The sequence below is a fragment of the Rattus norvegicus genome, chromosome 10 (assembly GCF_021556685.1).
Source record: "Rattus norvegicus strain SHRSP/BbbUtx chromosome 10, alternate assembly SHRSP_T2T, whole genome shotgun sequence".
Taxonomy (NCBI): Eukaryota; Metazoa; Chordata; class Mammalia; order Rodentia; family Muridae; genus Rattus; species Rattus norvegicus.
This window is the reverse complement of record NC_141543.1, coordinates 106,842,455-106,903,402: the sequence shown is the minus strand read 5'-3', so window position 1 is coordinate 106,903,402 and position 60,948 is coordinate 106,842,455. Positions and strand designations below refer to the sequence as shown.

General features: G+C 51.8%; 4 protein-coding genes and 1 long non-coding RNA gene across 9 annotated transcripts in view; 2 read left to right on the top strand and 3 right to left on the bottom strand.

Moving 5' to 3' along the window:
- Positions 1 to 379: 379 nt before the first annotated feature.
- Positions 380 to 11,676, bottom strand: Otop3 (otopetrin 3). Of its 2 annotated transcripts, none has more exons than NM_001439680.1 (7): positions 11,581 to 11,676; positions 6,993 to 7,409; positions 6,754 to 6,890; positions 6,111 to 6,169; positions 5,730 to 5,848; positions 1,652 to 2,466; positions 380 to 1,045 (listed from the first exon to the last, which is right to left on the bottom strand). In NM_001439680.1, the coding sequence occupies exons 1-7, from the start codon at positions 11,597 to 11,599 to the stop codon at positions 875 to 877; spliced, it is 1,737 nt and encodes a 578-aa protein (NP_001426609.1). In that variant the 5' UTR covers positions 11,600 to 11,676; the 3' UTR covers positions 380 to 874. The 2 variants fall into 2 exon arrangements, with proteins under 2 accessions (NP_001426609.1, NP_001099322.1); NM_001105852.2 differs by having other exon boundaries at positions 6,993 to 7,379.
- Positions 11,677 to 14,796: 3,120 nt separating this feature from the next.
- On the bottom strand, positions 14,797 to 24,368 carry Otop2 (otopetrin 2). 2 transcript variants are annotated; one of them, NM_001105851.1, is made up of 7 exons: positions 24,286 to 24,368; positions 23,668 to 23,991; positions 22,663 to 22,799; positions 21,087 to 21,145; positions 20,594 to 20,727; positions 17,586 to 18,463; positions 14,797 to 15,281 (listed from the first exon to the last, which is right to left on the bottom strand). In NM_001105851.1, the coding sequence occupies exons 2-7, from the start codon at positions 23,978 to 23,980 to the stop codon at positions 15,111 to 15,113; spliced, it is 1,692 nt and encodes a 563-aa protein (NP_001099321.1). In that variant the 5' UTR covers positions 23,981 to 23,991; positions 24,286 to 24,368; the 3' UTR covers positions 14,797 to 15,110. The 2 variants fall into 2 exon arrangements, with proteins under 2 accessions (NP_001099321.1, XP_087427038.1); XM_087570912.1 differs by lacking the exon at positions 24,286 to 24,368 and having other exon boundaries at positions 14,993 to 15,281; positions 23,668 to 24,035.
- Positions 24,369 to 25,308: 940 nt separating this feature from the next.
- Ush1g (USH1 protein network component sans) lies at positions 25,309 to 32,147 on the top strand. Its single transcript, NM_001105850.2, is given in 3 exon segments — positions 25,309 to 25,671; positions 28,149 to 29,366; positions 30,463 to 32,147. Coding segments are annotated over 3 exon segments (1,386 nt in total). The 5' UTR covers positions 25,309 to 25,507; the 3' UTR covers positions 30,467 to 32,147.
- Positions 32,148 to 50,890: 18,743 nt separating this feature from the next.
- Positions 50,891 to 60,948, top strand: part of Fads6 (fatty acid desaturase 6) — a 16,238-nt gene continuing 6,180 nt past the window's right edge. Inside the window, exons 1-2 of one of the 3 annotated variants that reach the window (NM_001107064.1) lie at positions 50,891 to 51,091; positions 51,698 to 51,864. In NM_001107064.1, the coding sequence (NP_001100534.1) occupies positions 50,929 to 51,091; positions 51,698 to 51,864 (330 nt within the window). In that variant the 5' untranslated portion in view covers positions 50,891 to 50,928. Of the gene's footprint in view, positions 51,294 to 51,697; positions 51,865 to 60,948 lie in introns of all 3 variants that reach the window. The other 2 variants (XM_087572525.1, XM_087572526.1) reach the window with 2 other exon arrangements.
- LOC134480901 (uncharacterized) overlaps positions 60,826 to 60,948 on the bottom strand; it is a 1,075-nt gene continuing 952 nt past the window's right edge. The window contains exon 2 of the long non-coding RNA XR_015632257.1: positions 60,826 to 60,948. This exon is cut by the window's right edge and continues 377 nt beyond it. This is a non-coding gene — a long non-coding RNA (uncharacterized LOC134480901).

Sequence of the window (60,948 nt, the reverse complement as noted above, 5' to 3'; positions counted from 1 at the left end):
CTTGTTCTGGGCTCAGAGAGATGGATGGATTGCTGTTGTTGCTGGCTTGCTCACCTTTCTGCCTCACCCAGTGGCTCAGAGGATCAGGCAGGCCTGGGCACTGGGCAGGCCGAGGCTGTTGCGACTTCCCATAGTGATCCGGTTGCAAAAATGCTCCCGAGGCTTTGTTCCAAGAGACAGTCCTGGTGAAGGGTAGTGGTCAGGGCTATGCAAGCCCAGACTTATCTCTTCCTTCTTGTCCATAGATGAGGCAGAGATTAATCTGGGGGTAGACCACTCCTGGCTGAGGAACAGGACTATCTCGCTTGAGAGGACTACCCTTCCCACCACACCTGGGGTGGCAGTTCTGTCCCCAGGAACAAATGCCACAAAGGCCGAATGGAATCGATCAAGCAAACAGGGTTTATGGGAGCAGGAAAGAGCTGTTGGGCCCTGCCTGGCAGCTAATTAGTGGGCTCATTAGGAGATGGGGTGGGGTGGGGGAGGGGCAGGGCTGCCTGCCAAGCTTGGCGTGCTGGGTTCTGAGCTCCCAGTTGGAGTTCTGAGCTTCTGCGATGTCCCACAGAAGGCCTCAGTCTCTTCCAGCCCCCAGTCTCCACAATTTCCTACTGACCCTCACAGTCTTTGGCAGTCATCCCAGGTATATCCTTGACTACATGGACCGTTGTGAAGAGGCTCTGTTTCCAAGCCCCATCGTTGGTTTTGAGCCTCAGTCAGTATCCTCTCTTCTCAGTCAGGTTGAGGATAGGTCACTTTGGGAACCCCAGGCAGGGGTCTGTACCTCTTGATGTGATGTGTCTTGCCCAGATACTCCAAGTTCCTTTTTCTGCCTTGGCACTTTCGGGGTTCTTCTGTGGCTGGGTTCCTTGGGCACTCAGGCCCCCAGGTAGACCTCCACGAGTCCCCCAACAGAGTGCATGCGGTAGAAGACCCCCAGAGGCAGGCCGAAGTTAACAATGGTGAACCAGGTCCTGTAGCCATAAAAATCCTTTTCCAGTCCATTCTCAAACTCTGGGTGTATGCCAAAGGCAGGCATCATCCACAGCTGAGGAGAGAGAGAGAGGGGAAGGAAGCTGCTGGGTGAGGAAGGGGGAGCACACAGCTCAGGGGAGACTGACCTAGAACCAGTAGTTCCTGCAATACTACACATCATCATCCTGGGCCTTGCAGAGCCAGGTTCACAGCCAAGAGTCTTTCTTAGTCCCTGACACAGAAGGCCTTGGCCAACTTGGCTCACAGGACTGAGCCCTAGAGGGCTGCTGCTATACATGATACTTGGCAGGAACTCCCAGCTAGCAATCTACGCTGCCAAGCTAGATCGTTTGGACCCTAGGCCCTGAGCTCAGGCGTTACAATTTCTGCTAGTTACAGCCACCTGTGTCTTCTCCTGCCCGCCTGTCTTAATCTCACACATTTGTAAAGAGCACTTTGCTATGTGTGGAGCACATTAATTTGTGCCGGGCAGCTTGCAAGTAGCTGCTGGAGATACTCCTGGCTCTCAAAAAAACATAAAGGTAGTTGGAAAGAGAAGAGAGACTTCCTAAATCAGGGGCTCTGGATCCACACACCACGCCCACACACCATGACCACGCCCACACACCATGACCACGCCCACACACACCGCCCCACCAACTTCTGCCCAGACACTCACTGTGATATTGCAGAGGATGAGGAAGAGAGAGATCTCCTTGAGCATCCTGCGTTTCCAGTTGAGGTGGCTGAAGGAGTGGATGTAGGCCCTTGAGGCTCTCCGTAGGTCCTGACCCAGCTCCCGCAGGGAGCCTCTGCGGGGTAGCTCAATATCCTGCTTCTCCGGCACACCAGAGATCACAGGCTCCCAGAGAGGACGGCGGTGCAGGCCCTCGATGATGAAGAGATTCTGAGTGATGTGCTGCAGGATAAGCAGCAGTGAGTAGGCCAGGATGAGCTGGTTGAGTAGCTGATGTGGCTGGGTGGCCACGATAGCCACGATGGAGAAGTAGGCAATGCCCATCTGGCCCAGTGCAGCGCCCATCAGCAGCACCACATCCAGGCTGCGTGTGGGGTTTTTGAGCGTGTCCAGTTCACGCTCCTCCAGTCCATGGATGGCTGTGCCCGCCAGGCACGCCAGGCTCATGGTGGGCAGCACAGCCACATAGAATGCATAGTACAGGGTGAAGTACTGGCGGGCTATGTCAGGGCCACTCGCTTCGATCTGGAAGAGCACAAAGACGCATACCCCAGCCACCAGTGCCAAAAGGCCCAGCAGTGGCCCAAAGATGGCCCCGTGCAGGCGGAAGGGTGGTCTGTTGGGATGGGCACCTGAGTGGGCTGCCAGGCTGCGGCCCACGTTCTTCCACATGACGAAGAGCACAGCACAGCAGATGAGGCAGTACTCAGTGCTGAAAGGGTAGAGCATCAGGAAGCCCTTCCGGAAGACCTCGCACACGGTGGCGTTGAGGCACATGCAAGTGTTGGTCCCGTTACCTGAGAGGAGATAGGCCAGGAAAAGAGCTTCTCAGGCAGGCCCTGCGCTCAAGAACTTAGTGGCCCCAATCACTCTAATCCACTCCTGGAGCGTACTGGATTTGGACAGGACCCAGCTAGATGTTCAATTTACAAATACGGAAACATCTGAGGCTGGAACGTAGAAACTGGGGATCATAACGTGATTACTGTTTTACAAAGGAATGCAAAGGCTCTAGGTGTCAAACTCCATAAAGCATTTCAGCCATGCCGTCCCTGAGGCCAAGTATTATCTCCACAAACTGCTTGGCTGGCAGAGCAAACCCAGCATTTGCAACAAGAAATCGGGCTGCCACACCTGAATGCAGAGGCTAGCCCCAGCAGCCCATACTAGGGTAATCAGAAGGCAGCCCCCCAGGATAAGTGTATGGGGTCAATGGGGCATGTGGATGCCAGAAAGCTTGAGTTGAATCCAAGTCACAGTCTGGGCTATCCATCCAGTTCTAGGAAAAGTAGGGAAGGGGAGGAACTAAATGGCACCACTGGCACCTTAAGGTCATTGTGGTGGTTTAAATAGGTATGGCCCCCATAGAGTCATAGTCACGTTTGAATGCTTTGCCAAAGGGAGTGACTCTGTTAGGCCGTGTGGCCTTGTTGGAGGAAGTGTGTCACTTGGGGGTGGGCTTTGAGTCTTCCATGCTCAAGCTATCCCTAGTGTGACACACAGTCCCCTTCTGCTGCCTTTGGATCAAGATGTAGAACTCTCGGCTCCTTCCCCAGCACCACGTCTGCCTGTGTGCTACTGTGTTTCCCACCATGAGGACAACGGACTGAGCCTCTAAAATGGTAAGCCAGCCCTAATGAAATGCTTTTCTTTATAAAAGTTGCCTCGGTCATGGTGTCTCTTCACAGAAATAGAAACTAGGGAGCTGGAAGGACGGCTCAGCGGTTAAGAGCAGTGGATGCTCTTGAGGGGGTCCTGAGTTCAATTCCCATCATCCACTTGGTGGCTCACAAGCATCTATAACTGTAGTCCCATGGGATCCAATGCCTTCTTCTGGTGTGCAAATGTACATCATATAAATAAACAAATCTTTAAAAAATCATTAAAAAATAACCCAGGAGGGCTGTGATTGTGATGTTAAGTGAATAAAAATTAAAATAAAAAGAAATACTAAGACAGTTATTTTTTGAAGAAGAAGAAGAAGAAGAAGAAGAAGAAGAAGAAGAAGAAGAAGAAGAAGAGGAGGAGGAGGAGGAAGAGGAGGAGGAGGAGGAAGAGGAGGAGGAGGAGGAGGAAGAAGAGGAAGGAGGAGGAGGAAGAAGAAAAGAAGAAGAAAGGAAGGAAGAAAAAAATAAAGAAAAGAAAGAAAGAGAAGGAGGAGAAAGTGGAGGAGGAGGAAGAAGAGGAGGAGGAGAAGGAGGAGGAGAAGGAGGAGGAGGAGGAGGAGGAGGAGGAGGAGGAGGAGGAGGAGGAGGAGAACCTTAACAGGAGGCTGGAGAAATGGCTCGATGGTCCCCCTGCAGAGGACCCAGGTTCAGTTCCCATCAGATGTTCACAATCACCTATAACTCCAGTTCTAAGGAATCTGATGCTCTCCTGCCTCATAAGACACCCACACACATGTGCACAGACCTCCTCACACGCATAGCCACACACAAAAACATATAACGAAGAATAAAATACATGACTAAGCAAATTAGAATCTTAACTGAAATGCCAGGCATGGTGACACACATCTGCAATCTTGGGAGGCCAGAGCAGAAGGATCTCAAGTTCAAGGCCAGCCTTGGGTGCACAGCTAAACTATCTCAGAAAGTTAAGGGTTAGGAATGTGGCTTTGTGGGAAAGAACTTACTTAACGTAACCGCCCCCCCCCCGAGTTTGAACCCCTATACTGCAAAAACAACAAACAAGAATTGAGACTTGAAATAATATTTTACACCTGTGATCCCAACGCTTGAGAAGCTAAGGGAGGATTGGGAATTTAGTCAGCTTTGGCTAAGTAAGACCCTGTCTCAAAAAAACAAGAAAGTAATCAACTCTATTGTATATTCGGTGTGCATGGGCACATGTGTATGTGTGCATGGGTGCATGCATGCATGTCTGTGTGTTTAGGCTTAATGTTTGTCTTCCTTTATTGCTTCCCCACCTCCTGTTTTGAGAGTGGGAGACCCACTGAGCTTGCAGCTCACCGTTTTAGCTAAACTGACTGGCCACTGAGCCTCTGGGATAGAGCAATAGTAACAGAAGCTATGGGTGTGGCTCAGTGGTGACACACGCACACACACGCATCCATGATGTCACTGACTAAAGCTCCCTCTTTGCACGCTTTGTGCAGAGTACAAACAGAAGGCGAGGGATGGCCACACATACGGGCACGTCGTGATTCACGCGCAGGGTGTGCGAATGCACGCAAGCTGGTGCACACGGGTCTTAATGCTGCCTGTGGGTGGAGCTGACATAAAGGCGTGGCTGAATCCCACAGACTGCAAGCTCCTCCTGTGGACTTACGGGATGTTGCTTTAAGGGTGGATTATACAGCTTCAGGATTGGCCGGATGGGATAACCCAGGGAGTGTTTTTTTCTACCCACAAGTCTCCTCTCCCTCCTGGCATGTTTAGATACTGAGATTGCATTAGGACAGTGTTCCTTTCAGTCCAAGGGCATTTTTTAGTCTCTTACAAGTAAATACAAATACCACGGGTTGGATTTGTGGCTGAGAGACTTCTCAGTGACCAACTCAGCCAGGATTAGAGGAGGCAGGTTTGCTGACAGCCACGGGGCTGCAGGGATTGTACAGAAGGTACCAGTCCTTGACGGAGCATGAAGGGGACCATTGACACGGGAACTCTGTGTGTGTATGTATATGTGTTTACATGCAAATAGAGACCAGAAGACACCCAACTGGGTGTCATCCTTTAGGAACTAAACTAGGCTGGCCTTGAACTCACAGAAATCTCCCTGCCTCTGCCTCCCAAGTGCCAGGATTAAAGGTGCTCACCACCATGTCTACCTCTGCATAACTTTTTTAAAATGTGGGCTCCAAGGGACCAAACTTGTGTGACAAGCACTTTATAGACTGAGCCATCTCCACAACCCACACATTTCTATTTAGCAATGACCTGGTCTTAAGTTTACAACTTCATAACTCTCTCTCTCTCTCTCTCTCTCTCTCTCTCTCTCTCTCTCTCTCTCTGTGTGTGTGTGTGTGTGTGTGTGTGTGTGTATGCACACATACATGTAAATGTGATGGGGGGAGTAGTTCTGGTCCCCTTTGTACCTGAGAACTTTTCCATGAGGGCATCGAGCTCAGCCTCAATCTCACGATGCATGGAGTCATTGGTCACAGCCAAAACCCACATCAGCAGGTTTGTGGCCAGCGTCAGCATGAGCCCACACCTGGAGGAAGGGTCATAGTCTGCTCGAAGCCTGAATAGCTCCCAGGGCCCCATCCTCACCCTCCACTCACCCTCCCACTGGGGAGACCACTCAGTCTCAGAGGCAGAGATCCCAAGTGGTGGCAGGATTCCAGGAGCCCTTAGGGGTTCACTTGGGATGCAACCCACACTAACCCACAGCTCCAGGCTCCTCCTGTCTGGGGAAACTGGAGAGCGATGGGAACAGAGAGAGCTAGGAGACTCCATCCAGAGGGACACCTTACCTGGTGAAGTTGGTCTGCACCTGAACACAGTCCTTACAGTGTTTCCAGAGCACCCAGGTCTGAAAGAGACAGGGCCTTGATCTAATGATGTGGTGGTACGTAGGGGGACACCTCAGTTGTGTGTGTGTGTGTGTGTGTGTGTGTGTGTGTGTGTGTGTGTGTGTGTGTGTAATGGAAGACCCTGTAAGGCAACCTGGGTTGGAATCCTGGCCTGGGCATTTTCTTTTACTCTGTGGTATTAGACCAGCAGTAAACACCTCTGTGGCTCCCTCAGCTATGAAAAGGGACTCAACTGCTTCTGCTTGAGGAGAAAGAGATACCTACTTGGCCAGAAAAAAAGGGTGATGTGCCTTCAGCACAGCAGAGACTCAACAAAGGGAGGAGCAGGGACCTCTGGGAGATGCAGGCACACATAGTCAGGCTGTTTATAGGCGTCTCCATCTAGGAGACAGGTATGTGTGGAGGTGCGTGTGTGCAGGGGAGTGAGTACATGGGTGTGGATACACGGAGGAGGTGGTCTGTGATTGATGTGTGTCTACACCCTGGGGCATGGAGACATTACCGATTTGGTGGCTGGTTTTTAGTATAGGTTGGGTGGTGTGTGTGTCCCCGGCGGTATGGGTGGGTGTGAGAGACCCATCACCTGGATGATCATAAAGACGATCTCAATGGCTGGAAAGATAAGCTCCACTTCTGACTTGCAGTGAATGTGGCTCACGTCGTAGCCCATCCGAAATACATTCAGGCAGACGGTACAGCTGCCGAAGAGCACCAGGGAGCCTGGCCGGGAGAGAGGGGGCGAGGGCGGGGATAGACAGATGCTCGTGGGCGGGTCCTCCTTCCCCGGCCCTCTCCACCACCCGCCCAGCACTGAGCACTCACCCCTCACCCAAACCGGTCCCGCGTGAGGATCGCGGTACAGCACTGCGTGGGGCTTCCGTGTGGTACCCACGGTGTAGTAGAGGAGCCACAACAGAGAGAGGACCTTCAGTGCGGCCAGCAGGATCCACACGTCCCCCAGAGTGACAGCCACCTTGTTGAAGATCATGCTGCAGATAAAAGCCCCGCCCAGGAATACCACATTGAGAGCCAGGAGCCCCGAGAAGAGCTGCCCCGCCTTCTGGGCTTGCCGGTCTCTCCGCAGCAGCAGGGAGAAATGCAGAGCCAGCCAGGACTTCTGCTTTGGGGCGCCTGGGGGCCCTGTGTGCTTGGTCTCCACGTCCATGTTTGCTTGGTCATAGGTAGATGCTGCCTCAGTGGTCTCTGCTTCTGAAGAAGGCATGGGTGCAGGTTCAGGGGCTGGAGAGAGAGAGAGAGAGAGAGAGAGAGAGAGAGAGAGAGAGAGAGAGAGAGAGAGAGAGAGAGAGAATAGATCAGCTGACAAGGGGACCTGGGTTAGAATCCATCCCAGCGCCTACAGAACCGACATTAGGGCTCCCCATATACCTTACAGGACCTAAGGTTGATACGGACCAAGAGATATACAGACACCATTTGTACTGCACACGAGCACAAAGGATTGGTTATCTTGAACACACCGAGGACCACCTCTCCCTCCCCGCCTCATTCTAAAGTGGGATGATGTTTTGCCCAGGCAGAGAGGGTCACTTGAGTACTGCCTTGTCACTGGGCCTTTTTTCAGAGCTGGGACTTCTCACCAGCCAAAGTGAGTGTGAACCTGCTAACTTGTGGACGAGCTCCGCCCATGAAATCCACAGGGGTGTGATCAGCCACAGTGCTCTGTTGAGTAGGATCCTGAGGCTGAGTCTGGGCTTGGCAGGAAAGAATCCTGTGGTCTGGAATAATGCTCTATTATGGAGTGTCCACAGATGCTGGCAAGGTCTAGGTGACACCCACTGGGTTCCCAGTAGAGTTTCTCCCAGGGGAGGGATGAAGGGACTGGAGTAGTTTCCTCTAGCTTCACTGTTCTTAAATAAATAAATAAATAAATAAATAAATAAATAAATACCACTATAATTCAATTTATCTTAAAACTCCTTAGAGTGGAAGAAAAGCTCTGTGGTTGACTTGCAATGTCTGCCACGTGTACAGGATGGGTGAGGGCTGGCATGAATGTCATGCTCTTGGCTTTCACTGCCTCAACTTCTGTTTGTCCTCCCACTCTACTCCCGGCTGTGTGCATAGCAAGAGGCCACTACCTTGTCTCTCCCTGAATGTCTCTTATTCATCTGAAGCTTTCTCACAGGCTAGCCACTTGCTTGGACTCACTCTTGGGCCACCCAATAGCTGTAATGCTGTCCCTGTCGACCACTTGAGCCCTGCTCCTCCCCAGTGGGTCTGGGTTGCAGCACAGAAGGCAGTGGATCTACTGCGTCCCAGTTCTGCTGCCCCGACGGAGCTCCTGCCACCAGGAGTTTCTGTCCAGACTCTGCATCCCATCAGAACCCAAGTCTGTACATCCCAGCTCCCACACTGCCTGCCTTCCTCCCTTCCTCCCTCCCTCTTTTTCTCTCCCTCTTGGTTTCTCTCTTGTTAGCTTTCTTTCTTTACAGACCAGCTCTGTAGCCCAAGCCGGCCTTGAACACTCAGTGTTCCTGCCTCTGCCTCCCATGTGTTGGGATTACACATACCCAAACCTCTTTGCCTCCCTGGCTTCCCAGATCGACCACTACTTTAGTCTGGAGCCTATCTGCTCTCTTCTGGGCTGGCCTTCCTGATCACGGTGCCTATCTCCTAACAGGAGTCTTGCAAAGAGAGCCAGTTGCCCTTAGTATAAAGTCCAAGACTTACGGGGCCTTTCTGAGTAAAACGAGACAGTGTGTGCTAATGAGAGCCTGGTGCACATGGTATTCAAGGAACAGTGGTTCCTGCTTCACTGCTACTTCCTGCTCCTGCCTTCACCTACCTCCCCAGCACAGCCTCAGCACAGCATCCTGCTGTAATTCCCAGAATGCCTGTGCTACGCGAGCATGTCCTTATCTTGCCCTTCCCCCCTCCTTTATCTATGATTCCCACCCTCTTGCTCTTTGGTGACTCCAGCTGGTCCTTCAGGCTGGGTGAGGGTCTTTGCTTGCCACTCCCAGCATCCCTTGCTCATAGCATTGCCCAACATACTCTGTCTTCATTGGTGGAGCATTGTTCTGCTTGTCCCTCAAGATCAATGATTTTCAACCTTCCTAATTCTGCTCCTCTTTTTTTTTTTTTTTTTTTTTTTTTTTTTGAGCTGGGGACCAAACCCAGGGCCTTGCGCTTACTAGGCAAGCGAATTCTGCTCCTCTTAAGTACAGTTCCCCATGCCGTAGTGACCCCCAACCATAAAATTGCTTGTGTTGCTCCTTCATAACTGTGATTCTGTGACTGTTACGAATCGTAATGTAAATATCTGTGTTTTCAGATGGTCTTAGGCAACCCCTGTGAAAGGATCATTCAAGCCCCAAAGGATTCATGACCCAGAAGTAGAGAATCACTGTTCAAGACCCTTCTAGGAGAACCTCACCACACTGGCCCTAACCACAGCCTCTCTGGGGCCCATTTCTCCGAGACATGCTTCCTGGGTGATACTGAGAACAGATATACCTTCCATTGTTCTCTGTTGGACAGTGAAGAAATAAACTTTCGAAGTTGTTTTCAAAATAACTTTCTCTCCTTTGCCAGTCAATGCTGTCATCCATAGGCCAAACCTACCTCCTCCCTGTCTAGCCCCCGGCTACACTCCAGGGTCCTCATATTCATTTAATCCCAGATAAAAGATTCTGTGTTTCCCACGTAGTCTCTTGGCTCCTCCTGCTGTCCTTTCTTTCTTGTCTGCCCACTGCCACCAATGATCCTCACTCAGCCCCTTCATGGGGAATCCTTCCCTTTGCCCAAGAAGACTCCTGGCTACTTTGATGGACCACCCTTTTTCTGAGCATGAGTGTGGACCATCATGGGCTGGTCCTCTCAAGACCTGGGACTCCCCTGGGTAGAGATGAGATTCTGTTCCACTCCTCTCCAAGCCTAGCACGGCCCTAAAGCCCTGGACTTAGGCTGTTCCTGGGGGGCATTTCAGCACCAGAGGCGCGGACAGAGACCCTGCCCATTAACCCTTCCCGTCTTCCTGCAGCCATGGAGGTGCTCCAGATGGTTATCTTTTACCTCCCTTACCCAGGTTAAGCAAGGTAATGCTTCAGGACACCTCCCTGCTCCTTTTCTGCCCGCCCTGGTGGCTCCACCTCATCCTCCTCACAATCTGCCCTTCCTTTCCCACCCCCTACTGATCAAGAGCGCAGATGGCATTTAGCATCTCCGTGATCTTGGCCAAGCTACTTCGTTTTTGGATCCTCCATCCATCCGTGAAACGAATGAGCAACTATGGAGGAGTAATGCGTGGTGCTCACTCCCTCACACTCCATCTAGCTCCCATCCCGACCTCCCCACCCCCATCCCCCACCCTGTCCCCCACCCATCCCCCCACCCCATCCCCCAACCTGTCCCCAGCCCTGTGAATGTTAGACCGGTGCAGTTCCGCTGAACTGCCTCTCCAGCCCACAAGTTATTGAATGAATGAATAAATAAAAGAATGGATACATGATATCTACCCTCAGGAGTTTTGTCAGACTTTAGTGATTTGATACAGGACGAGCCGTGTCTGGTAGAAGCGTGTGAACTTTCCTGTAGCTCAAGATCCTAGAGGGACTAGAGGGTTGGAGTTTTCGCTCTGACTGCAGGCCTTGGGAGTGTGAGGTGTGGAGACCCTGGAGAACAAAGTTCCAGGTCCTCTCCCTTCAAATGGTTTCCCCGGTTCCCTCGGCAGTGGTTCGGTGGTTCACTCCACCAGCGGTTATCAAGGGGGCAAGTATGGTCCAGTGCTAGGCAAGGTGTTAGGGAGGGCATCAAGGGGTCCAGAAAAAAGAGCTAGAACGAACGCGCTTGGAACCAACTAGAACTCTGCCATCCTTGGCACGCCTCTTGGCACGACGCCAGTTCAAGGGAAGTCCTAGACACCAAACTGGTTTATGGGTCGCGTTCAGAGGCGGCCAACGAAAGAAGACGAACCGTCGGGGCCACAGGACCGGTAACGCAGGGCCAGGTCTGAGGGAGGCTGCGGAGCGCTGGCAGGGAAACTTCGAGATTTGTTCGGAGCAAGGAATTGAAGGAAGCCTAGGCGGCTTGAGTACTATATTCTTTTAACCAAATATTATATATATATATATATATATATATATATATATATATTCTCCAGGTTTCTGGCTTCATTCAGGCCTGGGCACCTTCTTTGAGCTGTGAGGACCCTTGAACCCAGGCGTGAGGTGGGGAGGGAGGTGGATGCAGAGCCAGAGTTGGGGTGTGTGATACAGAGGGGACAGCCTAGGGTCGCCCCACTCACTCTGCCCTGTTCAATCCTTGCAGCGCCCAGCTTGTCGACCCCACTTTGGAGCAGTGAGTGTAAGGATGGGCTTCCAGGGAAGGTTCAGTCAGGCACTCGGGGGTGGGGAGGGGCGGTGTCCCAGTTCGAGCTAAGGAACCCTACCTGAAGTCTGCGAAGCCATGGTCGCGGGTTCCCCACCTCTCGGGTGGCAGCGCGGATCCTCCGTCCTGGTAAGGTCCCAGGTGTCCTGGGACAGATGCCTCGACGCCCTTTCCTCCCTCCGACCACCCCGCGAGACTGCGCAGTCGCCGCTCGGGCTCCAAGGCCCATCGATTTTTCTGTTGACTTTGGTAATCTCATTAATCCCTCGTTAATTACTCCGTCGGGGGCTCGGGCACAAGTCGGGGAGCCAATGACGAGGCAGATAGGAGGGAGGGCGTGGCAGGAGGCGTGGCGGACGCCGGCTGCAGGGTCTGGGTGCAAGCAGCCCCCGAAATGGGATGGGGTGCCTTGTGGTCAGGTCCTCACAGAGAGCTAGCTGGCTTCAGGCCATACTTGCCTGAGGCGGCTGAGATGTGAATGCGAACCTCTCCTCTCCCGGTCCAGGTCGCATATTTTCTACACCCTGACCAAGCACCAAAGCGGCTTCTCAAAATCATCTCCCTGTCTTATATCAAAACTGAAGTTAAGGTGAAAGACACCTTAACTTTGGGGGCAGCAGAGTGGGAGGAGGTCGTTCTTAGGACCTTCTCTGGTTCTCCCCCTTCTTGGCTCCCTTCTCTCTCTGTCTCACATCTCCACCACCCCCAGTCTTTACAGCCTCAAAGACCATGGAGCTTGCTGATGACAGAAACCAGGCCCGCTTTCTTCTGATGTTTCCTGTTCTCACCCCCAAATGTCATCACCCCCACCGGGCTCTCCCTCCCTTCTGGCTGTGAGGCCTCCATTCAAATCTCTGAGTCTCACAAAAAACCAAACTGGCTGATGCCGGGTGAGATGGCTCAGTGGGTAGAAGCACCCAACAAGCCCGATGGCTTGGGTTCAGTCTTTGGGACCTGTAAGGTGAAGGGAGAGAATTGATTCTGCAAATTGGCCTTTGCCTTCCACTGGTACACTACCGCAGGTGAACACACACACACACACACACCACATTATAATATAATTGGAAAATTTAAATAAACAAAACAAGCCTAGCGACGCACCCTTGTAATCCCAGTACTTGGGTGGGATCTGACCGTCCGGAGTTAAAGGTCATCCTGGGCTACCTGGGGAGTTAGAGGCCAGCTGGACTCCATGAAACCCTCTCTCAAAAACAAACAAACAAACAAACAAACACCCTCAATGTAACACAAAACCAACTTTGGCCTCTAGCTTTCTTTCCGTGTTCCTCCTGCCTTTCTCAAAGGCTGTGGCAGTGCAGAAGTCTTATGGCTTGGGAGCTTGGCCTCAAGGACCCCAAGATGAGAGGTAAGGGAGGCCCCTGGAGGTAAGGGCTCTCCCAGCCTCTGTTAAGTTGGAGCACCTGCTTATCTGGATAGCAGGCCTATCCACACGCAGACATCCCTGAGGTACTCTGAAGGGGAAATGTCTGCAGCTTTGGGCTAGTGGGGTTAGGCTCAGTTGGGCGGGAGGATTACCTCCTGGGATTCTATAACACGGGAGGTGACAACGGCTGGCAGCAATCCACTGTGTATTTCTCAACAACAAGTAGAGGAGACCTTGGATGTTCCCAACACACAGAGACACACACATACACACACAGAGACAAACACACACACATAGACACACACATATACACACACAGAGACACACACATACACACACATGCACACATATACACACATACACACACAGACACACAGACACACACACATACACACACACAAACACATACACACACAGAGACAAACACATACACACACAGAGACAAACACACACACATAGACACACATACAAACACATACACACACAGAGACAAACACACACACAGACACACACACAGACATACACAGACACACATACACACATATACACACACATGCACACATATACATACATACACACACATAGACACACACATGCACACATCTAAACACATGCACACATACACACATACACACACAGACACACATAGACACACACACATACACACACGCATACATACAAACACATACACACAGACACACACAGACACACACACAGACACACACGCAGACACACATAGAAACACACACATACACACATAGACACACACACACATAGACACACACACATACACATACACACACAGAGACAAACACATACACACGCACACACACAGACACACACACAGAGACAGTCTGTGTCTGAGGTGACCAATATGCGGGCACTCAGATCTAAAAATGCCACAGTTGCCATGTATCAGTCGAAACAAAACGAAACAAAAGTCAACAGAGACAACAAAAGTCTCTGCTGTTCATTTAAAAAAAAAAGTTCGAGGGCTGGGGAGAGAGCTCAGCCGTCAGCGTCAGCGGATTGCCACATGGGTGTGGAGGCCCAAGTCTGCTGCCAGGAGGAGGAACCCTGTCTTAAATGATGGGTGCTGGAGAGGTGGCTCAGCAGTTCAGAGCACTGGCTGTTCTTCCAGAGGACCCACGTGGTGGCTCATGAGTGTCTGTAGCTCCATCCCCACGGGATCTGATGGCGAAACCACTGCTGCCTCACGGGTGAGGGCACCCATGCAGATCTGCAGAACTCACCTCTCGTCATTCCAGCCTTCGAAGGCAGAGATGGAGCTCCCAGAGTTAGCGGGCTACCAAGATTAGTCATATAAGTGAGCTCTGAGTTTGACTGAGGGACCCTTCCTCGGGGAATGGGATACCTCCTTATCCTCTCATAGACATGCTGGCACTTGCTCATGCATGTGTACACACACACACACACACACACACACACACACACACACACACACACCAAAATGAGGAGGGACAACATGGCGAGCTCCTGAGGTTGACTTCTGACCTTTACACCCACCTGCACATATGTTCAAGTGCACACACAAACACACACACACACACACACACACACACACACACACACAGAGCTGACTATTGTTGAAAGGCTCTGGTTCTTTTTATCCACCAGCCTCAGTTTCCTTCTTTGTAAAGCACAGGCATTAGAGGAAATCAGTCCTCCCTAACTTCCGGGCATCATAAGAAAGATGGTCCCATTCAGAGGCACTCGCTGGTCCCTCCCAGTCACCCTGTTACCCACTGTTTAGAAAGCCTACTGCATAGACTCAGTTCAGCTCGCCCACTGAAAACAACCCTGAACCAGCTCATACCGCCTGTGAGCATCCCAGCAGGCGAGGCTGACACAAGGAGAGGGGACAAAGGGATCACTTGCAGGTTTATTGGTCCCATCTCCAGAGAGTACACAGGCCATGTGACTGGGATTAGAGATAGAGTCAGTGATGGTATTTCCAGATCCTGTCTGGTCCTAGAGAATGCTACGGGGAGCAGTTTCCCCGCCTTGGGTCTCCCCAAGCTCTAGGGTCATGCAGGAATAAATGGGCATGTCGATTTTGATTTAAAAACTCATCCTGGAAAAATAAACTTTAGTGAAAATTCTAGTCTGGGGCAGGCAGGGAGCGAGTGCCAGCCTGATTTCCTTCCGGGTTCTGGGGTTCCTCTGCCCTGCCCCTTCTCGGAGCCTCAGGACAGCACGTAGACCTCCAGCAGACTGGAGACCGCGTGCATTCTGTAGAAGATGCCGAAAGGCAGGCAGATGTTGACGATGGCCGCCCAGAGGGAGTAACCATAAAAGTCCACCTCCACGGTATTGCTGAAGTGCGGGCGGGCGCCGAAGGCAGGCATGATCCACAGCTGTGTGGGGAAAGGCACGCGTCAGGAGCCTGCTTGTGATTTCTGGGAGCTTTGCTGAGCGTGTAAGAGTGGGATCCCTTCTTCTAGCCTTTCAGTTTGGTGGCCCTCAGGTGACTGACTGTCACCCAGGGCTAACCTCCAGCACTGTGGAATCTGAGGCAGTGTGTCTAACTGAACTGGCCCACTCCTGGGGCTGGGGGTGGGGGGATCCACCTGAAGTCCCTCTTCCCACCCTCTTATCCTGGCCTCCCTACCAGATAGGAGTTTCAATAGGTGATATAAGAAATTGATACAAGTGCTGGAGGAGTTAGGCAGATGTGTGCTCCATTGCTGGTGGTGGACTAGACCCAGTCCAGCCTAGGGCCACCCCGCTTCAACCCTCTCCTGGTTCACATCTACTTACTTCCCATCCCTTCCATGTGTGGGAGAACTCTAAGGCTCCTGCTTCACCCCCAGATAGGAACTCAGACCTTCTGGGTGTGGCATATGGGACAAAGGGGCCAAGTGTTCAAGACTAGCCTCACGCCTATGCCAATTAATCCTGGTCTCAGTAGACATCCCCTCCGCTCCTGAGTCTGTTTCTGTTCTAGAAAATGAGCGCCGGGAAGGATGCTGCCGGCAGTGATTTGCACTCCGAGACTCGAGAGACTAGGAGCAAGAACAGCCTTTTGGAAGGTAGCTCCCAACCGAAAGGCCAAGGTGAAGGGGGGGGGGAGGGGCAGAGGCAGAGAGGCCATGTACCAACGTGGGCCCCAGAAACAACGAAGAAGTCCTGAGCCTTATTGCTTCTACTGTTAATGTCAGGGGTTGATGGCTGATTTTTTTTTTCTTCTTTAAGGTAAAAGATTGTTGGAAGTCTGCGTGGGGGTGGTGTGGTATTCCCAGCCTCTGGATATGTCTGCGTTAAGAGTGTTTCTATAATGAGGGATATGCTACTGTAGGATGTAGTCAAAATGACCATCTTGGCATGGAGTCAGATTTCATTAGAGATGCTTTCCGTCCACTTGAGATGCACAGTTTTCAATTGGTGTAGGTGGGGATTGGTGAAAAATCTCACCCCGGAAACAACATTCTAGGGATCCAGCATGCAGCTCAAGTCTCTTACACAAAATGATACATAAAATAACTTACATATGGACCGGAGAGATGGCTCAGTGGTTAAGAGCACTGACTGCTCTTCCAGAGGTCCTGAGTTCAAATCCCAGGAACCACATGGTGGCTCACAACCATCTTTAATAAGATCTGATGCCCTCTACTGGTGTGTCTGAAGACAGCTACAGTGTACTTATATATAATAAAATGAATACATCTTAAAAAAATAGCTCACAGACATCCTTTTGTATACTTCAAATTACTGTGTTCACAATATATACATGTTATGGAAATTGTTAGTACTTTGTTCTATTTTGGGCATAATGACAAGAAAAAGAATCTTGTTCAATAGGATTAGATTTTTTTTCCTATTATTTTCTGTCTGAGAGTTGGGCAAATCCTGGGGCATGGAACCTACAGACCCAGAGGCTGACTGACTGTCCCTGCAGGTTCATGGTTCTGTGTCAGCTATTTCTGTGTTGGGGAGCGTGTCTACATTGGGGCATGGCTATGCTAGGAATGTTTCTCTCTGGAAGGTACCCTCTTCTTATGAGGGCTTCTGCTTGGGGTGTTTCCTTCCAGAGAACATACTTGTCCAGGGTGACGTCTCTCACTCTATATAGTTGGCTTGGCCAAGTCACCTGGAAGGGGGCAGCTGTCGTACACACCCCTCTCCCCGGCTGGCCTTCCAATGCACCCTGCCAACGGACTGCTCACACTTACCCTGATCTCTGTGACTTCCTGAGGCTGTTCCAATTATTCTGAGAAGCAGGCAGGTCACAAGATCCCAGGAGCTGTCACACCTCCCACCTGGGGGTGAGGGCCCCCACTTTCCACATCAGCTCTTAGCTCCTCTCACTTCCACCCAGCCCCCCACGTCAGCCTCCCTGGGATCCCTCTACCATCCTGCCTCCATGCTGGAGGGCTGGGATTGCCTTCTGTCTCTGTGCCCTGAAATTCAGTGTGCCTAGAAGCTACAGTTGTCCCTCTCTGAACCTGCTCTTCTATAAGATTCTAGAATGAGGGGTTGGGGATTTAGCTCAGTGGTAGAGCGCTTGCCTAGGAAGCACAAGGCCCTGGGTTCGATCCCCAGCTCCGAAAAAAAGAACCAAAAAAAAAAAAAAAAGATTCTAGAATGAGTTTCAGGCAAGACAGGGAAGGTTAAGTGCCCCCCTCCAAACCCATTCACCCTCGCGTCACTCGACTACTCACGATGACATTACAAAGCAGGAGAAACAGAGAGATGTCTTTCAGGCACCGACGTCGCCAGTGGCACCTGGGGGCTGAGACGATAGCCACCGCTTCCTGAGGGCCTTCTGGGTTGGGACTGACAAGCCTGGGAGTGGGTGGGCAGGAAGGCAAGGTGTGGATAGCACTCAGGTTGGCAAAGGTGATGCCTTGGTAGAGCTCCTTCGGGGGCGTTTCACGAGGCTCAGCCCCAGGAGGTCCCCGATGGAGGCTCTCGATGATGAAGACGTTCTGGAAGGTGTGCTGGGCAATCATGAGTAGAGCGTGGGACAGGTTGAGTGCCCCCAGCAGGTCTCTGGGTGAGCCCACCACCACAGCCACGATAGAGTAGTAGGAGATGGCATACTGGCCCAGGGCGGCGCCCATCAGCAGGGCCACATCCAGGGTCCGTGTTGGGTTCTTATGATGGTCCATGGCCCGACGGTCAAAACGGTAGATGACTGAACCACTCAGGCTGACCAGAGTCATGAGCCCCAGACAGACAATATTAAAGCTGTAATAGATGACCAGGGCCTGCTGGGTGTGGCCTCTCTCTCCACTCACCTGGACCTCATAGAGGATGAAGACAGCCAATCCCACCACAAAGAGGAGCAGGCCCAAGACGGGGCCAGCAAAAAAGGTCTCCCGGAAAAGGCTGACCCTGGATGGTGTGTGGCCATGGCCGTGGGCGGAGGCCAGCAGCCTTCCTACGTTCTTCCACATGACGTACAGCATGGTGGAAGCAAAGAGGCTGTACTCAATGTTGAAGGGATACAAGTAGAAGTAACCTTGCTGGAAGATCTGACAGATGGCCGTGCTGCAGGGGCACGGGTCTCCTTCAGCGGTGCCACCGGCACGCTCTGCTGCAGAGAGAAGAACACACAGCCCTAGCCTCCCCTTCTAGTTTGGAACTAGCGAGGCCAGGGGTTCTCTCTGCCAACCCAAAGGTCTTCATGGTGTCTGTCATCTGTCCTTTCAGTCCATAATTAGCCATTGTGCCAGACACTGCAAGACAAGTCTGTGCTAAAGATACAAAATAACAAAAACCTACAGCCGGGAGAGAAGCCTCAGTGTGGAAGGTCCTTCCCATGCAGGCGTAAGAACCTGAGTTTGACTCCACAGTACCTGGGGCCAAAAGAGGCATTTGCTGAGGCCTCAGGTGTCCTAGACAGTACATTCTGTATCCCCCTTGGTGTGGCACAAACAGAAGTGACCGGAAGTGACGGGAACAGTGGTGAGGGCCTGGACACAGCAGCTGGACACATGTGGGGGAGAGAGGTAGAGAGCAGCCCTGGGGGAAGTCTGCTTGGCATAGTGACATGGTGGTATATGCCCGGAATCCCAGCACTGGGGAGGCAGAGGCAGGAGATCCTTGGGGCTTGCTAGCCAGCCGGCATAGCCAAAACTGTGAGGTCCAGGTTTAGTAAGACAAAAAAAGCAAGGTAGAAATGTGATGGGTCTGCAGGTAAAGGGGCTTGCTGCTAAGTCTGATGACCTAGGACCCACATTATGGAAGGAGAGACCTAACTCCTGTAAGTTGTTTTCTGACTTTTGTACACACACACACACACACACACACACACACACACACACACACACACCATGCACACACATGCACACACACACACACCCCACACACACCCCACACACATGCACACACACACTACACACACACACACACACGAACACATGCACACACACACTACACACACACACACACACACACACACACACGAACACATACATACTCACACTGCACAAATTAGAAAGAAAAGCAGAACTACAAATCTGCCTCCCCCTCCATTTCTCCCATCTCTCCTCACCTGTGACCCTTAGTCCCCTGAGATAGACAGGCTCTGTCTGGGGGAAGGAACAATCTCCTTCAGGTCTGCCCTCTACAGCTCTCCCCACATGTGACAGCCCAGAGCTCTAGCTGCTGTGTCCAGGTCCCCACCACGGTTCCCATCCCTTCCGTTTGTGCCACACTGGGGGGAATTCAGAATGTGCTGTCTAGGACACCTGGGGCCTCAGCAAAGGCCTCCTTTGGCCCCCAAATGACCCTACCTGAATCTGTGGACGAAGAAGCTGAGGCCCCGTGAGATCTGAGGGTTGTAATGTGGGAGAGAAGAAAACGTGCCAATTCCCAATGCTGCGGCCACACTTGTTCCAGTTTCATCTGCTAAGCTCTGCCCGAGGCTGTGGTCACCACCACCCGGATTCCCTGTATACATCAGGTTGCCCCTTATCAGCCCTTCTATGCTGTGGCCTCCTGGCAGGCTAGGACCACGCTTCCAATTTCTGAAGCCTTCCTTGTGACAGAAGGCGTTCCAGGTGTTTGTGGGTGTCTTAGTTATCTAGTTCGGTCCTGGATAGAGAAGTCCCAAGAACTAGAACCAGAGGACTGTGATAGATATTCTTTCTTAGAGTAGTTCACTGACTAGAAGCAAAGGCACATCTGAACACTTCAACTTTACGCTGTGTGACCCTGGGCAACTACTCAGCCTCTCTGTGCTTTGTTTCTGCTTCTATAAAATGGGGACGTTCGCTGTATTTATCTCCAAAAGAAGTGGTTAAGTAGAACGTCGGAAGCACTTTGCACTGCCCAGGACAGTCATCGGCCCAAGTGACATCATGATGGTGTCACCACCCTAGGGGTAATTTCTTGCCTCTCCTTCCTCCCTAGGCTGGAAAGGCTAAATCATTCTGTCTTCCTTCTCTCTTCTCAACTCCCTCACCCCGGCCCTTTCTGAGGAAAGCCAGGGCTCCATCACAGTCAGATGGAGACCTGGACAGCACCCTCAAGGATGAGGAAACACACTATATACTCTTGTTCCTCGTCACCTCTACCCACACTTCCGAGGGAGCGCCCCGAGTGGGAGGAGGCCCCGGGTTCTACCTTTACCACCATGCCTGCATGGTTGACTGACTGTGAATACTCAAAGCGCCCATCCAGTGCCTGGCAGCCACAGGGCCAGTGCTAACCGGGAACTTACAGTCAGGGGTGAGGCGGGTGTGGCTGGTGTTGCCATGGAAGCCACTGAAGGAGTGGGCCTGGTGCACGGACTCATCCACTACGGCTGTCATCCAGATGGCTAGGTTGGTGGCGAGGGTGAACATGAGCCCGCACCTGTTTCAGAGGGATGGACAGGGAGATTAAAAGGCTCACGAGGTCTTGGACTCACGGTCCCTGGCAAAGCAAGGCAGGGTCGGGGACACTCCTGGGAGATGGGCTTATGAAGCGAGAAGGTGGAAGAGCCCACATGAACAGGGGAGTTGAACTTGGAAGCAAGGCTCAGTTAAGACAGGGCTAGCGGGTGTCCTGTGGCTCAGACCCCACTGTAGACAGTGGAAGGCAAGAGGGTAGAGGGGAAAGGATGGCTTGAAACCCCACCCAGGATGTAAAGAGAAGAACCACACCCAGGAGGACAAGCCTGCTCTCATGTCAGGTGAGCCCTTAGCCCTCAGACACTAAGCTGTGGTTCTCACCGTGTCAGGTCCAGGTGAGTGTGGATACAGTCTTTAGCCGAGATCCAGAGAAAGTAAGTCTGCATGGAGAGAGAGAGGCAGGCTCAGGACCACCGTGTACTCGGACTGATCTCCAGAGCCCGATGCCCACCCATACCCAGTAGGACGCTTTCTCTACCCCCAGTAACCCTTATACTAAATGAGCGGGTCTATTTTAGCTTTACAAAGGAGAATGAATAATTTCTCTTTCCACCCTACACTGCAGCTTTTTTTTTTTTTTTTTTTTTTTTTAAGGGTGGCTCTCTCTCTGTTTCTTAAAGGCTGGGAAAATGTCACCTGAAAAACATTTTCACCTTGATGAGTTAGGGGGGCGGGGCTGGAGTGATGGACTGGCAAGTGGAGTCTTGGGTACCAAGTGATATATTTTGGGGGGCAAGGTGAGCCTCAGACCTGGTCTTCCTCAAGTCTCAAGGTAAAAGGGTCTTTGATGATTTTGTTGAGACAAAGTAGCCCTGGCGCTCCATCTGTAGACTAGGCTGGCCTCAGATTCACAGTTACCTGCCTGCTTCAGCTTCTCAAGGGCTGGCCTTGAACTCATGATGTAGTGGCGAATGACCTTGACTTCCTGACTGTCCTGTCCACACTTCTGGCCTCTTGGTCCACATCCCCTGCCATCCTTTGTAGATTGGAAAGGTCTTGCCCTCATCTAACTACCTCTGATTCCCTGTCATGGGACTTACCAACATGGTGGGTATTTGTGCTTTCATTCCCCGCCTCCCCCGAGCACTCTTCAGACTTATAGAACGTTAAAGACCAAAGTTACATCAAAGGCGGCAATCGCACGCGCGTGTCAGGGGCGTGCTCCGAGGCATCATCCCCGTGGCCACCTTGCTCACACTGGAAGGTGAGCTTCCCTTCTGGTCCTATGCAAGAGCAGTCCTGCCCCTGCTCAGCCAGCTCCTTCAAAGCTGTCTTTATGCAACACCATAAAACAAAGCAGCCCCCCCCCCCCGAGAGCCAGGTGTGGCTCACTCCTGAAATCTCCCCGACTTGGGAGGTGAAAGCAGGAGTTCAAAGCCAGTCTGGTCTGCGTGAAGTGAGTCACAAAAGGAAAAAGAAAAGAAGAAAAGAAATTGATTTGAACTTGTCTGAAAAAACTGTAACTTACGGGATGCCCTACCTCCTAAACAAATATCAAACATAGAGCCATGGCTGAGACCAAACAAGCCCCAGCCAGTCATGGCCACAGGCGACAGCAGGCAGAGACTGACCCCCCCACCCCCAATAGACATCCAGGGTTCTATCAGACAGGGCCAGCTGTCACAACATGCACCTCTCTCTCACGTGTTAATTACAGACACCACTTAGGCTGAAATAAAATTGCAGCACCCCTCAGTAGAAGCTCACATTTAGGTGCCACTTCATGAGTCAGCGTCCCCTTGTTGTGGGATCATGTGATCTCTACCACAGTCAGTCCAATGCCATTTGCTGAGTTGCTCAGGGACCGGGGAGGGGGGCTATGTGTGGAGCTCAGATCTCCTGACCCCTTTGCCAAACATGAGGCTCTTCCCCACAGGGGGACATTCCTCGTACTCACCTGGACAATGACAAACACCGCTTGGGTGATGGGGTGCAGGATCTTGATGGCCGACTGGCACTCAAAGAAACTGGAGTAGTAGCCAGTCTTGAAGACATCCATGACAAGGGTGCAAATCCCAAACAGCACCAGCCCACCTGGAAATTGGGGCCAGCAGGGGAGTGGTGTATCAGAGAGGCAGGAGACGGGGCTTGCAGGGTGGACGATAGGTTCTGAAGGTGAGGGGTTAGTCGGCTGGGAATAGGGGACGGGTAGATAATTGAACGGAAGAATGGATTGAGTGGAGAGTTAGGAGGGCGAGTGAATGGACGGACGGACAGATATATGAATGGGCAACTGTGTGTCTGAAAGACGAATGAATGGGTGGATCGAAGGTTGAATGGATAAAGGTAGATGGATGGATGGATGGAGATGAATGAATGAAAAGATGATTAAATGGATGGACAAATGGATGGACTGAGAGATTACTGGGTGGATGGATGAGAGCATAAGCGGGTGGATGGATAGGTAGGTGGATGGACAGACAGACGGATGGATGGACAGACAGACGGATGGATGGATGGAGAGGGTAGGGGACAGATAAATAACGAATAGGCGAATGGGAAGACTGAAAGGCTGAAAGGTGAGTAGGTGGGTGGAAGATAGTGTAGGATTGACTGAGAAGAGGAGGGGCATCCAATGGGCCCACCCTCCAGCACAGGTAAGGGCAAGGCTTCTAAACAGACTTTGCCAGCTGCTGTTGTCTTCTGCTTTTTCCCTCACAGAGGCTCTCTCTGTGATCATCTCTCCAATCTCTACACAAGGCAAAGAAGCTCCTTCCACCTGTCTTTATCCTCTAGGACCCCCTTCCCTCCCTCTAGCCGCATTCCACTGCAAGAAGCCCTCTGACATACTGCTCTTCCCAGGGAACTTCACACCCATCTACCCCAAAGTCATCGTCCATGAGCCCCGGACTGCAGCTCCCCACCGTTCACACCCCACTCTTGTCCCCATCTCCCAGGGCACCTCGGAGCCAGATGGGGCCAGCATGAGCATCCCGGTAAGGCACCGCGTCTGGAGAGCGCGCGGTGCGGAGGAGGTAGAAGATTATCCACAGCGCTGCCAGCAGCATCATGGTGGTGAGCAGCGCGAACACGTCGGTGTCATACACAGCCACCTTGTTGAAGGCCCCGCCGCTGATGAGCGTGCAGGCGAGCAGCAGCACGTTGACCGCCAACAGCACCGACAGCAGACGGCCGCCCTTTTTCCACACCTCACGGGGGCTGGCTCGAGGCCCCGGCAGGCTCTCATTGGGATGCGGGACCAGTTCTTCCGACATGGTGGGGGCGACTGGAGGAGGTTGAAGGGATCACTGCGAGGTCCGGGGTAGGGGGGCAAGGATAGGATTCTAAGTCAACCCAGGGGGCTCTCCTTTCCTCCCATGCGATCCCTGGATTTGGGAACCCCGGAATGTGGGGACTAGGAGTGCTGGACCAAGCACTGGGGAAAATTAGGAACACCATAAGCAGCACCTTCCTCACCCGGTCCGGAAATATTGTACAAAGAGAAGCAGTGGCCCTAGGCCAGATCCCTTACAAAGTCCCACTCCCCAAAGCTGACAGTCTCCTGGCCAGGGGCACGCACCTGGCTGCACTGGGAGCCCACACCAAGTTGGGGGTCAAGGGGCAGCAAGCGACTCCTCTCTCCCACGCCGGGCTGGACCGGTGCTTTATACCGGAGAGGGCAGAGTGATTTACAGCCACATGAGCTCGGCTCCATAAACCTCTCAGTCCCACTCACATGATCCATCTTTCCTCCGAGCTGAATTTAGGGAAGCCAGATAAGGTGAGATTTATATTTACCTGTTAAGATCCCCTCACCTTGTCACGCTGGTGCGGCCAGGGTTCGGGCACGACCCCATATTGCAGTACCCAGAGGGTCCTCCGCCCCCAGCACCCACCATAACCTGGTGCTCAGAGATCACACCCACCCAAAGCCTGTACAGCTGACCCCCACCCCCGTACCCGCATGCACCTAGACACTGTCGCAGCTTAGGAACCACCTATATTTTGGATTTTGAATTGCTGTCCCGAGATCGGACACCTTTCCCCACCTGCCCTTAGAGGGATCCAAATTCGGTCTTCCTGTATCCCTACTACCGCTGCCCAGAGATGCTGGTTGGACGCAGCAAAGTCTGGTTCCCACGAGGTGCCCTCAGCCGGTCTGCAGTCGTCCTGCGCCCCCTGCTGGAGAACTGTTGTGTGACCCCACGCTTGTAGGCTAACTGCAGGGACTGTAGCGCCCTGCTCGCGGATGGTCTTGCGCTGGGTCCTCCTGGTTGCTCCTTAGGCCCACTGTCCTCCACATCAGAACTGCCTCTCCATCCCACCCTCACACACCATTCTCCAACCCCTGATCTGTCTTTTTTGACTAGTGAAGAAATCAGGGAATCCAGCACCTGGAATTCTGCCCAGGATATACTAGATGTCCCTATACTGGACTTCAAGGGCTGCAACGCCAGAATGGACGTTTTTGGGGCAAGAGAGCTGGATTTTCCTCGAGTCACGTCTGTGTGCTGAAAAACATGGCGTTTAGGACCCAGGGGAAGCTCCTGGGCGGCTCTCTGGGCAGTGAGAGATTCCCCCTCCCTCCCCGGGTGTGCAGCTCAGATGTCCCAGTAGTCTGTAGTCGTCTGTAGCCCTGGCTCTGGCGCTCCGCATCCACCATCTGCGGCAGCAGGGGCTGGCGGCCCAGGCCCCTGCCCAGCCCCTTCCCTCAACCCCATGTCTCAGCCCTAAGCCGGCTGCCCTCCCCGTCCGGGGACATTTCTCCGTGCCCCTTGCCCGCCCCGTCCAACTCGGGCGCCATGAATGACCAATATCACCGGGCCGCCAGGGATGGCTATCTGGAGCTCCTCAAGGAGGCCACCCGGAAGGAGCTGAATGCCCCCGACGAGGATGGCATGACCCCAACCCTCTGGGCTGCCTACCATGGCAACCTGGAGTCGCTGCGCCTCATTGTGAGCCGCGGGTGAGTATATCCTCTGCCTAGCCAGCAGGAGACCAGGAAGAACTTCCTTGAACCCCCGTGTCCTAAACGGCATGGCATTACTTACCCCCTTGTCTGAGCTGCCCTCTGCCCCTACAGACAGACCGTAAGGTGGGGCCGTGCAGCCTGCCACACTTTGAGAGACACACGTGGAGGGGACATAAGCTGAGCTTGTGACAGTTATGGACTGGATGCAGGGATTAGAGGAGAGGAACTTCAATTCGGGGATGGGATCTATGATTATGGAATGGGGCTGCAGAGTTATTCAAAAGTCAAAGACATTTTTGGGGGGTGCCTGGAAGCAAGAGTGAAAAGTAGGTGGGAACCTGAGAGAAGGCTGGGAAGTCTCCAGGGGCCTAGAACTTGGGAGTTCAGGAAGGAGAGACCTTCACTGCCTACTTCCCAACCTAGGAGCCAAAAGACTGTCCCTACAGCATCAATAGTCCCCACTGGCTGGGGTTCACACTGACCTGTGCCTTCCCACCACTCTTCTGGGATTTATGGGCACTGTCCACACTACCAAATGTCACTGGTCCAGACAGTGATTAACTCTCTGTACCCCTCCCCCTCTGCAGAACCCAGGATCTGGAAACTGTAGTGTGCAGAAGGGACATCTGCACTCCCCCTCCCTCTGGCATTGTCCTGGAAGGGAGGGTGGGCACCGAGTCGAGGGGTTTGGAGGATGAGTCAAGCAATGTGGATCTAGGATCACTAAAGTGGCTTGGGGTGGGAGAAGGGGATTAAATCACATTACTGGAGACATCCTACCAGTCAACAGTTTAGTAGGACTGGCCTCGACTCTGGTGTGACCTAGACAGGAAAAGGATGCCCCAAGAGGGTTCATATGAATGCCTCAGGCTCTAACTAGGGGTCATAGTAAGGGGCAGGGATTGTGCTGACCCTGGTATTGGAGTAGCTAAAATATGTGGGGACATGTTCCCCCTCTTTCTCTGTGTCTTCTCCTTTGGTTTAGCAGCATGAGGGAATAATGTGGAATCAGGCAACTGAGACAGAGCCCAAGACTCCAGGAGGGCACACAGTACTATATCCCCGGCCCCAACCAACGTAGAGGCTCATGGGAGTCTCGTGCAGGGAGGTGGGGTCTGGAAGGAAAAAGCTGTCTCAAGCCCTGAGGTTCTATTGAGGCAAGGATTTGTGCTTGATGAGGGAGGGTCTGTTACCCTTCCCTACAGGACCCTATACGGGTAATCAGAGGGGGAAGCTGTGGGGAGGGGAGGTGCTGAGATAAGGGAATGATTCTTCCCCCAGACCTGAGGCTGGCTTTGTGGCCTCATTAGTGTGGGGTAGGGCCCGGTGCTAGACCCGGGTGGGGGTGGGGGGACGGCGCAGAGAGAGAGACAGAAACAGAGAGACAGAGACAGACAGAGAGACAGAGATAAACAGAGACAAAGAGGTAAGATTCCTACAGAAGCCAGCAGAGCTGGGTGGGCTGTAGGCTGAAGTCAGATGTGGAGGGCATCAGAGAGGGCTGCCGGAGGGGGCAAAGCTACCCAGCTTCGTGGGGCAGCCTAAATGAGGGAGAACAGCACGACCAGGTCGCTGCCCTCTTCCTCTCTAGTTCTGGCTGTCCCCACAGTCCCCTTCTGGCCCAGGCCAAGACCCGACACCTGCTCTAACACTGGCGTTGCCAGGCCTGGCCCCGCTCCCTGCAGACATGGCGGTGCCCACTGTATACCAGCATGCACCGTCTCACGCTCTCCCAGGCTTAAGCCCAGCACTAACACAACCCACCCTCTAGTCCTCTTACGCAGTCACCCTGTAACGTGGCTTCATAAACTACCGCGCCTGCCTAAAGACCCAGACTCGGCCCTGGCCCACCACCTCTCTGGGCCAGCTCCCCGCAGGGCCCATGAATAATTCACTCCTTTCTCTCAGTGCATCAAATATTTATCCCCTGAGATTCCCAGCCCTCAGTTCTCTAGGGGAAGGCCCGCCCCACCCCGCCTCCTAGGTCGCCCCGCCCCTTTGTGGGTTGGGTCCCAGCCACCCCTGGTAGCTGTGCGTAGTTATGATGCATCTGTTGGCTCAAGCCCACTGCTCTCCTGGAAGTCTAAATCTCAATTCCATGGGTTTATTTTAGGGCAATGGTTTTCGACCTTCCTAATGCTGCGACCCTTTAATAGTTTCCGCATGTTGTGGTGACCCCAACCATAAAATTATTTTGTTGCTACTTCATAACTGTAATTTTGCTACTGTTATGAATCGTATGAGATACAGGATGTCTAATATATGATGATCCAGTGAGGATCGCGATCCACAGGTTGAGAACTTCTGTTTTAGTGGCTGTTACGTTGCAGGTCCAGGGGGCTCACAATGTCTGTGGGCTTTCCCTCTTTTTTCTTTTCCTCACCCCTCAAGATTCCTTATATCTCCAATCAGACCCCAGAAATGACTTGCTAAAAGGACTCATCGTACCTCTCTACATGCTGTCCCTACAGAGGTGACCCGGATAAGTGTGACATCTGGGGAAACACACCCTTGCATTTGGCAGCTTCCAATGGCCACCTGCACTGCCTGTCCTTCCTCGTGTCGTTCGGAGCCAATATCTGGTGCCTGGACAATGACTACCACACGCCGCTGGACATGGCCGCTATGAAGGGCCACATGGAGTGTGTGCGCTATCTGGATTCCATCGCAGCCAAGCAGAGCAGCCTCAACCCCAAGTTAGTGGGCAAGCTGAAGGACAAGGCGTTCCGCGAGGCGGAGCGGCGCATCCGTGAATGCGCCAAGATGCAGCGCAAGCACCACGAGCGCATGGAGCGGCGCTACCGGCGCGAGCTGGCCGAGCGCTCCGACACGCTCAGCTTCTCCAGCCTCACTTCTAGTACTCTGAGCCGCCGGCTGCAGCACATGACGTTGGGCAGCCAGCTGCCCTACTCTCAGGCCACGCTGCACGGCACGGCCAAGGGCAAGGCCAAGATCCAGAAGAAGCTGGAAAGGCGCAAGCAGGGGGTCGAGGGCACCTTCAAGGTCTCCGAGGATGGGCGCAAAAGCGTGCGATCGCTCTCGGGCCTGCAGCTGGGCAACGATGTGATGTTTGTGCGCCAGGGCACCTACGCCAACCCCAAGGAGTGGGGCCGTGCCCCACTCAGGGACATGTTCCTCTCGGACGAGGACAGCGTCTCCCGTGCCACGCTGGCTGCCGAGCCCGCCCACTCGGAGGTCAGCACCGATTCAGGCCACGACTCCTTGTTTACCCGCCCGGGCCTGGGTACCATGGTGTTTCGAAGGAACTATGTGAGCAGCGGGTTGCACGGGCTGGGCCGAGAGGATGGGGGCTTGGATGGGGCAGGCACGCCGCGGGGTCGGCTCCATAGTTCCCCCAGCCTGGACGACGACAGCCTGGGCAGTGCCAACAGCTTGCAGGACCGCAGTTGCGGGGAAGAGTTGCCCTGGGATGAACTAGACTTGGGCTTGGACGAGGACCTGGAGCCCGAGACCAGCCCCTTGGAGACCTTCCTGGCCTCGCTGCACATGGAGGACTTTGCCTCCCTCCTGCGGCACGAGAAGATTGACCTGGAGGCCCTGATGCTGTGCTCTGACCTCGACCTACGCAGCATCAGCGTGCCCCTGGGGCCTCGGAAGAAGATCCTGGGGGCCGTGAGGAGGCGCAGGCAGGCTCTGGAGAGACCCCTGGCCCTGGAGGACACGGAGCTGTGAGTTGTCAGTCTGGAGGAGGGGTGAGGGTGGGGTCAACCTTTTCAGGAACGGGGAGGCAGGTTAATACCACGTTGCATTAAAAAAAAATCAAAGCTGTCACCAACTATAAGAGGCCCAATTTTTGTATTTAACATCAGCTTAGGAGAAAAAAAAATCCTGCCAGTTTAATAATTGAGTCTTTCTTATCACAGTTGACAGTCACTGGGGGTTGGGGGGGGAGGATCCAAATGAGGGAAAAACGGGCATTTTAGTATGGATGGGATACATTCTCAGTAATCATGGGTAGGATTTTCAAAGCCTTTTAAACAGGGTCTTACGTAGCCCAAGCTGGCCTTGAACTTGTTGTGTAGCTGAGAATGATCTTCTGATCCTCTGACCTGCCAAGTGCTGGAATCAGAACCCAGGGCTTAGCCCAGGCTAGGCAAGCACTCTCTACCCACTGAGCTACAGCCCAAGTCTCAGAGGTAGGACTGTTTTTGAGGCTCCCCCCACCACTTTCCAGGTCCTTGGGCAAGTGCGTTTGTTGAGCCCTGAGCCCCATTCCACTGTGCCACAGGTCAGCAAGCAGAGGATTAGGGATTAGACTATAACTCACCCCAGGCCTCACCACAGCCCTGGGCCAAGATCATGAGTTAGCTTTGGCTCTAGAGTCTGGGGAGAAGCCAATTGGGGAGAAAGAGACACAGCAGCAGAACCCCATCTCAACTGCCCAGAACCTGAAGTCAGACGCTCTACCTACTGCCCACACACCGGGCTCCCAATGGCTCCAACAGCAGCCGTGGAGGCACAATTGTGTTTTCAGAAGCCATCTTTGCTACTCAAACCACTCCCTGTCCACTACAGCATCCCACAAGTCTGCTGCTCTTCCATTTGGTACGGAAGGCCTTTACCCCCAAGCGGCTGGGGCAGGGGTGGCTGTGAGAAAGCAGTATGACTCACAATTCAGTGAATGGGGGAGTCAGTGTCCCCCAATCCTGACCACCGGTCTGCAGAGAGAGGGGTGGCTAAAGTCATCAGAGTGGCTGGTCTTGGAAGGACATGGGGTCTTCGAAGGTTGTCTTCTAAACCCAGGCTCTGTCTGTCTCTCCACAGATGAAAGGGCTCCTCTCCTCAGACCAAATGAATTGCAAGTTGCCACAACCCACGGTGGGGGCAAGAGGCCCTCACAATCGCCATTCCAGCTGTCCCTTCTCCAGGAGCAAGGGCCACATGGGTCATTTCCCTCTGAAACCTTGTCTGCACTCTGGTCTAACCTGGAGGCACCCGGAGGACCACAGCACTCCAGAGCACCACTTCTGAGGGGTGTTGGAGCCCCCCCAGCCACCTCCATTGCAAAGCCCTGAATTACAAGAGGATTGGTCAACCCCAGAAAGAGATCAGGGATTGATTAACCCTGAGGACTTGATGCCATCACAGCGGAGGTAGCATGAGGGAGCTTGACCAGTCACAGGTCCATCACTGGCCCCACCTGTCTTCTCCAGCCTTCTTGGGGTCTGTGGGGGTTCCTGTTCTTTCTCAGGGGTTGGAAACCTATTGCTTCCTACTTACTAGAACAGAAGAGTTTGGGTACCCCCTCCTCATGCACCCAAGAAGGGAGTTCCCCAGCCAGACTCTTCAGCCAAATGCTCCACCTCTCGCTTCCCAGCACATCCCCTCCTACAAAAGGCCAGTTCCCTCTTTCCACCCACTGACCATGGCCACAGCCAGAAAGCTGGACTGCGGTAGACTGGAATAATTAATGCTCCTTCCAGCTCATTCTGGGGGTCTAGACCATCTCCTTTAGCTTCACTCCACTCCACTATGAAGCCTGGTTTCACCAGGGCTCCTTTCAGAGGACCGGAGGACCTAGATGCAAGGTAGAGTAGAATCATGGCCCCCAGGCCTGGAAGTTGCAGGTGGCTGAAGAGAGGCATCTGCCAGCTGCCTCGGGGTCTCCCGAGGACAGGCAAGGGCTGGACCTGGACACAGTCTATGTCAAGCCCAGTGTGGGAAAGTTCTGTGAGGAAGATGTTTGGGGCATAGAGAACCTGAGGTCCTGACTGCTCTGAAGGTGGCTCGCTCGCTCTCTCTCTCTCTCTCTCCCTCTCCCTCTCCCTCCCTCTCCCTCCCCCCCCCTCTCTCTCTCTGTGTTAGGTCTGGTTAGAGGATTCCCTCTGCATGGATCATAGGGAAGTGAGAATTCACTGTGCGTCCAGCCCTGGAATGGTGTGGAGGTAAAAACCAGAGCAAAGGCTAGCCCAGAGGTCCTCAGAGTGTGTCCTCACAGCAGTGTCACCACACCAAGGTATGGATGTGGTTAAGTCTCTCAGGAGCCACGTGCATACAGAGTCACACCCATCCTTCCATCAATACGCCCTTCCTGTCAGCAGTGGACCCCCATCTCAGACTCGTGCTCCTCCTGCACAGTCTCTAGTTCCTCCTTGGACCCCCTAGACCGGGCAGAGGGAAGAACCCTCAAAGACCTCTGCGTTCTGTTTGGAGGTGCACTGTCCATGCACACTGAGTGTGGCGGGGGTGGCTTTTGTCCCATCACTATGCTGAGTCTACCCCCCCCCCCCGCCCCAGCCTGCTTGTTTTCTGGGCCCAAGCCTGGGGTCATCTCCAAGTGCCGAGTCCTCTTTCTCAGAGCCCCAGGCACTGCCCTTTCCCACCACCTCTGACTGTTTACTGCCTGACCCTGCCTGGTTCTCCTTGCCCTGGGGCCAGAGGCTGTGACCCTCACCATTGTGCCCCAAACCCTTCCTTTGGGCTAATTATATTTTTTGTACAGCATGTTCTCCACTGTTGTCCTGCCTGTGTTCTGTTCTGTAGGCGCTGGGGAGTGGGAGGGAGAGGCGTGAGGGATAAGAGAGGTTGGGACGGAAGGTGGGGTCTACTCATCAGAGAGGTCCTTGAGCCCCTCACCTCTGCACACATCTACAGGGATCGTTCTCTGAATCTCTCCGTCATTGCCTCTCCTCCGCTTTGATCCCAAAACTTGTAGCAGCTGAGGGTGGGATGGCATTCTCTTCCCACCAGGACCACCTGAGCTCTTTCGGAATCGGGCAAGACCCCTGAGGCTTCTGCCTATCACCCAGTATCTGAACTCTCTCACCCCTGCAGAGTCTGCAATGGGGTCTCCATTTTCTTAACTACCCACTCTGAAGACTTTTTGCAGTGGCCGATTTGGTTCTTTCTCCTCTCAAGGATGTCTTCCCAAACAGGTGGGCAGTAGGCTCTGCTTTCTCAGGCCACACTGGGGTCATCTTGTCCCATCCCAGACGTTGTACCCAAACCAGCACCAATTAGAAAGGTATATAGGATGTAGGTGCTGTGTGGGTTGCTTAGTAACCATCTAGTGGTTGTAGACCACCTGTCTCCACTTTACAGATGAGGAAAACGAGGCTCTCGGAAGCGAAGAACACAGGTCTTCTTGGCCACACCGTCCTCACACCCAGGCCCCCAATTCAACTAGCCAGGGCTGCACAGCGTGTGCAATTGTGACTACTACTGGTCATCTTAATTATTGCGCCTACTTCTGGAAAGGAACACTGGGCCTTGCCCAGATAGTCCAGGGGAGGACTAAGGGGGTGAGAAAGACACTCAAGGATGATGCAGAGTGGGTCGGAGTGTCAATGTTCAGAGTCTAAACAGGAGGCAGTGGAAACTTCAGTCTCCAGGGGTCAGTGTGGTTCAAGGATGGAATCCTGGGAAACCTGAAGGAACTCCTTCCTCCTCCTCTTCCTCCTCCTCCTCTTCTTCCTCCTCCTCCTTCTTCCCCCTCCTTCCTCTTCCTCTTCCTCCCCTCCTTCCTCTTCCTCCCCTCCTTCCTCTTCCTCTTCCTCCCCCTTCTTCCTCTTCCTCCCCCTTCTTCCTCTTCCTCCCCCTCCTTCCTCTTCCTCCCCCTTCTTCCTCTTCCTCCCCCCTCCTTCCTCTTCCTCCCCCCTCCTTCCTCTTCCTCCCCCTCCTTCCTCTTCCTCCCCCTCCTTCCTCTTCTTCCCCCTCCTTCCTCTTCTTCCCCCTCCTTCCTCTTCCTCTTCCTCCCCCACCTCTCCCTCCTCCCCTCTCCTCTTCCTCTTCTTCCTTTCTCTTCCTCCTCTCCATTTTCCTCCTCCTTCTCTCTTCTTTCTCCTCCTCTCTTTTTCCTTCCCCTTCTTCACCTTCCCCTCCCCTTCTTCTTTCTCTGAAGATTAATTTGCTCCTTGCCTTACACAGACTTAAAGAATATGGGCTCATAAAATCTGGGATCCAGTAAGACGGCTTAGTGGGTTAAGGTGCTAGCTGCCAAGTCTGGTAGCCAGAGTTTGGTCTCCAAGATCCATAGTGGTAGAAGAGAACTAGGTCCCATGAGTTGTCCTCTGACTTCTACATGTGCGCTGTAGCATATGCTGGTACACGCACGCATGCATGTGTGCGCACACAAACATACACACACACACCACACACACACACACACACGCACACACACACGCACACACAATGTAATCTAAACAGAATCTGTTCGTGATAGATAAAAGTTGTGTAATCCAACATTGTCTGTCTTGGACTGGAAGAGCGTGCCATGTTCTCCCTCTGTGTTCTGCAAAGGGCCTGCCTGCAAAACTCCTGTTCCGTTCAGCGTATATTGCCTTGCACTGAAAAACAGGGAACTTGTACACGTTTAGAAAAACTAGTAGTTCTTAGTTTGGGGGTGAGAATCTGGTGATGAACCCTGGAAAGCCTACACAAAACACATGGATTGCACATCCACGTCCACGCCCACCCCCACCCCCACAACTACCCCCACCCCCACCCCCCCACCCCCACCCCCACATCCACATCCACATCCACATCCACATCCACATCCGTATTCAACTTTGCTCATGATTCTAGACAGTTTCTGGCCAGAATCTGAAGAGACCCACGGTCCCTGGGTTACACAGCTTTGAGTTGGGGGCTGGAGAGACGGCCCAGCAGTTAAGAGCACTTACTGCTCTTGCGGAGGATCTGGGTTTGGTCCCCAGCATCCAGGACCATTTGTAACTCCAGTCCGCGGGCACCCAACATCTCCTTCTGGCCTCTGCAGGCACTGCGCATGCGTGGCACACAGATGTTCGGGGAGGCAAAACACTCAAACAAGTAAAATAAAATATTCTTTTAAAAGAAACTTTGGAGGGGTTGGGGATTTAGCTCAGTGGTAGAGCGCTTGCCTCGCAAGCACAAGGCCCTGGGTTCGGTCCTCAGCTCCGGAAAAAAAAATGTAAAAAAAAAAAAAAAAAAGAAGAAGCTTTGGGCCGGATGGCCGTGCATTCAGTGAGTTACAATGAAGGTAGTGATGTGGTGGAGGTGGGGTTTAGGGAGTGAATCAGCTGCGGCGTCAGAAGAGCTCTCTAGTCTGTGGTTAACTCTCTCATTACATAGAGACCCAGAGGGAAGGGCTGGTCAAATGCTATACCACAGCCACAGGGCAACAGCTCAACTCGTGATACCGCATGTGACCCTCAGCCACCGGTCTCCATGCTAAGACTGACCACCGCTACCACAATTTCCCCTTTCTCTATGGTGCATTCTTTGACTCAAGCTCTTTTAAAATAGATCAGAGTGAGGGGATATCTGGGCTCCGAGGACAGCCACGGACCTGCATCTTTCAACTGTGTGGCTCCCTGCCTTTGTTTCCTTGTAGATAGGCTGGGCGTTATAATCATAGCTGTCACCCACAGGTTATTAGGGTGTGTGTTAGTGCTGATGAAGTACCCTGAGTGCAACCTGATATTTAGTACACCCCAGTTAATAGTGGTCACAGTTACTGCTGGTCTGAGAATGGCCCAGGGGGCACTACTCATGTTTGAGATTTGCCGGGTTACCCAGTAGATGGGTCCTAGACAATCCAATGGAGGAGACTTTCCTTCAGGCTCGCTTCTGAGAACATAGCTCACCTTTACTCTGGGTATCACCCTGGCTCCCAGTGGAGAGAACACTAGAGGAAACCTTATCACACCAGTAAGGGGTGCTGACACCCCAGCTCAGGGAACAGAGCGTCAAAGATGGATCTGCCCATCCAGTGGGAGAACCCCACGGAAGGCCAGAGGTGTTTTTGGGGTGTCCAAGGAGCTAAGGATCTTTTCTGGGTGGGTTCCCCCTCATTATGCCTGGAGCTGAAGCCTAAACTTTACCATAAGAATCCCTTGGGGGATGGGAAGACTGGGGTAGGTGTTAGTTCAGTTCGTAGTTGAAGACATGGAATTGCATGGAAGCTAATACATATATTTCTGAGACAGGATCTCTCCATGTAGTGTTGGCTGTCCTGGGACTTGCTATCTAGACCAGGCTGGCCTTGAACTCGGAGATCCACCTGCCTCTACTCCCTAAGCTCTGGCATTATAGACTTGTGCCACCACATCTGGTTGTTTTCAAGTTTTTAATCATCTGTTGAAATCTATAAGGTGTCCAGAACATTAAGTTTTGTTTACCTGTTTAACCCTAACAATAAAACCTCACCCTTGAGCTGGAGAGGCAGCTCAGTGGTTGAGAGTGTTTCCAGAGGACTCAGGTTTGGTTCCCAGCACCCACGTGAGTTCCAGAGGATTCCATGCCCTGCTTTGTCCTCAATGGACACTGCACAAATGTGGTGCGCGCGCGCGCGCGCGCGCGCACGCACGCGCACACACACACACACACACACACACACACAGGCAAATATTTATACATATAAAATATAAGTTAAACCTTGACGCTTGTTTAAGGAGCAAGTAACTCCATTGTTGTTATCCTTGTTTTAGAGATGGGAAAGCAGAGGCAAAGTGACATGTCCTAGTTGCAGTCTGAACCCAGGGCCTGCAGCTGGTGAGAGACGTCTTTGATTTGAGAAGCCTTGATCTGGGCACGCTTGAGATCCTGGGCAGGTGCCAGGTTCAGCCACAGATCAGGTGAGGGGTGGAGATGAGGCAACATGGGTTGCGGGTGCACAGGCAGGATACTGCAGGCAGGTGTTTGGGAAGACAAATGCATCTCAAGACTGCTGAGGTGAGGGAGGAGGCTGGGGGTAGAATTTTGTCCTAACATGGGACAACCTCTCCTTTCTGTCACCTTTCTCTTTGTACTATTTTACTCTAGAGTGCCAGGCCTCTTGGGTTTTCTCTTTCCCTTCCCATCTCCAAATGTTTTTCTGTTTCCATCTCTGTCTCTCTGTCTCTGCCTCTCTATTTCTGTCTCTGTGCCTCTTTCTGTCTGTCTGTCTGTCTTTCTCTGTCACTATCTCTGTGTCTCTGTGTCTGTTTCTATGTCTCTGTCTCTCTGTTTCTATCTCTATCAGTCTGTCTCTGTGCCTCTTTCTGCCTGTCAGTCTGTCTCTGTATCTCTGTCTTTCTCTGTCTCTGTCTCTGTGTCTCTCTGTGTCTGTCTCTCTGTGTCTGTGTCTGTGTTTCTGTCTGTCTGTTTCTCTCTATCTCTCTGTCTCTCTGTCTCTCTCTGTCTTTCTCTGTCTCTATCTCTGTGTCTCTGTCTCTCTCTCTGTCTCCTCCTTCCTCTCTCTGTCTGTCTCTCTCTGTGTGTCTGTCTGTCTCTGTATCTGGCTGTCTCTGTGACATGTCTTACTGCATTGCCCAAGCTAGCCTGTGACCTCAAACTCATTGTATAACCCAAGCAGGCCTTGAACTCATCCTCTTGCCTCAGCCTCCTTTCAGGTTGCTGGATTACAGCTGGGCACAGTTATTCTGCTCTCTTGCTGTCTTTCTTTCATCTGTCTCCCACTTGCTCAGGCTTCCCGTCCCCCTTGTCCTGTTCTGATTGTCTCTGGTTGAGACGAAACCTGTAGGCCAGCCTCTCCTCCAAAGCATTGCTTCCTCCCCCTTCCCTTGACCTCACACCTTGGCAGCCTGTGGGGCCTGTCTGGGAGAACACAGGGTGCCCTTAGGGGAGAACAGTGTGCTAATGCCCCTGATCCACTGGAAACGGTGTGGAGGCTGTTTGCACCTCAGATCTGATACTAAATAGCTGTGACCTAGCCCAGTTACACAACTCTGCAAAGTGGATCTCAGGTCGTTTTATGGTGAGAGGCTTCTTGATACACAGTGTGCAGGGGGAACCCAGTGTGGCCTCCCGTTGTTGGTGAGACTCACACCTAAGGTGACCAGCCTGTGTTAGTAGTGGCACTCACCCTGTCTATTGCTATAGAACAAGCAGAAGGGCTGCTGTCATTCCCATTTTTTTTTCATATGAAGAAATTAAAGGGCAGGGATATTTGGAAAGGTACTAGATCCACCATTGGGAAGGGGCAATGTTAGAATACCAACCTAGGCAGCCGGGCCCCTCAAAACTTACACCCTAACCTTTCTCTAGGTTCCTGGTCTTTGGGAGGGGTAGACAATAGGAGAAGCAGGGTGGTTGAGAGTTCGAGGCCCACCTGTCTATGTAAAGAGACCCTGTTTGAAACAAAGTAGAGCCTGTGAGGTGGCTCAGTGGTTAAACCACATGGGCTGGTGACCAGAACTGGGATCCTGGAGTGCATATAAGGAGGAGAAACAACTCCATTAAGTTGTCTGGTCTCTGCACATGCTACGCCTTAGTGGGCAGAGGTGCCAGAGTTGGAAGATTTGAACCCCAGACCCTGGGTCTTTCTCTGGCAGTCCCAGCCTCTCTTCACCATATTCCCCAACACCTCCTATTTCCCCTCTATACAGGCCCTTGTCCACCCTGTTCACTTGGCCCTGACTCAAGCCAGGAGCGGGGGCTCAACTAGCCAGGCCTGGGGAGGTCTGGTGGGGTTCAACTAGCTAGGACTGGGAGCCAGGAATAGGGGCTCAACTAGCCAGGCCTGGGGAGGTCTAGTGTGGGCTCATGCTACCTGTCATCCATCACTCTGTGCAGAAGCAGCCCAAGTAGCCCTGGAGGGAGCACAGATGGCTCTGGAGCATATGCAAGTGCTAGAGTGATGGCTGTCGGGGTTCTCTGAGGAAGAGGCAGGGGTTCAGAGCTCTCCTGGAATGGCTACATTTATCTGTGAGCCCAGCATGTGTGTGTCTATGGTCTTGCTCATTTGTCCTTGCCTTAGTGTCTCCAGCTTCCCAGGAGGTGTGTGTGTATGTGTGTGTAGTGTATGTGTGTGTGTTGTGTATGTGTGTAGTGTATTTGTGTATGTGTGTGTTGTGAGTGTAGTCTATGTGTATATGTGTGTGTTGTGTGTGTAGTGTATGTGTGTTGTGTGTGTAGTGTTTGTGTGTGTTGTGTGTGTAGTGTTTGTGTGTGTGTATGTATGTAGTGTATGGTGTATGTGTGTGTGTTGTGTGTGTAGTGTGTATATGTGTGTGTTGTGTGTGTAGTGTATGTGTGTGTTGTGTGTGTAGTGTATGTGTGTGTTGTGTGTGTAGTGTATGCGTGTGTTGTGTGTGTAGTGTTTGTGTGTGTGTATGTATGTAGTGTATGGTGTATGTGTGTGTGTTGTGTGTGTAGTGTTTGTGTGTGCATATCTGTGTGTGGTATGTGTATGTGTATAGTGTGTGTGTAGTGTTTGTGTGTATGTGTGATATATGTATGTGTGTGTATGGTGTATGTGTGTGTGGTGTGGGTAGTATATGTGTGATATGAGTGTATGTGGTGTGTGTATATGTGTGTGTGGTATGTGTGTGTATGTATATGGCATGACTTTGTAGTGTGTATTGTGTGTGTATGTGTGTGGTATGTATGTATGTGTGGTGTGTGTAGTGTGTGTGTATGTGTGCGTGAGTGTGCATGTGCGTGCCTCTGCATTCTCACAAGGGCTGAATTCATACCATTTTGTTTGGAGTCTATTTTTAGACTCTTCCTCCTGCCTAGTATCTATTTTTAGGGCCCCAGCTCCTTCCAACTGGAAGATCCAAATTCCCAGACACACCTGTCCCCACCCCTCATCCTGAGTTAGGGCCCCACAAAACTTACACTCTATCCTTATTCTGGGTGATTGGCTTGTGTGTGTGTGTGTGTGTGTGTGTCCAGGTCCTTGGAAGGATGTGGGTACTAGGTAGAGAAGAGTCAGTGTTCTAGAAGAAGACAGAGGTAACATGGGAACCAATAAATATGTTAGGGTATGTAGTCAGGAGGCTAGCTTGCCTCTCCTTAGGATGATGGGTCCTCTTTTTCAAGCTCCCATGTTCCCACCTGTGAATGGGGACAACTGTAACCCCTCCCTCCCAATCACAACCAGTTTCGAGGTTAACAAAAAGTTCTTAGCCCAGTCCTCAACCCTATCTACGTCGAGGATCAGCCTGGAGGCAGGGAGGACAGGAGTCTGGGCATCGGCGGAACCCTGAGATGATGGTGGCAGGAGCTGGCACACTGAGTGGCCCCCAAGTCCCCCATACTCTGTGTAGAGTGTTCAATATTACAGAACAGAACTGGGAATGAATGGTTCTCCTGCAGCCCCAGCTTTCTCTGTGCACGAGTGTGGACCTGCATGCATGCACACACAGGGAAGCATGGGCTGGAGGAGTGCACACGTCCTTGCTGTGCAACACTCGTCTGTTATCAGTATTTGCACCAATCCAATCGTTAAGACTCTTTCAACAATTCGACAACACGATGCTGTCACACTCACAATGGCACAACACGCATCATCGGATGAAATCTGCCTCAAGTACTAGGCCAGGGCGCTCGCGATGGCCACTGTTATCTCGTTCCTCTCCAGGGACCCCCATTTCATACCTTCCGCCTTAACTTTCTTAGAAACCTGTGGCTCAGAGAGGTTACAGTCACATAGCAAATCCAACCCTTGCTCTAGAAGCTGTTCTCAGGTTTTCCTCCATAGAACTCTATCCCCTGCTCCCCTTCCAGCACAGTTACTACAGCCATCGGCCCCAGGAGACAGCAGCGCTGCCCAGATGTGAGGAGAGGAAACCAATGGTCCTGAAAGAGCTCACCAGCAGGGAGCCTATGGGGCCAGCAGTTCCGGCTCTGGTCTAACTTGTCCTGTAACTTTGAGGGGGATCCTGGGCAACAGATCCTTTCTCTGCAAGGTGGGAGAGGCTGAGAGACCTTGGAGCATCAGCAGAAGCCCTGCTGGCTTCAGGCCTGCTGGCTTCTCTTCCTTCCTCCTCCCTGGTTCCCTGAGCCACTACTCACCCGTCTTTGTCCCCACAGAAGGGCTGGCAGCCAGGAAGGCTGCCCACAGGTAGAGGCTCCAGCCAGGGGCAGGGTTCTTGGAGGTGAGGCTGGTACTGAGATGCTGTGGGGTACAGTCCTGGGGAAGCCCGGGGAGCTTGGGGTGTTAGCCCCACTCTCAGCTGGCTAGGATCTGAGCCTCGAACCCCGTCACTTCTTTTCATGCTTGCCCAGCCCCACCCTGGTGAATAATGCCAGCTGCCTAAGGAACCCAGCCTTGATGGCTCTTTGATGAGTTGGGGGAGGTATAAGTGGGCGGGGACAAGGAAGGGCCAAAGACAGAGCCAAGGCTTAGAACGTACAAATGGTTACATTGCTAACAATAGGTACCACCCTAATCTCCTCAGGGCTCTATGTCCTTCTGTCTCTCAGTAGCCCCCTTTGGGCTGTGGGCCAGGGCGGGACTCTGGCTCACCCCACCTTGGCCACAGCAATAATTAACCCCATGAACTCAGCACATAAAGATCCAAATCACAGAGGGGAGGAATCACCGATGCCTCAGGAGGGGGAACTCCAGAGGCCCCAGGAGGGCATCCTGCTTCACCTGCCCCACCGTCCCTGCCTGGCAGGCACCTCCACCCCATTCAGGGAGTGTGGGAAGGCCTACTCGATTCTGACTTAGACGACTCCATCCTCTGATTTCTATTGTTTTGTGAGACAGCATTTCTCCGCGTAGCCCTGGCTGTCCTGGAACTTGCTTGGTAGGAGGCCAGGCTGGCCTCGAACTCAGAGATCTGTCCGCCTCTGCCTCCGAGTGTGTGTGTGCACTTGGCCGATCCCCCATCCCCACTCCCCATCTCTGACCTCCTCTTTTATTCTCTAGAGTTTGTTTATCCACACCCCTCCTATCTACTCTGCAAATGCCTGCTGAGCACCTCTAGGTGCTGAGGACTGTGTGAGGTTTCAGGGAAGCAGGGTCTCCCCGAGACAGGCAGGACTTGCTATGCACCAGGCTTCAGCCCCTCCTCTTCCCAGCAGCCTGCAGCAGTATACTGGCCCTGATGGCTGGGAACACATCAGCTGGGACTGGCTGGGATGTCAGTGAGGAAGCCAGGGGAGAGTAAGGAAGGCTGGGGAGGGGGTCCTCGGCCTCAGGAGTGAGCCCACAGGACCGCTGGCTGTTCGGAAAGACAGGAGATGCAGTTTCATTCATTTTGAAAGATTTCATTTCAGAGCAGGTATATGTGTTCAGGGAAAGGGTTGTATACACATTTGGAGATCACGGAAGAGGTGATCGGAGGGAGTCACAGGTGGCCTTGAGTCTTCTGATGTGGATCCGGGAACCAAACTAGAGTCCTCTGTGAGAGTAGTACAGAAACCTCTCTAGCACCTCCCTCCCTCCCTGGTCCATCTCCCTCCCCCTCCCTCCTTCCCCCATCCATCCCCCTCCCTCTCCCCCTCCCTTCTTCCTTTCTTTCCCTTTTCTCTCTCAATTATGGTACATTATTTTATTCTCATTTACTTAGACAGAATCTCACTATGTAGCCTTATAGACCAGACTGGTCTTGAACTCACAGAGATCCGCCTGCCCCTGCCCCTGCCCCTGCCCCTGCCCCTGCCCCTGCCCCTGCCCCTGCCCCTGCCCCTGCCCCTGCCCCTGCCTTCTGAGTGTTGGTGATTAAAGACATACTGGGCTGGATTTAGCATGTTCACTTTAACATAACGATCTCCAGCTCCACTTACTGCCTTGCAAATAATGCAATTTCATTCTTTTTATCACTGAATAAAACCACTATATCTCTGTACCACCTTCTTAGTCATCCATCAGCTGAATGTCCAGGCTCCTCAGCATCTTGGCCTCGGTGAGCAGTGCTGCATAAACATGAGTGTGTAAATACCTCCTCAGGATGCTGCAAGACATTCAAGGAAGTACCCAGGATCGATTTATTTAATGTGAGTACACTGTAGCTGTCTTCAGACACACCAGAAGAGGGCATCAGGTCTCATTACAGAAGGTTGGGAGCCACTGTGTGGTTGCTGGGATTTGAACTCAGGACCCTTGGAAGAGCAGTCAGTGCTCTTATTTTAACACTGAGCCTGGGGCTGGGGATTTAGCTCAGTGGTAGAGCGCTTACCTAGGAAGCGCAAGGCCCTGGGTTCGGTCCCCAGCTCCGAAAAAAAAAGAACCAAAAAAAAAAAAAAAAACACTGAGCCATCTCTCCAGCCCCACTTGATTGAGATCTTGTTGTGGAGTAAAAAGAGGTTGCTCTGTCTGTATTGCATTTAGCCAGTGGGATGCTGGGGATGTTTGTTATGACAGTTTGTATACTCACTAATACAGGCAGACCACACACACACACACACTACACAAACACACACACACACTACACACACACACACACACACACACACACACACACACACACACACACCCTTGATTCCTACAGAGGCTCATTGCTAGGCAGCATGTGACCACTGAGACCTACAGCTCTGAACTGGACAGGTCTGAGGACAGCAATAGCGGAAGCTACAGTTCTTGACATATAGTAGATATTCAATAAAATGGGTTGAATGAGCCACACCTTCAATCCCAGCACTCAGGAGGCAGAGGCTGGCAGACCTTTGTGAGTTTGAGGCCAGCCTTGCTGTACAGAGCTAATTCCAGGACAACCAGAGAAAGCCTGTGAGAGGTGGGGGGTGGGGATTCAGTGGAGGACCAAAAAATGGGTTGAAAGAACCTGGGAAGCCAGACCAACCCAAGACGTTCTCAGAGGCCCCGATGAAAGGAGAAATGGATCACTAGTTCTGTGATTTTGTCCAGGGGTGGACTTGGTGAGGTTGGTCTGCGGCTGGATGCAGCCAGTGTCTTGAAGGCATTAAGGTTGAGGTTTCGGAGTGCTTGACTTCCCCCCCCCCCCGGGCTGTGGCTATCAGTCCTAGGGTGGCTGTGTCTGAGGTGATCTGTGTTCTCTTTGCCAGGACTGCCGATGTAACTCTCTGCTGACTTTGGACAGTTTCCCCTACAAGCAGTATATAAGAAACTTCAGTTATTAATAAACTTGCTTGGCACAGGCCATCAGCGCAGGCAAGACTGCCCGATCTCTGGCATTGCTTTTTTATTTATCTGACTTTTTTACTTCTCATTTCCTTCAATCATCAGTCCACGGATCTTCCCTTTGACACCTTATTCCCAAGAGTTTGGGCCAAGTGAGCAAAACGCACTTGTGGGAGAGCTGTGAACACTGATGGCTGAAGTCTCAAAGTCCAGAAGATGAGCAGGTGCCAACCAATCATCCTGAAAATAAACGCCTAGAAGGGTGGGCGGGCAGGCCCTGTCCGTGAGTCAGAGGTCAGTGAGTGGTCACTCTGACGCAAGGAGAACGTGATTGGAGGTGATCCAATCACGTAAAGGCTAAGCTGACGACTACAGCCTGAGGTCCAAAAGTCCTTACGCCTGTGAAAAATATCAACAGTCAAGGCCGGGAATGTAGCTGAGTAGTGGAATACCTGGCCTAGCAGGGGAGGCCTGGGTTCAGTTCTCAACACATCGAAAATTGGGGTGGAGTGGCCAGCAAATATGTGTAGTGTGAATATTGTTGATTAAAAGTAGAAATAAGGGGTTGGGGATTTAGCTCAGTGGTAGAGCGCTTGCCTAGCAACCGCAAGGCCCTGAGTTCGGTCCCCAGCTCTGAAAAAAAGAAAAAAAAAAGTAGAAATAAAATATGACAACCCCTCCCATTGGTGTCTGCTCTGCTTTGCTTTCTCTTTCTGTGCTAAAACACTGACCGAACTAACTTGGGGAGGAAAGGGTTTATTTGGTTGGTACTTCTGTCATAGTCTATCATTAAGGGAAGTCAGGACAGAAACTCAGGCGGGAGGAACCTGGAGGCAGGAATTGAAGCAGAGGCCATGGAGAAATGCTTCTTGCTGTCTCAATTCCTTTGGCTTGCTCTGCCTGCTTTCTGACACAACCCAGGCCCACCTGCCTAAGGGATGCAACGCCCGTGGTGGACCCGGCCTTCCACATCAATCAGTCATCAAGAAAATGCCTCCCAAACATTCCTGCAGGTCAGTCTGATGGAGGCAGTTCCATCAGACCAGCATAATATTAACCTTACCTTTTTTTTTTTTTAAACTTTTTATTATTTGGTGTGTTTGATAATGCTAAAACTCAGAGAGATAAATATCTCCTGGCTATAATAATAGTCTTCACACCAACTGACGCTTCTGAGGCCGTACACTGGTGAGTATTCTCTACTCCAAGGCCCAGTTATGTTTTTCACCTGTGCTGGGGTATTACACAGACAGGTTGAAGAATCTTTGAAGGGGTAAAAGCAGTCCAACGACAGGCATGGTTATGCTTGGCTCTGGCTGTCTCTAGACAGCCACAGGCACGGAGCCCATTCTAAGCAGAGGTACACCAACCTGCTTGGGTATCTTCACTGAGCCCTTCAGGCCTGTCATGAGAAGCCTGGGAGATAGTTTAGATTATTATGGATTTGTGGCCAAATTCTGAAGCTATTCATCTCAGGATTAAGTCCATCATCCTCACCTTTATAAACAGAACCACAGGCAGGAAAGGGAACAGAGGGCTGAAAAGACAATAGTGTGGAGAAACAGAATGAGAAGAGCCACATCCCTCCCTCTAGCAGCAGTTGCTGTGGGCAAGCCAACCTCTTAGTCATCCACGCACAACCATCTGCCAACAGCCACAACCAATGGAATCTGTGTGTTCTCTTTACCAGGCTTCTCTGAACTGAACTGACCAATTATACTTCTGATAGGTACCGCAAAGGAACTTTGTTTCTTAACCTTTACTCCGTTTGACACTTCTGATATGCACTGCAGAAGAACTTTCTACTTATTTATTTATTTTGCGTTGTCAAGACAGGGTTTCTCTATGTAGCCTTGGCTGATCTAGAGCTAGCTCTGTAGACCAGGCTAGCCTTCCAACTCGGAGATCTGCCTGCCTCTGCCTCCTGAGTGCTGGTACTAACAGCCAGCACCACTGCCCAGCAAGAACTTTATTTATCTATTTGCTTTTATTCCATTTAATTAATAGGCTCATTGTCCATCTCCCCTCCGGCACCCCCATATCAGGGATTAAACTCAAGGCCTCATGCATACTAGGCAAGTACCTTCCTACTGAGCTGTGTACCCCACTGTAAAAACTTCATTCTAAAAATATTTTTCATTTTAGGACTGGAGAGATGGCTCGGTGGTTAAGAGCACTGACTGCTCTTCCAGAGGTCCTGAGTTCAATTCCCAGGAACTGCATGGTGGCTCACAACCATCTGTAATGGGATCCAATGCCCGCTTATAGAGTGTCTGAAGACAGCTACTGTGTACTCATAAGTAAAATAAAATAAATAAATCTTTCAAAATATTTTTTTTCATTTTAAAAAGATTTGCCTATTTTATTTTGTGTATATGGGTATTTGGCTGGATCTGTGTGTGTGTGTGTGTGTGTGTGTGTGTGTGTGTGTGTGTGTGTGTGTGTTGCCTTTGGAGCTCAGAGGAGAAAAGTAGATCCCATGAAACTGAGCCACCATGTGTATGCTGGGAACTGAACCCAGGTCCTCTGCAATGCACAGAACAAGTGCTCTCAACTGTTAAGCCCTAAAATTATTTTATTAAAAAAAAAAGAAAAAAGAAAAAAGAAAAACAGCATTGCATGAGCTGGAAAAATGACTCAACCATTAAGAGCTTGTATTGCTCTTACAGAAGACCTGAGTTGGGATTTTAGTTCCCATGTCCAGCAGCTCAGACTGCCTGTGTAACTGCAGCTCTAGTGCCCTCTTCTGGTACCTGAAGGTATCTGCACTCATGTGCACATGCACACACACACACACACACACACACACACACACACACACACACACACACACACACAGAGAGAGAGAGAGAGAGAGAGAGAGAGAGAGAGAGAGAGAGAGAGAGAGTCACATTGTGTTAAAAAATAAAATGGAATCTTAAGAAAAACAAGCATGAAGAATTGTAGGCTCAATACCAACTAGTTCCCGTACCATGCTGGGACCTTGAGTTTTGAGTCCCAGCATCATGTAAAAGAAAAATTTAGGGCTGGAGAGATGGCTCAGAGGTTAAGAGCACCCGACTACTCTTCCAGAGGTCCTGAGTTCAATTCCCAGCAACCACATGGTGGCTCACAACCATCTGTAAAGGGATCCGATGCCCTCTTCTGGTGTGACTGAAGACAGCTACAGTGTACTTATATATAATAAATGAATAAATCTTTAAAAAAATAACTTTGATTGTTTAGGGGATTGGGGATTTAGCTCAGCGGTAGAGCGCTTGCCTAGCAAGCGCGAGGCCCTGGGTTCGGTTCCCAGCTCCAGGAAAAAAAAACAAAAAAACAAAACAAAACAAAACAAAACAAAAAACCAAACAAGAAAAATTTAATGAACCCAATCAAATCGGAGTTAAAGTTTAACATACATATAACAACGCTGGATTGATCCGTGTCTCTGTGTTTTGGTCTGGCCCATTCCTACGCTTCCTGTGCATGCAGTCCTACACCGAGGACTCGAGGCTGGCTTTTTTCGGCACAGGTCCGTACAGTTCAATCTGTCAGACCGTCTACCTATGCTGTTGCCTGAACCAGTGGCTCCATTTTATTGCTCTCTCTAGCGTTGCATCAGGGCTCACTTGTCCACTCTCCTGTGGGGCGGCAGGCTGTGAAAGGTATCCTGGTTCCTGGTTGAGCTGCGGTTAGAAACCCCGGTGGCCCTAAGGGACGGTAAGCATTTCCTTAAACTCCCAGGAAACCATGCCCCTGTCACATAGCTACAGCCCTCACACGCCCCCGTAGAGAGGTTCGTGACCATCAGTCACATAGGAGCAGCGCTCCAAGCCCGCCCACATGTAGATGAGGTCTTCCCAAGCTCTCAGATCAAGCCAATAGGAAGTACCCACTGTCAGATCCTGACCCACCCCAAAACTATATATAAGAATCCTGGGGTTGGGGATTTGGCTCAGTGGTAGAGCGCTTGCCTAGAAAGCGCAAGGCCCTGGGTTCGGTCCCCAGCTCTGAAATAAAGAAGAATCCTACCCAGAAGGAATGAAGGTGGGCAAGAATTACTCCGTCATCCGAGAGCTTCTGTCATAAGAGCTGTAACACTGCTGCTGGGGGAAAAGATCTACTCCCGAAATCGCCACCAGAAGCTCCCTGCACCCCTTGCTGGCTAATCAGCTTCCACTGGCTCAGCCTCACCCGGCTTGGGGCAACTGAAGCAGCAGTGGAGATGGAGGGGGAGCAGCACCAGCAGCGGAAGCGGAAGCATCGGAAGCATCGTCGGAGGCCATTCCCCCTCCCTGCTCTAGTTCTCTCCCGTTTGTCTGAATCCTCGCACCTGGCCAGGCCAGAGGTCTCCGTGGAAAGCCTCCAATACACAGGTCCAGAACCTCCTGGACCTATAAACCATTTCTACTTAGCTGTGATCTGCCAGGCAGAAGACTGTGTGGACATACGTTTTCATTCCCGTTGGGCGGAGCTACCTGGGAGCTGAATTGCTGGGTCACGCAGTGGGTATGTGTTCAACCTTCTGCAAAAACCGCCATTGAGTTAGTGACACTTGGGCTGGAGAGATGGCTCAGTGGTTAAGAGCACTGACTGCTCTTCCAGAGGTCCTGAGTTCAGTTCCCAGCAACCACATGGTGGCTCACAACCATCTGTAATGAGATCTGATGCCCTCCTCTGGTGGGTCTAAAGACAGTGACAGTGTACTTATATATAATAAATGAATACATCTATGAAAAATAAAAACAAAAACCAAAAGAAAAACAAAAAGAGTTAGTGACACTTATTTGTAATCCCAGCACTTAGGAGGCTGAGGCAGGAAGATTGTGAGTTCAAGGACAGCCTCAGCTACGTGGTGAGACTCAATCTCAGCAAACCAAGGGTTAGATAAGATCCAGGTTTGGAGTCTCGAATACCAAAACGCCCTGCCAGTGGCTGTGCATCTTCTCCAGCGCTGGGTTTTTTGTCATTTGTTTTAGGTACATTTCCTGGAAATGTTTGTGTTTCCCTAGGCTGCTGACATAAAGCCTGCTGGTCTTTGTGTATTTATTTGATTCGTGGCCGTTTACATCTCCCCTGTCTCTGCGTATTCTACAGTCTCTGCCTCTGCTCACACTGTGGGACCTTCTTGTTTGGGCATCTTGAGACACTCTCTAGATTCTTCTTTCTTTCTTCAAATTTATTTATTTTATGTATATGAATACACTGTAGCTACCAGAAGAGGGCATCGGATCCCATTACAGATGGTTGTGAGCCACCATGCGGTTGCTGGGATTTGAACTCAGGACCTCTGCAAGAGCAGTCAGTGCTCTTAACCGCTGAGCCATCTCTCCAGTCCCCTTCGTCTCTTTCCCATATAGACAAGCCTCCCCTAAACACATTACACAATCCCCTCCCCTGGTCTAAAGCCTGCGGTGGCTCCTGTAGCCTCTGGAGATAAACCTGCCAGTCAAGATACCTCCAGCCCCTGGTACCAGTCTTCCTCTCCTGTCTTCCATTGTCTTTCTCTGCTCTTGCTCCTCCCCGCCCCTTGAGAATGTAAAATACCCACCTCCCCTTTCGTAGGTCAAGGCCCTTCAAACTAAGCCTAGCTGTCTCCAGAGAGCAAAAGGCTGTCTCTGCCTCACATGCTGTCGGCCTCCTCCAAGCTCTTCTTTGCTCTGGTAAAAACAAACAAACAAACAAAAAAAATGTATTTTATGAGTCTTTGCCTCCGTGTACATATGTCCACCACACGGGGGTCAGAAGAGGATGTCGGATCTCCCGGGAACCAGAGTCACAAAGGATTGTGAGCTGCCCTGTAGGCTCTGGGAACCAAACTGGTCCTCTGAAAGAGCAGCAAGTGCTCTGAATTGCTGAGCCATCTCTGTAGGCCCCTCCTCCAAGCTCTCCTGACACCTCAGCTCTTCCCCCCTTTAGTTTATTATTACTGAGGTACACCAGGTAGCTGGGGGTTGGCGGCAGGCTCGGCAGCACCAGGAACTTGGTCCTAATTATGATAAAGGCAGCAGGTTCCCCACCCCAATTAATCCAATATCGATATTCTTACACTTTTAAAAAATTGCGCATCTTCCTCCCTAAAAATTCTCCTCTGGCAGTGGGGACTCCGAGTGTGAGAAAGGGAGGGAGAAGGGCAGCGCCCTTTCTCTGTCTATGACCATCTGTTGATAAGAGACCTAGACTTGGAGTTGAGCTATTCGATAACTGTGGGGCCTGTCTGAGTTTGAACCCCAGGACCAAGATGTCGGAAAGAAAGACATGAACTACACGACAGGGTGTCATTTCTACAGGGCTACATGGGAACACACAACGACTGTTGTTAAGTGTGTAGAAGTCGAGGGCACTGGTCTCTCAGATCTTGATCCTGTCCCTTCAGAAAGAATTGCAGGTCCCAGTATGTGTGAAGCTGGGCAAAAGGACGGTAGGTTTGAGACCAGCCTAGGCTACACGATCAGTTGAGAGAACTGTGTAGCCAGACCATGGCTTCACGCATGAATTTGGAAGAACACAGCTGAATCCATGAAGGAGAGAAGCAGGAGAGGAATTCAAGCTATAGCCTGCTCTCCCTCACACGTGCTCTCCTGCCCAAAGGTTCTCCTGGGAAACCAACCGCTGCTGTCTCCAGCACACACACCAGACTCAGTCAGGTTTTTTTTTTTAAGGGTTTGAAATGAAATTGGGGGGACCATGAAGATATAAAGGGAGCAGAGAGGGGAGTCAGGGGCTTATCCTCAAACGATCACACCAGCTAAGTCATATTGGTGGCAGCAGGGTCAACATTGATGTGACATTCTCAATCTCAGGCTTGTTCCAGATCCTGCATTCATTGCCTGGCTGCAAAGCCAACTCTCTACAAGTCACTTCTACTAAAAACCAGAGCGGTCACCCTGCACCACGAGCGCGCGCACGCGCGCGCGCACACACACACACACACACACACACACACACACACACACACGTTAGCTATCCTCTGAACTCCACGTGGACACCATACACATCTACACATACAAATTAATAATTTAATGAAATAAAATTTAAAGAGAAATACCCGGGTTTTGGGGCTAAGAACGCATAACGAACCCGAGATGGAGACTGAGAGGACGTGGGTGAACACTTAAGGCCTTTGAGGGTCTTCCACTTTACCCAGTCCTGTTCCCTCTACACCTTGTCTCAGGGTCACTTCCCCACCCCCTGCACCACTCTGACTCCTCCCTCCCCGAGCTGCTTTGGTGCCACGGGCTGGCAGGGGAGGCTGCTTCTAGGCCCCGCCTAGGTCACAGGTCACGGCTGTGCGTGGCAGAAGGTACCCCGTGCCTCTCACGGTGACCTCGGGTTAGTGAGGTCTCAGCCTGGTGCGTGACTCCGCCTCTCCGCTCCTCCGCTCCTCCCCTCCTCTCCGGGCGTTTAGTCTTCTCTCCGGCGCAGCAGCCTTGCGCACACCCGAGTCCTCGGTGCTCCTCGCTTGTCCCCAACGAGGTGCATCCAGGGAGCCCATGGAGCCCACTCGCAGTGCGCCTCCGGGGGACGGCGCTGCTGAGGCACTCCTGAAAGAGCTGGAGCGTCAGGTGCAGGATGTGGTGCGGGCGAGCTCGTGGTGGGAGCGCCACGGTGTGGACTGCGCCATCCTCGCTCTCAGCCTGCTCGCCCTGCCGGCTGGTGAGACGGAGGCACGGGCTGCGGATGGGGGTGGCGCATGGCTGAAGGTGGTGCAGGCTGGAAAGGAGCCTCAGTACTTCAAGATCCTGGATCCCACCTCAGTCTCCAAAGTCTAACTGGGGGTGTCCACCTCATGTCCTACTGGAGGTGGGAGAAAGTCTGAGGCTTGAAAGTGGTAGAGGAAAAAGTTGCACGAGAAGCCGTGAGTGGGTGGGGAAGGGGAGAGTGACCTGGGAAGAAGGGAAGAGCATGTTCTGTGGGGGACCCCGGAGATGGGCAGAGAAGGACTGAGGAAACGCTCTACATCTCTAGAGGTCTAACGGCTCAGTGACATCCAGTCCCCATCTCTGCTCTGGCTGGGGCTCAGGAGGGTGACCTGACAGAATGAGGACAGCAAATGTCCTTAGAAAGCCTAGTGGGGATATTTTGTGTCCCAAATCCTACAGAGAAAGTCAAACCACCCACCTCAGGCCTTAGAGGAACCTATCACAGGCCGAAGGCTGACCCTCTTTGGCTCGGGATTTGGGAAAGTGTGTGCATGTGTGTCTGGACCCGTATTTTCAAAAGATGGCGAAAGATCCTGATTCTTGGTCCTCCTCTTTGCAGGGTTCCTGTGCCTACGCTTCCATAATGTTCTGGCCTTTGCCACTGGCATTACAATCTTGGGTGTGTGCCACTATACACTCACGGTCAAAGGCAGCCACCTGGCTACTCACAGTGCCCTCACAGAGTCCAAACGCTGGAGCAAGATCTTGATGATTTTCTTTGTGGAGGTGAGCCTGGCGGGATGGGGCAGTTGCTAGGCAACACTGTGTATCCATTCACAGGGGCAAGGAGCTGCCGAAGTGGATAGGTAGATCCAAGTGTGCGCTGTGCAGTATGTGTGTGTGTGTGTGTGTGTGTGTGTGTGTGTGTGTGTGTGTGTGTGCGCATGTGCGCACGCGATCATACCCGTGTATTCATCCAAACACTTGAGAGGAAGTCGGTGTTAGTGAGTAGTCCTGCATCCTCCGTTGCCTATTTCTGTCTATGAGGATGAACGTGGCTTATCTTGTGATAATCTTCATTGGTTGAGCAGCAGAAACATTTCTCGCCCCGGGCCATTCCTTGTCCTCTGACTCCTTAGTTCTCTTCTTACCTCTCTGTAGCACTAGGCCAAAGGTGATGGAGTTTCTCCTCCAGAACGCCTGCAACTGGCCAGTCTTGCTCCGGGGCCTCACAGAAGTCTCTGGGTTCTGCAGTCAGGTCTTAGTGTCTGAAGGGTGGGCAAAGAGTGGAACCAGGGCGTGTGTCGAGATGTTGGAGGCAGTGAGTGTTGGGGGACAGTGTCACAGCACTCTAGCCCTGCAGCCTGCTCTTCTTATACCTGCCGATGGCTAAGCCATCTTGAGATGCTCCTTGCTCCTGTAACCTCCAGAAAGCATTTGGCTCTCCTCCTCCATGCCTCCTCCTTGCTAGGCCTTCTCACCTGTGCACTCGCCAGGAAGGCAAAGGTGTCTGGACAAATTGTTTTTCAGATCTTCCCAGATCCTCTACCAAACTTGTTCTCTCTTCTACTTCATGGGACTCTCACCTAGCCACGAGGCCCCTTAGGGATAGAAGAGGAAGCTGCTAGTAGGGACAGGCCTTTCTGGAAAGGTCTCACTGTGGAGACCAACCGACCCCTTTTTATTCATGCAGCTATTTTTAATTTTATACATTTTTATTACACTTACCTATTTGTTTTGTATGTGTGTGTGGGAGGGTTCCATGAGTCATGGCACACAAGTGAAGGTCAGGTGACAACATGTAACGGTTCTCTGTTTGGTTTGGTTTGTTTTATGTATGTGAGTACACTGTCACTGTCATCAGACACACCAGAGGAGGGCATCAGATCCCATTACAGATGGCTGTGAGCCACCATGTGGGTGCTTGGATTTGAACTCAGGACCTCTGGAAGAGTAGTCAGTGCTCTTAACTGCTGAGCAGTCTCTCTACTTCTCAGTGTTCTCTTGGCACCGTTTGGGTCCTGGGATTCCAGCTCAGGCCCTTAGGCTTGGCAGCAAGTTTAACAGCTGAGTGGAGATGTGTGCAACTGCCTGTCTATGTGAGTGCTACATGTATACAATGACCACGAAGGCCAGAGAGGGCAGCGGATCCCCAGGACCTGGAGTTACATGTGGCTGTGAGCTATACCGCATGGACGCTGGGAATGGAACCCGGGTCTTCTGCAAGAGCAGCCGTTACTCTTGGGCCATCTCTTCTGCCCCCTGAATCATGTAGTTTTTTCTTTTTCTTTTTTTTAAAGATTTATTTATTTTAGTTATGAGTACACTATAGCTGTTTTCAAACCCATCGGATCCCATTACAGATGGTTGTGAGCCACCATGTGGTTCCTGGGATTTGAACTCAGGACCTCTGGAAGAACAGTCAGCGCTCCTAATCACTGAGCCATCTCTCCAGCCTTCATGTAGCTTTTTATATGACTCCGTGCACAACACACACACACACACACACACACACACACACACACACACACACACCCCTTAGGCAGTAGGAAGAGACTCTCGGGAGAGAGGCATCAGTGAGACCTCTTGTTTAATTGGGGGGGGGGAACAAGGCTATTTAAACCTTTGGGGGTGAATAGGAGCTATGGGGTGAGTGTACATCACTGGCCAGGGCCATTGCTGAGGATGCCTCATTAGCATCAGGAGGAATTCCGGGTGCTGTTGGGCATGTCCTTATAAGGGGAAGGGAAGGTTAACCTGGCTACTGCTACCTGACCTCCTCAGGTGGGATAAAGGTGGGGGAGGGCACAGGACTACATGCTCAGGGACATGCAGGACAAGATTTCCAGAATGCGCCTCAACCCCACTCTTGCTCCCTGCCTGCTTCCCTTGGTCCCATGGCTCCCTGGCCCTACCTATCAGGAACACAGTAACTCTTGAGGAAAACATTTCATTGGGGCTGGCTTACAGTTCAGAGGTTTTGTCCAATAGTGTCATGGCGGGAAGCGTGGAGGAGTGGGGGGTAGACATGGTGCTGGAGACATCGCTGGCAGGTCTAGATCTGGATAGGCAGGCAGCAGGAAGAGAGAGGGGGAGACAGGACCTGGCTTGAGCATCTGAAACCTCAAACCCTGTTCGCAGTGACACACTCTGCCACCAAGTCCCCACCTCCTGAATAGTGCTACTCCCTACAAACCAATGGTGCCAATTCCATTCAGGCCACCATATACACATACCTATACGCACACACAAGAGCCCCACCCACATACACACATACCAATCATACACACACAACACACACAGATACACCCACACATACACATGCACACACCTTTTGACATATCACATCGATTGTGTGGTGAAAACATTCTTACCCAGAATTCCCTGTCCTCTCCTTTCCTCTCATGCCTTCTCTTACCAGCCTAACTTTCTGAAAGGCCAAGGGTTCCTACAGTCAGTTTTAAGATATTTCCCTTTCCAGGAAGCTCTGGGTCAGCCCAGACTAATAGGCACAGGTTGGACCCTGGGGTCAAGGTCTGTAACCTGCCAGGGGAGCCAGGGGTGATGGACACCCCTGCATCATTTATGTGGACGGCATCTTAATGCTGTGACTCAGAGCACAGACTGAGCTCTGCTTGGTTTTCTGAAGTGCTGAGCGCTAGGTGTCTGCGGCAGCTGGGGACTAATAAAGGTGATCAGTCTTGGATTACAAGGGGTTTACTGTGCAGAGGTTACTCTGAAGCATTGGTCCCAGGTTTCTGGAGTTACTGATGTCTGATTCAGCGTGAGGGCTTCTGACTCGGCCTCGGGGGACAGAGGAGCTGTCCTATGTGCTCAGTGGAGGCAAGGATCTGAGACGCTGCTGTTGACATGTCTTCCCAGATTGCTGGGACTTCAGAAACCCACTGCAGTGGGACCCGCGGGAACCCAAACAGACTTAGGGCTGAGTTCTGAGTTCTGTGGGTTGCACACAGCTTTGTTCGCTTCATTTTTTTTCCACCCAAGTTCTTAGCAGCTCTTCTGTTGGTGTTTGTCTACCACGACCTTGCATTCCACTTGGGGACAAGGTCTAGGGGAAGTTAGCCAATGGTGTGGGCAGGGCAGGGGGGGGTGCAGAGAGGCAGAGAGAGGTGGGGGTTGGGGGGTTCCTGAAAGCCTATGTTTTGTGGCTTGGGAGGAAAGGCCTGGAGTCTCCTCCCGTGCTGTGGCACTGTGGGCTATGCTGCTGGGCTTTGGTGAGCTGTGGGCCGAACTAATTTTGTCAGCCACACTCTCTGAGTAACCTAGTCAGGGAAGCATCTCCATTTTCCAATCTTAGGGCCTAACTTGGGCTCCTCTCTTGGAGTGGTTCCCACCTATCGGGGAGTACAGCTCAGCCCTGCCTAGCTGGCAGTGTGTGGGGCAATCTCTTTGCAAGTTTGTGCCTTGATTGGAGTCCCAGGCCCAGTAGTTGCCCTGACCTTGAGCAAGGTGGTTAATTCTATATCTGGGGTTGGTTTCTTCATGGAATCTAGAACGTGATAGCACAAGCCTCCCCGTTAACCCTTCGAGGGCACTGGATGAGACGGGTACAGACTTGCCAGGCCTTCCATGAGCCATAGTGTGGCCTTGTGATTCTTCCTGGGGCGACTCACCACCAGCCAAAAGGGCGGCACGGGGCTGCTTCCCACAGTGTTTGTTTATTGTTTTGTGTGTGTCACCTGAGAGGCTGCAGAGCCTGCCAGGGCAGTGCAGTTGTTCGTATCCGGTTACCTGGCAAAAAGGACAGGCTCTCGTGGCCCGGGTACCTCAGAGGGTACATGGGACCCTTCCCGGACCACTGGCTGTCACTTTTTTTTTTTTTTTTTTTTTTTTTTTTTTTTTGGAGCTGAGGACTGAACCCAGGGCCTTGCACTTGCTAGGCAAGTGCTCTACCACTGTGCTAAATCCCCAATCCTTGGCTGTCACTTTTAATCCTGCTGTCTTCTCCTTTCATCCTTCCCTTGTCACCATCTCTGTCATCCTCTGGTGACACCATCTCATAGAACATCTGGTCTTAGGCCATCTGTGTTCCTTAGGGGGGGTCTGCAGCTCCGGTCATCAGCTGAGTACTTTTCTTGTCAATCCAGCATTTGATAATATTGTCTTAGGGCCCACTGGGTCTGAGCTGGTGTGGGACCAGGCTCTTTCTCCAGTGACTATGGAAAGCTGAAACAGCTAGAATAGACTAGGGCTACCCCTCTAGGCTGTATTCAAAACCATGTACCCTGGCGCACACCAGGTGAGGTTTCTCTGAAGACCCCTTTCTGGCCTACCTGAAGATGTTCCCTTCCTGCCTTGCTCAGCAAGCATTCATCACCCAGGCTGCTAGGCGTATCTTTGGAGTTGGCTGGGGAAGAATGTCGAGCTAGTGTCACAGCCAAGGATGCTCCCCTGAGTGGGCAGGAACCAGCCGTGCCAGTCTGGAAGCTCTTTATTCTGTCTCCTCTTTAAATCCTCCTTGCAAACTCAGCTTGTGTGTGGGGTGGAGTCACAGGTGGAGCCCACGAGGAACCCTGCACAGCTTGCTGAGCCCTTTCGGGAGGGTGTCACACAGGGGAATGCCTGTTGCCATCCACAGGTCCCCTGTGGTACAAAGGGCAAAGAACCCCAAGCCTAGTCATGATCCTTTCTCTCCCTTCTGGCTGTAGTCTATACCCTCTTGCAGCTTGCTCCCATCCGGGACTCTCATTTGAATAAGGTCAGCCACGATGGACACTTTATTTTTCTTTTTTGGTGCCAGGGATTAGATAAATGGTCTCGTGCGTGGAAAATACATGCACCGTCTTTGAGTTGTACTCCAGCCCTTAACTATTCATATTCTCCCTCCCCCTCCCCCTTCCTCCCCCCGCTTCTCCCCCTACCCCTTTCGCCTTCCTTCCCTCCCCCTACCCCTTTCCCCTTCCCCTCCTCTCCCTCCGCTCCCTTCCCCCTTCCCCCTTTTCCCCTTCCCCCTCCTCCCTCTTCCTTCCCCTTCCCTCCCTCCTCCCTCCTCCTTCCCCTTCCCTTCCCCTATTTCCCCTTTCCCCCTCTCCCCTCCCTCTCTTTTTAAATTTTTATTTAGAAGACCAGTGCAGATATTCAGTACAAAATACACTGCTATATACGGACTTGCAGGTCCTATAATTACAAACTCACGGGATATCTCAGTGTAGGACAGAGGAATCTGGTGTATTGGATCGGTGACTCCTGTTTAATCCCAGTAATTATATCCATGTATCATTCGGGAGGGAGGCCAAGGATGGCACTGTGTATGCTGGGTTCTTTGCCTTATTATCTCCAGTGTAGACTCTCACGGTGCACTGTCCCTACAACGAGTGACATGAGCAGGCTGTGGGCATGAGCGTTTGCCACGAAACGGTAAGGACTGGAGATTGGATCTCAGGGATTCCATAAAAGGTGAGGGGGTTTGGCAGCCCACAGTAAATCCGGCTGCAGGAAGTAGAGACGGTGGAATCCCCAGAGCAAGCTCTGGGTTGATCTGAGAGACCCTGTCTCAGATAATAAGGTGGAAGAGTGATTGAGGATGTTTTCTGATGTCATCGACTTCAGGGCTTCCACGGGCACACTTATCTATGTGCACATCCATCCACATGCATGCATATGCAGGCAACACACAGGCACATGCAGGCACGCATGGGTGAGAAAAATGGGTGGGGGTGGGGGAAGTGACCTGGGCTTTAATATCAGTGATGTGGAGGCTGAGAAACCCCGGAGGAACTTTAGAAGGGAGACTGGTATGGTGTGTGGAAGTTACTAGACTCGCACAGGGGCCCAGGCAAAGGAACTGGTACTTTGTCTTGTAGCCAAATAGACTTAGTTTTAAAGGTTTATCTGTTTTGTGATTAGGCAGAGTTTAAAAAGCCCAGCAGTAGGGCCAGGCCGTGGTGAGTGCCACACACCTTTGATCCCAGTACTTGGGAGATAGAGGCAGGCAGAGCTCTGAGTTCAAGGCTAGCCTGGTCTACAGAGAGAGTTCCAGGACAGCCAGGGCTACACAGAAAAACCCTGTCTCAAACAAACAAGACAAAACAAAACAAAAAGTCAGGGATGGCCAGGCACAGTGCAACATTCCTTTCTCCCAGCACTCGAGATGCAGAGGCAGATGGATCACTGTGAGTTTAAGGCCAGCCTGGGCTCCATAGTGAGTTACAGACCAGACAGGGCCACAAGTGAGATCGGGCCTCAAAAAAAGTCCGGGGGTAAGTTCTCCTAAGGCACCATCCCAGTTATCGGTCTCTTCCCTTGTTCTCTAACCGTACCCCCTCCCTTTTAATTTTCTTCTGTTAAACAAACAGGATCCTTGCCTAACATGCACAAGACCCCAAGTTTGATCTTCATAAAACCAAGCCTGGTGGTATTTCCCCGTAACCCCAGTACTTGCTTGAGGAGGACCAGGAATCCAAGGCCCTCCTCAGTTATACAGGGACTTTGAGACCAGTTTGGACTAGCTCTGGATCTTGTCTAAAATAAATAAAAAAATTCCATGACAGGATTAAAAACGGAGCACAAGCCAAATGGTGGTGTCGCGCCCTTAAGTCCCAGCACTCAGGGGGGCAGAGGCAGGGCAGATCTCTGTGAGTCCAAGGCCATCCCGGTTTACAGAATGAACTTCAGTACAGGCAGGGATGCACAGAGAAACCCTGTCTTGAAATACCAAAACGAAACCAAAAACAAGTATAAAATTACATCACAACCTAAGTCAAGTTGAAACTGGGTCACTCTGCTAGTCTGACTTGCAGTCTGTGTGCAGGAAACTGTCTGGAGGCTGCTGGAAGAGAGACTAGGAGGGATTGCAGGTCCAGGCTGTGGTGACAGGAAGGGGGGATGGGGGGTGCAGAAGGATGTTGGTCAGGTGCCATCTAGTGGAAGACAGGAGGAGGGAGAAGATTCAAGGGCAGAATCTAGGTCTCCGGGTGGAAGCAAAGGCCATAGCGTGTCCACTCCTGAAATGGGCCAGGAGCAGGCACAGCAGTATGGGCAGGATTAGAAAGAAGGGTGTAGTGCCGGGTGGTGGCAGCACAGGCCTTAAATGCCAACGCTCAGGGACACAGGCGGATCTCTGAATTCGAGGCCTGGTGTCCAGGGAGTAGGTCGTCCCTTCCCAGCTTTGAGCCGTGCGACCTGAGCGGTAGGTTTGTCCGTCAAAGCAATCAGATAAATTTGAGCTTCAAGTAAGCCACGTGTGTGTGTGTGTGTGTGTGTGTGTGTGTGTGTGTGTGCGCGCGCGCGTGCACCCGAATATGACACCCACATCACTGCCGTCTGGCTTTTCACGTGCTCCTCAGGGAAGAGCAAGTGCCTGAGAGTGAGTGTGCTCGGGGTGGACAGAGGTGTGCTTTAACCGCTCTTAGGATATGGGAGGGACAGTGGTGAGGCCCCAGAAGAGAACACTTTGAGTTTTGGCCCCTCAGCTGCTGCAGGATGCTTAAGAGAGCAAACTAGTGGGCTGGAGAGATGGCTCAGTGGTTAAGAGCACTGACTGCTCTTCCAGAGGTCAAGAGTTCAATTCCCAGCAACCACATGGTGGCTCACAACCATCTGTAATGAGATCTGGTGCCCTCTTCTGGCCTGCAGTCACATATGCAGGCAGAATGCTGTATATAAAATAAATAAATAAATAAATAAATAAATAAATCTTTAGAAAAAAAGAGAGAGAACAAACTAGTGAGTGAAAAGATAAATGAGTGAGAGTTTCGAGGGCCCCCAGACTGTGAATGAAGTATTGTCAAGGGGAACCCATTCCCATTCGTACCGTTCTCAACGTGCCTTGGGTGCTCAGGGTGTGAATGATGTAGACAGGGAGCTGTTGAGTCTTCCGGAAGGCACCAGCCACAGAGGCTGGCGAATGGTATTAAGAAGCCACACCAACCTGGAGGTTTCTGGAACTTTCTCTGGGTCTGTATGAGAAAAACCTTTTGGGTAAGATTTATAAATGGTCCTTTACAGCTGGGTATGGGAGTATGTATCTGTAATCTCAGGATCCAGGAGGTCAAGGCAGGGAGACTGAGAGTCCCAGGCTAACCTGGGCTACATATACAGCTGGGTATGGGAGCATGTATCTGTAATCCCAGCACCTAGGAGGCCAAGGCAGGGAAGACTGAGAGTCCTAGGCTAGCCTGGGCTACATGTCAAGACCCTGTCTCAAACAGTAACAACAAAAAGAAGGCAGCTTACAGAAGGAAAGGAACCCATTTTACAGAAGGAAAGGAACCCATTTTACAGAGAACTCAGCGGCATGTGCTCATTTCCATTGTCCTTGAGTGGATAGGAAAATGGCACACAAAACATACAACTCACCTTTCTCCTGAGCCCCTCCTCCTTTCTGACAGGAGAGAGCATCTAAATGAGACTGAGGGGGCTGGGTGGGGTTAAGAGCCCTTGGACACCCATTTTGGGCATCTTACAACCATCTTGTAACTGCAGCTCCAGGGACTCAGATGCCCAGTTCTGGCCTTGGTGGATACTTGGGCATGCGTGCATACTCACGCCTGGACACACACACACACACACACACACACACACACACACAAAGGAGGGACCTAGATAGGCTCAGATCAGTTCTTCTTCATAGCACATGGCAAAATCACTCATTGGCTCTGCGAGTGGGTGTCAGGTCACAAGTCACGGCACACAAGTCACACCCGAGGGCCTGGGTTTGTGCCTGGGGCCCTTGCTGAGAAGCCTTTTGGTACCTCCCAGTACCTGACTCCAGGCTGGTTCTGCCGCTGGCTCTCTGTCTTAGCTAGGTTTTATTGCTATGAACAGACACCATTACCAAGGCAACGGTTATAAAGGACATTTCATTGGAGCTGGCGTACAGTTTCAGAGGTTCAGTCCATTATCATTATG

What these genes read in the sequence shown, in the direction of transcription:
- Otop2 (NM_001105851.1), bottom strand. Translation starts at nt 23,980, where the DNA reads ATGTCGGAAGAACTGGTCCCGCATCCCAATGAGAGCCTGCCGGGGCCT. An exon ending in CACCCGCCTCACCCCTGACT is followed by an intron (nt 18,464 to 20,593) that starts GTAAGTTCCCGG and finishes TTCTCTCTGCAG; the next exon opens with CAGAGCGTGCCGGTGGCACC. An exon ending in TCCTGCTTTGTAATGTCATC is followed by an intron (nt 15,282 to 17,585) that starts GTGAGTAGTCGA and finishes TTCCCCACACAG; the next exon opens with CTGTGGATCATGCCTGCCTT.
- Otop3 (NM_001439680.1), bottom strand. An exon ending in GTGCAGACCAACTTCACCAG is followed by an intron (nt 5,849 to 6,110) that starts GTAAGGTGTCCC and finishes CCCTTCCTCCAG; the next exon opens with GTGTGGGCTCATGCTGACGC. An exon ending in CCTCATGGAAAAGTTCTCAG is followed by an intron (nt 2,467 to 5,729) that starts GTACAAAGGGGA and finishes ATCTCCTCTCAG; the next exon opens with GTAACGGGACCAACACTTGC.